Source organism: Peromyscus eremicus, chromosome 6 (genome assembly GCF_949786415.1).
Source record: "Peromyscus eremicus chromosome 6, PerEre_H2_v1, whole genome shotgun sequence".
Classification (NCBI taxonomy): domain Eukaryota; kingdom Metazoa; phylum Chordata; class Mammalia; order Rodentia; family Cricetidae; genus Peromyscus; species Peromyscus eremicus.
The window spans coordinates 108289217-108356675 of record NC_081421.1 but is presented as its reverse complement, the minus strand read 5'-3'; the positions used below and the strand labels follow the sequence as shown (position 1 = coordinate 108356675).

Genomic DNA, 67459 nt, shown 5'->3' with positions numbered 1-67459 from the left:
TCTCTCATGCACTTTTGTAAATTATGCAGAGACCGTTATTTGAAGCATCTTTCTTCCTAGGAACTACTTTGTTTCCTTAGAATTGTTCCCTGTTTTCTTTCGATACCACAACTCCGTTCTTCCTCCATTCCTCCTGCTCTCCTTCCTTCCCTTCTTTTCTCCATTCTTCATCTCTTTTTTTCTCTTCCCTTCAGATGACATGAAACCGACAGGAACTGTGGATGCAATGATCTCCAATTCCCTCTAAGGTGAAGGTCCAAAAGTCTCTTCCTTTCCTTTCCTGGGCCTCACAGTGTCAGTGCCGGAGGAGGTCCAGCACTGCCCGACACGACTCACTTTCTACCAAGTGAAAATCAGTCCTTAGACCCTTTTTATAAAGGAGACAGAGGTCTGTGTGGAGTCTGCCCCAAGAGCCCCAGGCAGACACACCAAGTGAATACCACTGGAAGCCTCCATTCCGGGGCTGTACTCTGCCTGTCTTTTCCCTTCCTGTCTTCTCACCTTCAACAATTCTGACTCTCGGGATTCAAAGCTGCTCTACCAAGGTTGAACTCCAACCCTAACCTGATCAGCTGTAGAACCTCATTTGTAACTGTCAAGGCTGCTTCTTACTTATTGATGGACTTACACAGTTCTGTATTGATCTATAAACATTCAATATAAGACATGCTCCTGTGAATTTTCTGAAGGCCACAAAACTGGGTGTGCTGCAAATAATCCTATTTTCCTGTTTTTTGTTTATCAGCATCTGTAACTGAGGCCCCCAGTTCACCCTTAATTTCTTCCCTTGGCCCAACCTTTCCATCTAATTCGTTATTTGGACCTGTCCGACCTTCACATTGGCATCCAAACCACATAAAATCTGCAACAGAACTCTCCTTTTGAATGAGGTCTGAATATATTATCCTGTTACTAAAAATCCTTTGGTGACAGTCCTTGGGTTGCAGAATGGAGGAGGTTTTAAAGTTCTCACAATGTATGCCTGCCCTTCACACCTGTGTGCTTTGTACACATTGAGCCTAGTTATGATCATTCCGTATGTGTCAACAGACTGCCGTTACCATCTTAGCAAGGGGAACATCGAGTTGTAGAAAGCACAAGTAAATCCCTATACCCATAACTAAAAAGCTGTATGATATTTTGACAGCAGAAGTGGTGCATGGGGTCACTTATTTGTTTACCCATCAATCAAATAAATGTTATTATTGATCTATTAAATAGTTACCCTATGCCAGCCAGTATGAAGCTCTGGAGAAGCAGGGCAACTCAGGTCCTCACATTAAGACACAGGTAGTGTAAGGTGCCATAATAAACACTTGGTAAGTGCTTATCCAGGTGGTTGGAGAGAGATGTAGAGTGGTGGTAGAGATTTCCAGGAGAAAATGACACCTCACATGGTCTCGGGTATTGGCTAGGTAGTAATGTGGAGGAAGGTTTCCACACCAAGGGAACAGCGTGTGGAAGAGCATGGGGGTGAGACAGCATGGATAGTTAAGAAAACTGGAGATAACTGATGTGCCAGGGAAGGAGCCAGGAATGGACATGGTGGACAGGCACATGACTCTCAAGCATGGTAACTGTGACCAGGCCACTAAAGGGCTTTTTCTCTAATCCTAGGCAACTCAGATGGTGGTATGGAGATCCCAAGGAGATAAAAAGGGAGGAACATAGATATCTCTGTATTTCAACAGGATAGTTTTAGTTATAGTGCAGAGTATATCACAGACTAGCATTTAAGACAGGAAAAAGTGAGTGAATTAGCATCTTTCTGTATAGTATGGACCCAAATTAAATATGAGGGATGATTTATTGCGGAAAATCTGGACAGCTATCCTCATTTACTTTTGAAAGCTGTGCACATTCATGGCTTATATTCATTCAACTCAATATTTTATGGTCAAATATTTCAGTTTAGGAACTTCAGATGTCTTAAAATTTATTCCTAAACAATAAAGTGATACTATGGGGGAAATACTAGAATGTGAAGAATTTCCGTCTTTGCCTTCATCTCTATAGCCAGGGCAGGACTTGGCTTTGTGAACCTTTATCCTTATTTCTGAAGTCCAAAAGCAATGGAAAACTAAAGGCTGATTTGGCAGCAAAACCTGACTGAACCTGAACTTTTGTGGCCACAAAACTTGACTGGCAAGAGGCAGTTTTCAGTCTGCATGTCACCTGGTGTGAATAGTTACACGCTTTGCTGGAGAAACATGAGTGTGTCGGCACTGTTTGAGTGTTAAATAACGTACCTCAAATGCACTTTCCTGCTATTTTCCATGTTTCCCTATATTCATAGAGACCTGTAGAGTCACAAGGAGTTGTCGGAAGTGATAGAGAGAGATTTAGTTTGTGACTTCCGTCCAGTTTCTCCTGTGTTAACGTTTGGATGGCCATAGTACTGTATCATAACCAGGAAATGGAAACACATCAGTTACCTCGTCTGGATTTCATTACTTTTATTCCCCAGTCTACTGTGTTTCTGTGTATCTGTATATGTTAAGTTCTGTGCAGTTTTGTCACTAATTCTATTTGAAGGACCATCACCTTCATCATGATGAAAGAAAGCTGCATCCCCTTATTTAATGACAGTCCCAGACAGCTCCTTCCCCATACGTTCTCTAGCCCGTGGTAAACAGTAATTTGTTTTTCATCTCTATAATGTTAGCATTTCACAGTGCTGGGTAAATGGGACCATATATTACATCATATCTGGTGAATGGCATTTTCCCACTCAACACAATTCCTTTAGAGATCCATATAAGTTGGCACATGCATTAATATCTGAAACTTTTTTACTCCCGAACGTACTTGCTCCAGAGGTTTTAGATGAGGGGCTACATAGCTGCTTGTTGCCAAGGAGCTGGGATGGCAGGAGCTGAGATGCATGGTGCAAAACCTCCATCTATAGTGTTTGGTACAAATGCAATGCCTGCTGCCCACATGACATTCACCCAACTCTGCAGCCCCCTCTTCAGTATTCACAGCCATCTGCCTCACTTTCTGTGCCTGGATTACTCCTCACTGTGTGTTCCTTCTGGGCTTTCTAAATCTTAGCTCTAATTTGCAGTCTGATTTCCCTAGTCTTGGCAGTTCATTTCCCTGAGACTGCACCTGGCTCCTGTATCACATAACATTGACGCAGGTCAGCATGCAGATATGAAACTTGGGACTCAGATTTCAGCCTGTGCTCAGCCTAGCAGAGTTCTAGAACTGGATCCAGAGTCTTCTTTGAAGAGCTTTCGGGTATGAATACTTATTATTAGGGTGGATTTTGGTGTGAATAAAATAAAGCTGTAAATATAGTTACTGTTAGCACATTTTAAAGTAATATCTGCCCTACTTGAGCAGACACGTAGTTCAAAAAGTAGTTTTGTAAATCATATGGTGGGAAGTTTTCACTAAATTTAATAATACCATATGCTTTTCTTGACATTTGACTAGAGCACATTTCTAGAAGTGTGTGCATACATACAAAAGAGATAGATAGATAGATAGACAGACAGATAGGACGCGAGACACCAGGCCAGCTGAAGTGATGATACTGTCTCAAGCTGTGGTTGATTTATGTCTCCGTCTTGGATGAAGCTAAACTGTAGTTAAAAGATTCAGCCCGCAACTGCCCAACCCATGTTATACAAACACTCTCGGGTGGACACAAAAGCTTCATTTCTAATTACCCAGACACTTTATCCAGTTGGGATAATTGTCTAGGAAAATTCCAGATGTTCCAGCCTTTTATTTTTCCATCTGGACTTCAAATCCTGTAGGGTAGCTTGTCACTGATCTGTGCTGCTGCACTGGCATTGACGAGCAGGGGTCTGCTCAGTGACCAGCTAGAGGAGTCGCTGATGCCCTAGAGAAGCCAAGAGGGAATCAGGAAAGATGAGAGGAAGGGCAGTTTCTAACTGTAGTTACACTCTTATCCTCTTTGCCCAGAGAACTAATCAGAGCAGAGGGAAAATAAGGACAAAATAAACACACGGGGGGGGGGGGGGGAGTGGGGGACTGGAGAGATGGCGCAGCAGTTAAGAGCACTCATTGCTCTTGCAGAGGAAGGACCTGGATTCAGTCCCACGAAGTGCATCACAATTACCCATCACACCAGTTCCAGGGAATCCAGTGCCCTCTTCTGACCTCCAAAGGCACCAAGCATATACATGGTGCACAGACACACATGGAGGCAAAAAAAAAAAGAATAAATCCATTAAAATTAAAAAATATACAGTGTGATTTAAGCAATATTTTAAACATCCGTGTACATTAAATGGGACTATTCTCTCTAAGAGTTTTGTGATGAAGGAAGAAATGTCTTGAAGTCTTTACACCCCCAGTGTTCTAAGAAATGTTATTGATGACTAAAACCTGTCTGGTTTTCTCTAAAGGTCTTCTGCAGCAATGTATTGACTTCCAATACTTTTTACCTTTAATCAAAATCCCCTTTCCTTTTCAAAGTGACTCAACTCTGAAGATTCAGCAAACCATCTCATGAAAAGTAATTCTTCTATTTGGCAAATCTTCTTACAGTTGAGTGAATGAGAAAGTACACAAAACATGAAAGAAAAAAGAAAGTGCACACATCTGATTGGTGACCCCTCTTGAAATTGTGAGTTCAGGGAAAATACGTATGAAAAAGAAACACTGACAGTCTGTTATTTTTTTAACCTAAATTATAGATATACAGATGTGTTGTTATAATCCTTTGTTTATTATATCAAATATTTAAATCAAAACCTTACCATTGCTGGGGGCCCAAACTGCAGCTGGCACCAAGTGGGTATTGAATACACGTTTACTGACTAAACGCATAAATGAACGAGTATCTTTGTATTTACATTTTCAGTAGTTAAAAATATCAAGGACCAATTGGGAACCCTGACTAGAGCAAGCACTATTTTCTAAGTTTGGAACTAACCTTTATTTTTGTTTTATAAAATGTTGGGGTGCTGCTTTGCTTGTGCAATTTCAGTTGTACATAATACAATATAAATCTTTTTTTAATATTTGCAAAATTAAAACTTTTTTCCCTATCTAGCTTAATTATTTCGTTAGAATTCAGTAAGCTTGGCGGAGGCTGCCCTTTGGGGCTCATTAAGCCAATTTTCCACTTCAGGATTAGTGACGCAGCAAGTGAAGACGGGACATGAAGAGTCTGAGTTGGGAGCCCACTTTGCTGAAAGGCCTTTGGTTGCCGTGACACCGCAAGGAGAGAGCCCCTTTGGGTTAGGGGCAAGCAGGTATCTGGAAGACTCCTGAGTATGTGGCACTAGCTGCATGTTGCAGAAGAGAGCCGTGCAGGACGCCCAGGCTCCAGGCCCTGAGGCCTGACAGATTTCTGAGTGCTGAAGAGCAGAGTCAGAAAGGTTAGTGTTGTCAGCCAGCTGCCCCCAGCTTTGCTGGAGAGGTTCAGTTACAGCTCCCTCTGGGTTGAAACCTGAGTTCTGGTGGAGCACACACTCTGTGCTGTTGAGTTAGTGCTGGGAAGCATTTGAGTCTCCAGAGTATTGGGATCTAAATCTTTCTACCAACTTGAAAGTCTCCCAAGAGTTGTGGAGCTGGAGGAGGAGAAGAACCAAAGGGGAGGGGAAGGAGGAGGAACGACTCACAACGCCAGGAGGTTTTTTTATTTAGATTCGACACTGACTCATGCTAATTTGAAAATAGAATTTATAGCTTGCTGTTTTATAAGGGAGGACTTTAATGTTCTGTGTATGTATCATGGTTACTATTCCCTGAACTCCTTAGCAAGCAAACAGAAGTACTTCACACCTGAATACAAAATGCCACATGTCTTGATGATATGGCAGCATGCCACTCTCCCGTGGAAGGTCAGTTCAACCACAATGAGTTACATTTCCTAATCACAAAACCACTGACTTGTCAACTTTCTTGGCCCCAAAGACTTGGCCTCAAAAGACAGAGACCTGTCACTTTGAAATTCTTGACCGTATGGTGTGCAGCCATATGAAGAATCTTTTCATCCTGTAAAACCGTTCTGTTTAGTCAGACTCTCACTAAAAGTGCATCTCCATGGGAATTTACGGAGGCTTCCAGCCCAGACTGCGGCCCGACTCTGCTTTGGCTTTTTTGCAGGTTCCTTTTATTGGTTGTTGGCAGGTTGCTGAAGGCATATGTTTTACACTTTGCTGGTCTGATTTGTGAGATTCTGCTGACATCCAGGAAAGTGCTACAAAAACCTGTTGCTCGTATCCAAGGGTATGTGTTTTATGGCAGATCCACAGAGCTCAAGTTTCTTGACAACAAGTCCTATTTATGGAGAAACAAACCCAGGCAGTATTGGGCAGGATCATGGTGCCGTCTTTCTGGGAAGAACTTGGGCATTTGTGTGTGTGTGTGTGTGTATGTGTGTGCAAAGGGGCACAGGTTTTGTTTGTCTCTGTGTTGGGTTTTTGGAGAACATCTCCTCTTTTATGTATGTTGGAGAAAGTGTGCCCTTTGTTGCCAGCTGTCATTTACTGACATACACCATATGACAAAAGCCATGTGTTGACTTTTTACCAGCAGATTGCAAGAAAAATGATACTGCCTGTGCTGAAGAGGACTGAACTGAGGTTTATTGGGGTTAATCAACATTTACAACATTTTATGGACCAGTGAAACCAAAATACAAACTTGGCATGTTCTGCCTCTGAAGTTAATGATTTTATTCCTCATAAAGGGCAGGGGATGAATATGCCTTTAATTTTTGAATAAGAGAAACTTTGTTTTGTAATTTCTATACTCCTTTTAAACAAATTCTTAAACTTGCACAATGTCACAGAGGTCTGGCCATTACTAGACATCATTCCTTTCCTCTACAGATACTAGGATGGTGCATTTTCAATGAGGGTGATTTTGCTCCTCCAGGGAAGACTTCACAAGGTCTGGAGCCATTTTTATTAACACTCTGGACAAATGTAGAGCAATTGATACCTGCTGGGTAGAGGAAAAGGAGAGAGACTCATCTATACTCCTGTAACACACACACAGCTCCTTCAAGATGCAAGATGGTAGTACTGCTGGGGTTCAGATGTTTCAGGGAAAATGTAACAAAAACAGGAAATAATCCTGAGATTATACTGGACCTTTAGTGATGGTTTGGTAGACAGTAGTATCTCTTCTAAATACTTCCTGCTATTTCTCTTTTACTGGAGTTTTCTATGTGGGAGAATTGTACCTTGGCTGGCAGTTCATTTTCTTTGATGAATACAATATGGAAGCTGCTTAGAAAACCATTGCTTGGTGTTGACATCCCTCTTTTCCTTCTGTCGGCAGATCCTGAGGCTCCTGGCAGAGCTGCCTTTACTTCTTATGGAGGCAGCATGGACAGAGACAGGCTCTCAGAAAGCACGGGCGTCATAAGGGCACCTCTGTTGAAAGTCCTTGAGAAGTTGTGATTGCTTATCACTAGTTTTCATGGTTGTTATTTCAAAAGATGAGGTTAAAGTACAATGGTAGTGCAAGAGAAACTTGGAAAGAAAGACTGGAATCAGTGGACATCAGCCAGAAAATGTTGGGTTATACTTTTATGTATGGGAAGTTTAGCAGGGGTGAGAAAGAAAAGTACTCTGGGACAGAGGGGTAACTACTCAAAAATGAGTAAATGTAGGATCCAGTGATACCACTCAGGCTGGATAACAGTCTTATTGAGAGGGACGAGAGACTCAGCATCACTGGGTCTATGTAAATAAAGCTGTGGGCACTTATGTGAGAAATGTACACACACATACACATATACACACTACATACCACACACACACACACACACACACACACACACACACACACACACAGCCCACTGAAAGATGACATCAAGATTTTGAGAGGAGTTGTCTTGGAAGACGATGCTGTATAAGAATATATTTTGGAATGGATATGACCTGTTTTTCTAGGGTTGTTAATGTGAGAACAGTCGGTCTATTGAGTGGGGGTGCTCAGTGCAGCTGACTGTGAGGATCTGGAGAATGAGAATTCTGGCAGGAGGTGCATTTTTGGGCATGGTCTGTGTAAAGTGCAGTGTGGACATTGTGCATCAAGAGTGGTTAGAGCAGAAAGAGAAGACTAAGAAAAGAAGTTTGGAGTTTGGGTGGAGAGAGGAAAGGAAAGGCAGGCGTTTTGGTGGAGAATGTTGTGGCTGGCTGGTAAGAAGCTAGCAAGGAGCTCAGAGAGGGGTCTGTGAGTCTGCGGAGGCAGATGAATGTCCATTTCTCGGTTTACTCTGGGTAATCATATAAATATCTTTGATGTTACTCTAAAATAAGTAAGCCCTTGGTTTGAAGAAGAGTTCATAGTTATGAGACCAGCGGTTTTAAAAACTCATAATTTGAGTGTGATTTGAGAGTTTATAGTTTTGAACATTGTCATGCTTTTGCTATTGCCAATAATTTGAAACAAGCTTACTTCATTCTTTATTAGTTATACTTTAGTGTGTGTGTATGTGTGTGTACACATGTGTATCTGTGTGTGCACATTTGTGTGTGGGTATACTCACCCATGTGGGTGCCTATGGAGGACAGAGGTCGACTTTGGGATGTCTTCCTCTGTCATTCTCCACCTTAGCTTTTGAGACAAGGTCCCTTATTGAACCTGAGTGGGTAGTTTTCCTTAGACCAGCTAGTCTGCAAACCCTCATGGTTCTCCTGCCTCCACTCCCTGGCACTGGGGTTACAGAAGTGCACTGACACATCTGGCTGAGGATCTGAACTCAGGCCCTGAGTTCACCACCCGCTGAACCATCTCCAAGTCCCCCAGATGTTTTCGATTAATCTTGGCCTATTAGTTTTTCTTCCGAGTTTTCACATCTTAGGGACATCTTTGCAGCTTTGCCAAGGGCTGCTCCTTGGATAAAACAGATTGGCGATATGATACCTTCCCAATGAAGAAGCCAGGCACTGTCCCTTTCTTCCTCCAGCCTCAATTCAGTATATCAGGCCCTAGGTGTATGGCAGAGAAATGTGCATCTGCCAGCCTCCACCAGACAGCTGCTGGCTGCAGAAATTGCATGCACAGCCCTGGGAGAAGTCACAGGAATACGTAAGATTTCCTGAGGAGAGAGAGATGGCATTAAACACGCTGGTGTAAAATGTCACTAGTCTTCACGAAGACTAACCCAGCCCTCTTCAGAAGCAGCACTGATCTGAGCGAATCCATCTGTAATAATGATTTTCCTCCATTTCTCAGCCAGAATGACTCATCCAGTTTGTGTAAGATCACACAGGACTTCTCTGATGTTTGAATAGTTTAGGAAATCATTTTTTTTTAAGAATTTATGGAATTATTTAGTAAGCCTAACCATTTCAATATCTTCGTATTTGCACCCAGGCTTGTTGTCCACTCTTTTTTTTTTTTTTAAGCCATCTTTTGGTGATTGGTAAAACGCCTTTTCTAATTATGCAGTGAGTTGTAATTACGGAGTTCAATGATGAAGCTTTGTGTTTATATTTAGGTCTTAGATAAACAAAGTTCCTCTAATTCTCCTCTTCTTCCCTGTTCTTCCCCTCTCCTCCTCTTCCCTTCCTATCCTTCCCCTCCTCCTTCCCCTTCTCCTATAGTCCATCCTGGCCTTAAAAGTCTCAGCAATCCCCATGCCTCAACCTCCCCAGTGCTGGGATTGCAAGCATGAAACCCCACACTCTGTTCAGAAGACCTTAGCTCACCTACTTTGACTGGCCCCCAGCATCTTTATGTGCTTCAGATACCTCGATCCAGCAGCATCCCACACTTTGCTTCAGGCTCCCAAACTTCCCTTGCCATCTCTGACCACTAATGATCACATCCTCACATGGCAGCCCATTGGCTTTGTGGCAGACTGCAGGCTTGCTGTCTAATCATTGGACTGTATATCTGTGTAGGTCCCTCTCAAGAGGGTTGTGTTGCAAGCCCTTGGAGGTATAAAGCTTTCACCTAAATACTTGTCATTAATAGTGTAATGTTAGCCAAGTAGACACACTTCTGAGAAGCCGTTAGGCCTCCTTTTAATTACATCACACTATTGATCAGCTCTCTTGCCTCTCCCCTGTACATGTATGCAGATTGGTAACTGAATGCCATTTTTATAGAGGTGAATAGAGATTGAGCCATGAAGCATTATTAATATTGTTGCATTTTTAATTGACGATGAGGGCTAATCACATGAGCAAGCTTTAGGTAATTTTCTAGATTTACTCTTCCATAAAATTCACATTACAAACATCCCTTTGAAGATGCTGAGTTATTCACAAGGCTCAATTAAGATAGACTTCACATAGACCTACAGTACGTCCTAATGAGGAATGTGGGGTCTCTAATCTTGTGATTTCCTCAGTGATTGGCACCATCTCTTTCTACACTGGCAGTGTAGCAAGAACATTATGCAGATCATCCTCTGAGTGGCAAGGGCGTGGTGGACTTGGAGTGCTTAGAACTTGGAAAAGAGGCGTTTTTTCCTGTGAGGCTGGCAGCATGAGGAGAATTTGTGTCATGGGTTAGGAAATGAATCGGTTGGATGTTACATGTAACTTGGGAAAGTCAGGGCAAAGGGATGAGGATCAAAAAAGTAAGGGGCTATGCTTTCATATAAATGGGATGTTTCCTTTAGGGGCTGTAGAAAAGGCGAACAGCCAAGGCTAGACCAGAGCTCCGATCAGAGCAGTGTTCCCTCAGCCTGTATACCCAGGTGCTCCTCTATGGTGGTGGAGCTCTACTCTTTGCCTCATAGTGTTCCTGCATGTGGATGCATTCTTGCGTTATCCAGGCCTTGGCATCTTTGGACCTCCAAGAGTTAGGGTTAAGCTCAAATCTTCTTTCTTTCAGAGGCCAGAATCATATATCTATATTACAGGTGAGGTTAGAGAGGCTGACTTACTTGGCCACATTGAAGTGTTAATATTTTAGCAATTTAGCTTTTATCTTTCATTGGTTTTTCTGTGCTACCTCTACTTTAGAATTCCTCAAAATACCAATGCTAAAAATACTAAAATATAACTAGTGGTCTTCCTTATGTATTGCCTCTTTTCCAAAGTCGACAAATGTCTTGGGTGTTTCTTTTGTTGTCTACAGCTGGCAAGGATGTTAAGCCAAGGATTCTGCATGGAGCTAAAAGAGGCATTTTTCCTGTGAGGCTGGCAGCAGTAGGAGAATTTGCATCACAGGTTAGTAAATGAATCGGTTGAATGTTACATCCAAGAGAAATAAACTTGTACCACACTACCTAACCTCTGGAGCATCCCAGTACCCCTTATACTTGTATCTCACTTGTTTCCATAGATGAGCCTGCTCCTTTAATTGTAACCAATCTCCCCACTTGCTCACTAGACTACATGAATTCTCATCCGCCAAAGGACATCATTCCAGCAAGTCAAATTTATGTTCTATTGATCCAGTACGCAAGCATGAACTGGAAACTGTAATTGCTCACCTCATCATAAAAGCTTTTCTTTGATCTCACTTTTTTCCCTAGCTATTCTCCCTTTTATAAAAGGTTAAAATCCCTGTTTTGGTCTACTCCGATTTGACCTTGTCTCTGACCATACCCCAGCAACCACTTTTGTTAAGGTAACACATGACTTCTCTAGGACTAAGTGCCATGGTCAATTCTCAGTGCACAGTGCACTTGACCCCCCAGCAGCAGTTGGCAGCTGATCACTCTTTCCTCTCCACATGTTCTTTACTTGGATTCTATGGTATTATATAGTAGTTTTCTGACATGTTAGTTACCCTCTCTCCCTCCACCTCTGTTTTGTGTGTTCTCTTCTGTTGTCAGAGTGTCACATAGTACAGTCTTGGTCTTTTTCACTTCTGTCTACAGTCATTACCTTGAGGCCTTAATTCAGTCCTGCGGCTTGGAGTGTCACTTAATTCCCAAGACTTCCACATTTATATCTAGAGCCCCATTACATTGCTCTACTTGACCTTTCCATTTGAAGGTCGAATAGAGACCTCCAGCTTGATCTGCCCTAAGTTCAATTTTTCCTCTTTCTCCCCAAAGCTAATGTCTTTGCATTCTCACTTCATCTAATGGCAGCTTCGGTCCTTTACCGGCTCAAACTGGGAACCTTAGTTACCCTCAATGCTCTTTTGTTCTCATCTTACATCCAGATGCTCAGGAAGTGCTGTTTACTCTGACTTCCTACCTTCACACTGCAGTCATGCTGCTGTGAGCAGTGTCATTGATCATGTGGATGGCTGCCATGGCCCTCTCAATCATAAGTTGGCTTGCGCCTAACTCTTCTGGAACTCAACTTTCCCACAGAAGCTAGAGTGATCATTCCATAGGACAAGTTGGATCATGTTGCTCTTCCATTCAAAACTCCAATTGATTCCCATCTTAATTAGAGTAGAAACTGAGTCCGTCTGTGCCCAATTATCTTTCTGAGCTCATTTCCTGCCATCTTCTCATAGTCCCTTCCTGGCAAACAACACACAGGATTTTGCCTGTAATGTTTTTCTCTCATTACTCATGCAGGCAGCTCTTTTAGCTTTGCTTTAGTCTGGCTCTGGAGCATCTTCAGAAGGCCAGTGTGGTAAAGGCTTGGTCCACAGCTTGGCATTCTTGGGCAATGGAGGCACCTTTAGAAGGTGGGGTCTAGAGGAGGTCTTTAGAGGCATGTCTTCAAAGGGGGTAACGGAACTATGGCCTCTTCTGTTTCTCTTCCTTGGAATCCAGCTAGAGGTAAGCAGTTTGGCTCTGCCATGTGGTCCCATTTCACACGATGTGCTGCCTCAGCACAGGCCCAAAAGCAACAGTGAAAAACCAACTGTGGCCTGGGAAGCTCTAAACTTATTTTATTTAAAAATAAACTTAGTTCTTTCTGGGTAAGTTGATCATCTCAGGCATTTGTTATCACAAAAGGGGTGTGTGCGCCTCATGCAACCTTTAAGACATCTTTCAAGTGCTTCCTCTCTGAGACCTGCATTGACAGCAACACTTACAGCCACCAATGCTTCCCTCTATTCCTGAGCTCCCCCATGTTCCCTTTGACTCTTCTCTGTCTTCCCACATCACATTGTTTATTGTCTTTTTTTCTAGAACATTAGCTACATAATGTAGGGTTCTTGGGATGACTGATGCTCAAAATGCTTAGAAAAGTTGCCAGAATCTAGATGATTAATAAAATGTTTGCTAAATAAATGCATAACATCTTTTATCAGAGAGAACCATCATGGGGTAGAAACCTGGGAAGATCAAAGTGTAGTGGATGCAGGACAGGTACCATAGACAAGCTTGAGTGGCAGAGCTTTGGAGAATTTTTTAATAGAAAATTTAGTTCTTTGGGATAAAGTCTTGATGTACCACTCAAGCTGTCCTCAAGCCCAGTCCTAATCCCCTGCCCGAGCTTCCTGCATGCTAGGATTATGGTACTTTGTCAACCGTCCAGGTCTAGGGCTTTCTATATGCAGTGCCGGTGGGCCTAAGTGATGCTGCTACCCAAGTAGTACCATGTGACTTTATAGCATCTCTCCAGCCTTGGTTTTTCCACTTGGGTTAAATTCAAACTCAATATTCAGGCACACTCAGACAGACCGACAGTGCATTCACTCCCCTTTTCTGAACCTACGTGCTCAGCAGTGTAGTAAAAGAGATGGTTCACTTCCCAGGGTTCAAAGATGCGTGACTCATATGCAGCCTGCTGTTGGCCAAACCACAGGCTGGTTTGGCTCATTATTTTCACACAAACCATGCTTAAACAAAATCTGCCTACTTCTGGTATTTAAACTTGTATGTATGGATTTTGTATTTTTCCTTATTAAAATTTATTTTTGTATTTAAGTCAAGTATTCATGTCAAGATCTCAGTCCAGTATTTTAGTAAAACCTTACAGTTTTTCACTGTCTGGAAACTGACAACTAAAAAAAAAAAATCATTAAGGTATTGATAAAATGTTGTCCTGGTGGGGCCCAAGACCAGACCAGTGCCAAATTATTACAAACCTTCTTTCCCACAATAACAGGATCTTCTTAAGCCAGCTATTTCTTAATCTTGCCCACAAAATTGTTTCTGAATCCCTTTCAAATACATTGCTGAAGTTGAAGTGAGCTACACCCCCAGGATGCCACTCATTTCCCAGCCTATCATTTGACCTGTAGAAAAAATAAGCCGGTCTGGTCTTGTTCTGTTGGAAGAAGTACTGCTGGCCCCTGGTGAGCCCTTTCTACGGATTCACACACTGTCTTCTCTTAAGCCCGCTTTATGGTTGGTTTACAGCCTGCAGTTTGAAGCTTTGGTTTTCTTTAGCCTAATGACATCATATCTCTATTATTTTATGACTTACACTTGGAAGGAAATGTTTGCATACTCCTGGGTGGGTGGTCTCTGTCATGTAGGGATATAAATAATATATTATTTTATATGAATATGGCTATAAAGTCTGATCATGCGATTTTTGTGTCATTTTTGGTTTGCTTTTTAAAATTGGGTTTCTTCTTTTGCTTCGATGTGCTTTATCCATCCACTCTTTCCTCAGGTATGTCTGTGTTAACATCTAATCAATGTGTAAGCAATAAACGGTCTGTGTAGTATTCCAGTTTCTCTTCAGACTCTGGTTCCAGGCCAGAATTGGATCCGTCATATAAGGAATACATGACAGGGAGCAGTCCTCTCTAGCAGAGGCCTCATTGTAATCTAGTTCTGTTAGACCAGTCTTCATAAAACAAGACAAAGACAGTGTGAAGCTTTCCCTAAAAAAACCTCAGTTCCAAACAGATCCTGAAATCATCTATGATTTGCCTTCTGTTGATTTACGGTTCTATTGCTGTGATAAAACACTGTCACCAAAAGCAACTTGGGGAGGAAAGGGTTTATTTCAGCTTTCAGTTCCACATCACAGTCCATCACTGAGGGGAGTCAGGACAGGATGTCAAATAGGGCAGGATTGTGGAGGCAGGATGTGTTGCAGAGGCCATGGAGGAGTGGTGCTTATGGCCTTCTCCTCATCATTTGCTCATCAAGCTTTCTTATAGCACTCGGACCACCAGTTCAAGAATAGCACCACCCACAGTGATCTGGGCCATCTCCCATCAATCGTCAATGAAGAAAACGCACAGGCTTCCCTGCAAGCCAATTCGGTGGGACATTTTCTCAGTTGAGATTCCTTCTTCCTAAATGATCTTAGCTTGTGTCTAATTGACATAAAACTAGCCAGCATGCCTTCCACCCATATTTTCTGATTGCCCTACACTTTGTGTATTTTTCCTGTCCTTTAAGATGTTCTTTGTATAGTGCAACTTCTCTGCCAAACTCCTGTGCATTTATCATAGCCTACCACCTTCCAGCTTTTCTTCAAAGCTTCTCTGGATAGCTTCTGCTAGATATTACCTATCTCTGTCCTGTATCTCAGAAGCACTTCTTTCGTGCCCTTCCGTTACCCATCTTGACCTGCCTTCTATGATGGTTAGTCATCATTGTGTGTACTCTTTTCATCGGTAAGACTGGGTGCTTGTTGATATCAGGGCCTCATTTGAATCTAGTTCTATAGCACCTTTAGTGCTTGACATTGTGTGTGGTCTAAAGCATTTGTCTAGGAAGTCCTCACAGTCTATTGATTTGGATAGAGTATATAAGAATTATTCCATCACTTATTTCTGGAAATCTGTTAGGAATGGAGTAGAGAGAATTGAGGACAGATGATTGTTGGAGATCAAAAGAGTACATACAGGGCTTCTATATGCCACCTGGTTTGGACTCTAGTTATCTTTGACACTTATGCTAAATGAATTTTTACTTCTGGTTCTTGGATGGGGGAAGACAGAGCCTGCTGCCTGAGAACCACAGAACTCCCACCATACCACAGATTGCTTCTGATCTCTGTAATATTAATTTTATTGCTAAGTTTTCACGTGCTATTTGGGCTTCTTTGAAGCACACTGGGAATGAGGCAGCATCCCATCACCCCAGACTCCAGCACGTTTATTTCAGGTGAGACAAAAACAGCAAACAGCTAGGGTTATGTTGGCGTTGTGCCCCTGAGATTGATTAGAAGCAAACTATTTCCAACAGAAGTTATTCTTGTTTATCTTATGGTATAAATAATACCATGCATTGGGAACGAGAGGCTGAAGTTCACCCATGGAGAAAGCTCTGCCCTACAGGATACTCTCAGTTGAGAACTCTAGCCTGGCTGTTTCAGTAAGGCTTATTATGTAGTCATTCCTGCCAGACATTATAAGTGCCTGATTACATAATGTTTTGCTATTTATCTGCTGCAGATAAGTGTTCTGTTAATTTTGCCTGCTATGTATTTCATCAACCCACTCACTCAAAACCCAAAGTACAACTATGATAGCTCATTCTCCACATGGAACAATCTCCTTTATCCTTAACTGTGTCCTGTTTCCAGATTGAGCCATGAACAGTGAGTGTCTTAACGTATGAATTGGGAAAAGGGATGTACATGTAGAGAACAAAGGTTTTGCTCATGAGAAAGCATTTTAAGTAATAGAGGTTTTCTGTTGTTATTATTGTTAATTTTTTTTGGTCAAAGGTAAGATGGGTAGAGAAAACTCAAAATCTTGACAAGTCATTAAAGTTATGATTACCTTTTATCTCAATATTTTTACCCATGTGACTCACTTCCTATTAAGACCTTACCTTACAGATTCTGGTTGTAGTACTCAACAGCAGCAAATATTAGTGTGACAATGTATGGGCTTAATTGTGCCACTACAAAATCATTACTCACTTTAGAGTGTATCTGAAGAAGAGAGATTAAAAATATGATTAACTTTCAGTGAAGCCATTAGGGTAGATCCCTAACTAACCTGACTTCTAAGAGGAATTTTGGTCATGTAGAGTCATACCATGGATATGTACTCACAGAAGGAAGCCCATGTGGGGATCTACCCTATAAAGCTCCTGATCTTGGACTGGAAGCCACCAGAACTGCAAGAAAATACATTTCTGTTGTTTAAAACATCTAGTCTGTGGTATTTTGTTATGGTGGCTATAGGAAACTATCATAGGGAAATGTGTATGTATGCACACATACATACACATACATTGCGAATAGCTTTCAAATCCTCCTTTCTCTCTAATTTTTCTGTAGGCTCTGTGATTGCCATTTGGTCATTTTACTATTTGAGGAGAATCTCCTACTTGCTCTCGGATATCCTGAACACAATATCATGTCTGTGAAGATGAAGTGTTGGAAAAAATAAACCTATAAAGAATATGATTCTCCTAGGATAACTAAAACCCTAGTAATCATGGGACTAAGAAGCCATTTGTGTATGTGTGTGTGTGTGTGTGTGTGTGTGTGTGTGTGTGTGTGTATCTGTGTGTAGGTAAGTAAGTGCTCACTCCTGTGGTGAAGACCAGAGGTCAATGCCAAGTATCTTCCTCAATTACTTCTCTTCCCTTCTTTCTTTCTTTTTTCTTTTTTTAATGACAGAGTCTCTCAAGTTCACCAATTGGCCAGTGAGGTCCTGTGGTGTGTGTGCCACTGGCACTCAAGAACTAAGGTTACTGACCTGTTTTTGTTTGTTGTTTGTTCTAAGATGGGTGCTGGGGATCCAAACACTGATCCTTACGCTTGTTCAGGAAGTACTTTACTCATTTAGTTATCTCCCCATCCCCAGAGAGTCGTTTTTAAGAACGTACAGAATGCAATGTTCTGTCTATTACAATTGGGTTTTTTTCAAAAGAATGGCCAACCTTGCCTAGGACATACTCTGAAAGCACTTCCCATTCATGAAGTTTATTGTTCTATTTGCCTGAATTTTCCTTCAGAGTTCTGCTTGTGACATTTTCTGTATTCTTTTAATAAGGACAAAATGATGTCACACACTCAGAAAGCAAGAGGTTAGGTGGAACACACCGTAAAGTCAGTCTCAACTTTTAAAATTTTCAAGGCTAAGGGACCCAGGGCAACATGCAGAAAGCTGAAGCCAGGATCTGGGATCAGGCCATGGAGAAAAAGCCAAGGAGCAAGATGGGAAATGAGTAATGAGTGACTCAGCATATTATTCCCTAGAGTATTAGCCTCTTTATGGCTCCTTTGGGGGATGCCCAAACTACTTCTTCTTCTTCTTCTTCTTCTTCTTCTTCTTCTTCTTCTTCTTCTTCTTCTTCTTCTTCTTCTTCTTCTTCTTCTTCTTTTTTCTCAGATAGCTTCCAATCTGTTCCCTGTTTTAACACAGAAGCCTTTGCCCCACAGCTGGGTCTCATTTGGTTTGGATTTTCATCTATAAATTGCTGTCAGCAAGGCTCTTTGGGAGCTAACTGGTGAAAGTGACCTAAAAAGGGAACTCCACAGGGACAGGAGAGCTTAGCGTCTTCCTCCATTCTCTCTTCCCCCAAGAATTTGCCTTCTATTTGCTGGAGAACTATCAGCTTTGAAGCATGAGTGGGCTTTATTTAAAAGCTAAAAAACTCCTTAGATGAGACATCATCGAACAAGAGTGTGTAGATGTCTTGGTCCTGGAGAGTGTGGGGAGCAGCTTGCTTTTGTGACTGACAGTCTCATTTAGATACACTTCAAAGAGGTACCAAGGGCAGAACTGCTAAAATAGAGCAACAGGACACAGGGTTTGCAGTCAAAGGGGCCTCAGCATCTGCATCAGAGGATGATCCCAACTGCTGTCCTTCTCATCTTTTTTTTTTTTTTTTTTTTTTTTTTGGTAGGCTTTCAAATAGAGGCCAGCACACAGGGGACACAGGGACTCACAAGAATAGGAGGACATTAGTAATAATTTGACTTCCTTTTTCCCCCTTCCTTCCTTCCTTCCTTCCTTTCTTTCTTTCTTTCTTTCTTTCCTTCCTTCTTCCTATTTTACTCTGGCATGATCAGACACCGGACGGCCTGGGAATTGAACCCAGGTCCTCTAGCTCATCAGTCACTGCTCTTAACTGCTGAGCCACCTCTTTCTGCTAAGAAATTTTTCTGATGAAGTCTGAAACTGCACTAACCATTCAGGACTGGTCCTCAACGACCAGGTTTTATCCCTAGTCCCCACTGCATGACTGTAGCATTATTTGGTCTCCACCAAATCAGGACTTTCACTATCTTGAAGGTTTCCCAAAGTTATTTGTAAACATTTCTTAACAGGAGACTTTGCAGTATCTACTATCTTGATAGGAAGTTGGGTATGGGCTTACTACATCACTTGTCATCTTGAGGACCTTGTGACATGCAGAGTTCCATTGGCTCCAGCAGCCATGTTACCATGCCCACAGGCAGTGTAGAAGCAGAAGGAGCACCAGCCTCTCAGGGCACATGAGGCTTGCTCTGACAACCTGCCCAGGGCTCAGCCACAATACTCTCGCGCTCTCTAAGAGTTTCTCTTGTTTTCAGACTGTTTGTGCTTCTCTTGGGGTTGGTCCTGTTCTAGGGCATTAAAAAGTGTCCCCTTGGATTCACTACCGCTCATACTCTTGATGTTTTTGTCACTGACCTTCCTATCCCTAGCTGGGGGATATTTTCTTTCTGGTAATTAGAAAAATGTTTAAGATTATAATATAACTACATCATTTCTCCCCTCCTTTTCATTCTTATAAACCTTTTCATATACCCCTCCTTTTGAATCCATGGTCTCTTTTCACACACACACACACACACACACACACACACACACACACACACACACACAATATGTATTCCTAAATATGTAAATATAACCTGCTCAGTCGATATAATGTTCTTGGTCTGCATATGTTTTCAGGAATGACCATTTGGCATAGGATAACCAATTGGTGTGCTCTTCCCTGAGGAATATTCTTTCTTTCCCTCCCAGCATTCCTTAGTTTCCTGTAGTTCTTTATGTAGGGTTGAGGCCTCATGGGCTTTTCACCATTTACTTTGGCATGTCTGTTCATGTCATCCTTGCTTGGCTCATGTTTGGCAGTCATATTGTGAGACTTTATGGGTACAGCTTCTGACATTAGGAGGAGACACAATCTCACAGCAACTCCCTGGCCCTCTGGCTCTTACAGTCTTTCCACCCCGTCTTCTGCAATGTTCCCGGAGTCTTGGGTGCGAGAGTTGTTTTGTGGATGGATCCATTGGGACTGGGCTCCACACCTCTGCATTTGGATTGGTTGTGGTTTCCTAGAATGGCCTCTGTGCATTGCAATGGCAGAAGAGACGAAGTGGAGTCAGGGAGTTAGCTCAGTGGATAAAGTGAATACTGCAAGCATGAGAACCTGTGGTCTTTCCCTCGCACACATGGAAACGCATGATACAGATCTGTAATCCCAGTGCTGGGGAGGCCAAAACAGGAGGGTCCCTGGGCTTGGTGGCCTGTCATATCACTGAATCTGAGCTCCAAGTGCAGTAAAAGACACTGTTTCAAAGTAGAAAAAGGCGCGTGGGATGGGTGGGTGGGAGATTAAAAAAGACACCAGATATTGACCTCCACATGTACACCCACACCTACACACACCCCTGCATGCACACAAGTTCAAATATATACAATTAATGGGTACAAAGTTGTAAGTATTTGCTGATTCATCTCACTGTGCTGGCCCATCACACAGATAGTGTTTAAAGCTCCTTCAAAAACACCCACAGAAGACTTAGCATTCTCCATTATTTGGTCTTGGTGGCTAATGATTCTTCTTTTATTTTATATTACAACAATGACTATTGGTTGCACTCAACATGATATATGTTTGTTAGATGTGCTGGCTTATTTAATATCAACTGGACACAGACTTGAGTCATCAGAGAGGAGGCAACCACAACTGAGAAAATGCCTTCAAAAGATTGGACTGTAGGCAAGCCTGTGGGACATTTTCTTAATTAGTGATTGATGTGGGAGGGCCAGCCTGTTGTGGGTGTTGTCATCCCTGGGCTGGTGGTCCTGGGTTCTATAAGAAAGCAGGCTGAGCAACTATTGGGAACAAACCAGTAAACAGTACCCTTCCATAGCCTCTGCATCAGCTCCTGTCTCCAGGTTCCTTCCCTGTTTGAGTTCCTGTCCTGACTTCCTTTAACAATAACAGTGCTGTGGAAGTATAAGCTGAATAAACCCTTTCCTCTCCAAGTTTCTTTGGTCATGGTGTTTCACCACAGCAATAGTAACCCAAACTAAGACATTAGGTAAAGAGTTAATGAGATGTAACTCAGCCACATGGTGGGGAGGGGAACAGTGATCCAGTTCTGAGTTTCTAATACTCTAGGGATTTCACATCCAGATGAACTGTATCTTCCCTCCCACATCATCACTTCTGTCTTGTAGTAAAAGTTCTTAGGGTCAAGAGTTGAGGGACATTGTTTCTAAGGTTATTCAGGTGAAAATGTGCAAATTTTTCATTGATTGCCTACATAATTTGTCTCTCCTTAGCATATTGTCTTCAAAAATAGCCTTGTGTCTTTGATGAGTGACTGACATGATTGAGTGGACACTTACTTTTTCAGAAAGAACGATGCCTTGGCCTCATTAATCCTGCCTTGGCCTCCAGTGAGAAGTTAAATGCTCTGTGAGAAGAATTAGAGGCAGATTTAGTGGCAGAGTTGATTGGAAAGTTTTCTTGTGATGTCTTGTATCGATGGTCAACTTGACATGGCCTGTGATTATTAAGGAAAAGAGGCTATGGGATCCCTGTGAGGGATCGTCTAGATTAGGTTCACAGATGTGGGAGACTTATTCCAACTGTAGGAGTCACCATTTTATGGCCTGGGTCTTGGACTGAGTAAAAACAAGAAAGGGATGTGGATGGCAGCCATCGCCTCTTTGCATCTTAACTGTGAAAACATGTGACCATCCTGAAGCTCCTGCTGCCCATGGCTTCCAGGCCATGATAGACTGTCACCTTGAAGCTATGATCCCACATGATCTCTTTCTACCTTTAGCTGCTTTTGTCAGAGTGTTTTGTCATAACAGGAAAAGTATGAGAAACTTCCTTAGTGCACTTAAATCATTCTACAGACACACTTGTGTTCTGCACACTTCCTTCTTTTCCCCAAAATACAGGATGTATTCCTTTTCAAATAATAGAGTCATTCCAATTTTAGGGGTTTGTTTCCAGTGTATGAGCCAGAACATCCCCTGTAAGCAATATACTAAAGGTAAGTCAGAATAAACCCCAAACTAACCAAAACACAAATGTAATGGGTTTTGTGACCTAAGAAAAATATATGAGGCCAGGATGTGGCAAGACAGGAATATAGGGACAGACAAGCAACTAAAAGGTAGTGCAGGAGAGAAGAGATTTCAAATGGCCCTTGAACAAGGAATAACATTTCTGCAGGCAGATAAGAGGTTATTGCAGGGCTAATGGACATTCCAAGAAAACCCACTGGTTTATCCTGGCTCCGAATCTCCAATTTAGAAGGCTTCCCAGAAGCCCAGCTGGCCCTAGGGTCAGCTTACAAATGGGAATACAACATATGTGGTTTGGGTTTCTTTGAGGTTTGAATGTCTCAGGGCCAGCTTAGGTGTACCTCAAACAGTGCCAGAGCTCCAGATTAATTTCAGTGATCTTCTGATGTGTTGGAGCCATTCCTGACCACAAGGTCAGTCTCCCAGTGAGAGAAGAGGAGACGTACAGAAAGCCTTTGCAGACATCTTACCTCCTGGCCCCAGAGACCCCTGGGACGGCCCCTTGCTTTCTGCAGTGTCATATCATGGCACCTACTTGATTTACAGAGCAATTGATCTTGCTCTGGGTCCTTTGAGAAGGGATTCTCTCTCTCTCTCTCTCTCTCTCTCTCTCTCTCTCTCTCTCTCTCTCTCTCCCCTAACCTCTGTCTAGGAAGCATCAAATGAATTGAGTGTAAATGAGGATGTGCTCTTCCCAGACCCAGCAGAATTCATGTAGGCCAAATACCTTTCATAAACCTTATGTGAATGTCACACCACTCTCCAACGTAGATTTTCTTCTATTACCATTTTATACCCGTTTTGTTTCTCCCTTTCTGCCAAGATAAGAATTAGGACTGAGTTATTAAATGATCACAATTTGTGGGAGCCCAGCTGGGAGACCAGCTCCCACATTTTATGACAGGAAACTCTTGAGGAGAGAGGGATAAGAGATGTTGTATAGAAGGATAGAAGGGAGAGAAACAGAAACACAGGATAGCCTCGGGAGGGCCTGGATCTTTATCCACTGGCCCCTCCTGTCTCTTCTAAAGGGCTATTTATAGGAATGCCAAGGGGTGGAGCAAAAGACCTCCCCCAGCTCAGCCAAGTATAGGCCCTTCCAATCGATGTGTTTTATAAGAGTACGGAGAAGCTGTGTTCTAGAGGCAGCCGTGGCTGTAGGTAACCATGTAGTAACCATGCACATGGTCAAGCAATCCTCTAATGCAGCTCTGCTGGGTAAAGCAAGCTCAGATCTCACTAGGAAACCTTTATGAGCCTCCACAACAATTTCAAGTGGGTACCATGTTCTGCCTTGTAGCATTAGTTTTAGCTCTTTGAGTTGGTGAGACCTAGTCACCAACACCGGAATCATGTGTGGTTCACACACTCTTTGACATGAATTCAGATATACCTTTCTTTAGAACGGCACTGTCAGTCCAGTCATCATCTGGAAGTGCCTTTATCAATACCGGTTGTTTCCTGATCCCAATGCACTGTCCTTATTTTTTAATAGTAATAAACAGTGTGTTTGTGAATGCTTTTCACATGCTATTTCATTTAACCTCCACAATAGCATGATACACATGTGTTGTCCACATCTTCTAAGGATGAGGAAACTAAAACCAAAGAGATTGGGTAATTTCAAAAGAGTGACATGCTAAGTGGCAGAACCAGTATGCCAGCCAGTTAGTTGTGGTTGATATATTGTGTAACCTAATAAACTTATCTGAGGGTCAGAGAACAGAACAGCCACTGGATTAGACATAGAGGCCAGAAAATGGTGGCACACACCCCTTTAATCCTATCACTTGGGAGGCAGAGATCCATCTGGATCTCCGTGAATTCAAGGCCACACTGGGAACAGAGCCAGGAGTGGTGGCACACACCTTTAATCCCAGCACTTGAGATCTCATGTTTTGCTTGGGAAAGACACACGCCTTTAATCCCAGGAAGTGATAGCAGGAAGCAAAAAGGTATATAAGGCACGAAGACCGGAAACTAGATGCTTTTAAGCTTTTAGCTTTTTAGCAGCAGTTCAGCTGAGATCTGTTTGGTGATGACTCAGAGGCTTTCATTCTGAAGAAACAAAATCAGCTGAGGAGTTGGTGAGGCGAGGTTGTCTGTGGCTTGTTCTGTTTCTCTGATCTGTCAGCGTTCACCCCGATATCTGGCTCCGGGCTTTTTATTAGTAAAACCCTTTAGCAATTCATGTTGCAGTCAGTCATTCAGCCTCACCCAGCATTTGTTAGGCTCTCTTGTGCCTCGTATAGCAATGCATGAACAGAGAAAGTTCTGTCTTGGGAATTTGTTCTAGAAATAGATAACAGACTGCGAGCCAGAATATAAATACTGTAAATAAAACACTAGGAAAATCAGGGCAAGGACCAGCTGAGACAATATCATCAAGGCTGACCAAGCCACTTCAGATAACACAATAGTGAATATGATGACAATCGAACAGATAGCTAGGATGACTGTGGACTGAATTAGAGAAGACATCATCTTCTCACTCATACCTGACTGGGCTTTCAGACTCTTAGAGGTGAAGAACTACAAATACATGGAAGGGCCCTATTACACATCCTTTGTAATTTGTTGAATCTGCTTATGCCTGTCTATATAGCAAAGCGCACACACACACACACACACACACACACAAATATATGCTTTATATATTTATATTTATGCATATATACAAATGTATACATATGTTCAATCCTTTGAAAATAATATTTCTTCCTAAATCCAATATAAAGATCATCTCCCCATTTTTAAAGAGCCTTCTTGATTGTAGTAGTTAAAATTCTCATCTTATCTGGCTGGGCTGAACCAGTTAGTGGGCTCTCTCATGCCACACATTGTCTTAGGCAGGTTAATTCCTCCTAGATATGTTTCAAGTTTAATAAAAGTCTTGAAAAGTGAACCCTCATGACCTATTTCTAATCTGAAAAGATAGAGAATGGTCCTAAGCAAGCTGGATGTAGTACTACAGGTAGATTTGGCCATTTTGCCTTGCCAAGAGGGACATACACAAATATATAGAACGAGTAGTAATTAAAAAACAAACAACAATAGCAACAACCAACCAGCCAAACCTGGTCTGAGTGGGTTGTCTCAGATCCACCTGAGAGATGGCCAGAAGTACAAAGGTACTGGTGGCTGGGGGATGAGGGTTGGAGGGAGTTATGGGCAGCATGGGGACAGAATTCCTGTCTTTAGATTCCCAGTCTTACAGGAGACTTGTATTTGCATATGATCAGATCTGTGCCTCTCCATGGAGCTGTTTTTTTTCTTTGTATTTGAGGAATCCAATTACTTATTTTGGACCTAATCCTGGCTTCAGCATTAAACTATCCTTTAGGCCCAAGCCACTAAAAATGTTGAGGAACTCAGAAGAACTATTTACCCATGTGAATTACAGGGTTAGCATCTCATTTCCTGCTGTCCATTCTACTGACTAGACACCTTGTTGTGATCCACACTCCTGATCTACTGATGATTAATGGAGCAAGAGAGGGGATTTGGTGAATCTGCTACCTGCTCCACTGGGTACATGCAGGCATTTTCCAGGGCATTAAAACAGCTGGTATATAAGCCGGGCGGTGGTGGCGCACACCTTTAATCCCAGCACTCGGGAGGCAGAGCCAGTTGGATCTCTGTGAGTTTGAGGCCAGCCTGGGCTACCAAGTGAGTTCCAGGAAAGGTGCAAAGCTACACAGAGAAACCCTGTCTCGAAAATCAAAAAACAAACAAACAAACAAACAAAAAACAGCTGGTATAATGACTGTGTGGGGAAACTTATTTTCCACAGGAAGTTCTACATGGTTTGTGTTATTGTTACACCATTAACTATGCTTGTCTTTACACAATATTCATTTATTTGACTATGTCCCTAAGCGAGTATGAGAAAAATATAGCACATACTCCATTCAATAAAGAAAAATGGGACACATGACAGAGCTAATCATATGTACTTGTAAAACCACATGAGCATTTTTATAGCACGAGTGTGCCAATGTTAATGTGAAATGCAGCTTGTATCTGTGAACAAAGAGGTAGTGTGGGTTAGTGGGGTGTGAGGCCTAAAGGGCATCAGCAGAGGCACAATCAGGTGTTTGGTGTTTTTTGCTTCCATTTTGAGCTTAGAAAACTTTCAAGCAAAAGCTTTTGTAGAGGCCCAGATAAACGCAAAGTGTATAAAGTGGATCCTGGCTTTCTGAACCTCCCCCAGGAACCTCCTCTATAGAGTTGTTGTAGTTCAGCAAGGTCTTCCACAAGGCTAGTTGCTTTGCATTATCACTAAGGAAACTGATCAGGCTCACACTGTAAGGTCACATTGTCAACAATTTCAGAACTTGCCTCTTCTGGCTCTTACATCACATTTCTTAGAGGGAATCAGTTTTTCCTCACTAAAAGCCATGTGAAAGAAGGACCATGGTTACTGTTAATGTCAATTTGTTTGCCTAGATCTTTTTCCCTTTCAAAAAAGGGTTGCATAGTAAGAACAACCAGAGGCATTCACCTTTCTGTCTTTCATGCAGCATTTGGAAGGGTCCATCTTGTTTATGTAGGGCATGAATTCTTACAGTCTAAGCCTAGTTATCTCCAGGCACGATTGGCTACTACAGCCCACATGATGCTCCAACTTCTCAGTGTGCTTTGTGACCTCTTCCTTCCCCCAGGACCTATGCGTCTTGGCTCCTTCTCCCTCACCTCCCTCCTCTGGCAGGTTTGTCACTCATAGTCTAACAGCTCACAACTCAATTTCTCCTCCAGGCAGTTTAGATGTCTTTCTTGGTGTTCACTTGAGCTGCTATCAGAGATGGCCTGAGTTTAGCATTTACTAATGTCTGTATCCCCTTGATGCTCAGTTTTGAATTTCTATAAGAGAGCTGGAAGCATGTCATAGTCCTAGTCCCACACCTCCTGCCACAGGGCCCCCAAACTGCTTCTGCACAGAATGTAGAAATAATTTTACTGCCAAGTTTTGATTATATGTGATGATAGATGTACAAAACAGGTGGTAGGTATTAAAAGTAATTAAAAATAAGTCACCTGAAGTTTGAGGATATGAGACTTATTGAGTTATTCATTTGGCTTCTGCTTTCAATAAAATTCTGTGCAACTTTTAAGATTAGTTTTGAAATATTGTGTCTCAGTTGGTATGTCACTTTATGATTAGAAAAAAATTCTTAAAAAATTCATTTTGCAAATAGAATGATTTTCATTAGAAGTATGACATTAAAAGTTAATTTATTTTTGGTATATGCACAGATACATGACCAGTGATTCATCATCTGTAGCACATGAGGATGAGGATTGGAGAGCCTTTCATTCATTTCTTGCTCCATTAGAGACTTCAGTAGGACAGTTACTCATACTATCGGCCCTTCTAGAATAATTTTTCAGAAGCTTCCCATTTTCGCAAGAGACCGTGTGACGTTACCATTAGGAACTAGCCTCAGCTTGAGTCAGTTTTACTATCAAATGTGTGAAGCAAGGAGAATTATTTTAACCTGGCTTGTAGTTCCTGACTTACATGGGGATAAAGACAGTACTTCCTCGGGGGAGTTGAAATGACAGAGTAAGGTAACATTTGAAGATTTTAGAGCAGAACTTGGGGTATAATAAACAGTATTGTTGTAGAATACTATTTGAAGTTGCGTTATTTTGGTTATGCTTTGGAATGTTTGTTTAATGATGGAGAGATGTGTTTGATTAAATAAAATTCACCTGTGGTCAGGAGGCTGAATCAGCAGCTAGCTGACAGGAAGTGGTAGGGAGGAGCCAGGGGGAGAAAGGGTTTATAAAGAGGGGTGAGGAGAAGCAGGTAGGGCTTTTTGGAAGACATGAGCCAGGAGAGGAGGTGAGCTACTTGCTATTCAGCCTCTTTGAAGAGCAGAATTCCACCTTAACCTTCGAATCTTGAGTTCTTTAGAGGGAGAGAGGTTTAGTTAAGTTCCTTTTGTAGCTTGGAAGAACTGAAGCCAGCAAGAGGAAACAGATTTCCCTCCGGCCTCGGCCCTTGCGGCTTAACCACTGCTAGTAGCGGCTGAGCTGTAGTTCTTGACTCAGACCGCTGTGGCTTAAAAGGCAGCAACCATTTAAAAAAGGACAACAGAGTCTATCTGTAACTCATGGCTACTCTTGAGCCCCTGCTTCGGTTCACCCTTCTACAGTGCTCCCCCAAACAGGACCTTAGGCTCATTATGGAGCATTAGTGATGTAACTAGGATGACTAGGATAGACACAGGTGTATCCTCCTTAGGGAGTATTTCTGCAGAGGAGTGGCGATGGTTACTAGCGACAGTGAAAGCGTTCTTGGGGCAGTGCTATTAGTGAAAAGCTGACAGAGTAAAGGACTGCTCCTGCTGATGCTCATAAGCGAGGTAGCCAGTCACTGCAGTGAGTTTTCTCAGGTAACACAGCACAGGTTTCTGCCAAAGGCATTTTTCATCTTTATTGGAGCATGACCAGAACTTTGTGTCTAAAAAACATTTGAGACTGAGAGACTTGCTGATGGTAAGATGTCCACGTGTAGGGTCTAGGCAAATGGCTCAGACAGGAAGGTGCCCACCACACAAGCAGGGTCCTAGGTAGATTATAACTCTCATGGTTCAAAAATAATATATAAATTGGACCTGAGTTTGGATCCCTAGTTCCTATGTAAGAAGGGGGGTGGTGGTGCTGTGAGTTCTGGTAAAGCTTGGGGGAGGGCAGATGGAGATAGGCAAATCTCTGGCACTCATTAGCCAGCTTGTCTAGTCAATATGTGAGCTCCAGTTTCAGTGATAGACCTGGTCTCAAAAGATAAGGTCTGTTAACCTTGGGCTCCCCCACATAAGCATGTGCACACATGCCTACATATATAGACTCAATGGGTGAATGGTGAGAAGAATCATCTGATTCAGTGTGTATTCCGTTCCATTACACTTGATAGTGTTTACAGCCCTTTGGAAAATGTCAAGATCTCCCTAATGCTCTGGCTGGTTTTAATGATCCATTGTTTGCCCCCAGTCTGCATAACGAGATTAGCTTTGATGGGCATTTTTCCTGTGTTCTGAAATTCTACACATTTTTTTTCATTACCATTCTGAAGCATTTAAGTTTATAGAGATGGTCTCTGTATTGTACACACAATCTCTTGATTGTACACACAGCTTTTTTTTTTTTTTACCACTTTGGTTTTAAATGATTTGTAGATTTATATGTCTGCACAGGTAATGCTGCCTCATGTCTTTTTGAATGGACTATTTCCTCCTTTAACTAGTTAATTCAGCAGCCACCCAAAGATTGATAAAGGCAAATCCCATACCATATGTTTATGTTTAATGTATTAAGAAACAAAGTCGTGGCTTTTAGAACTGTACTAGATAAGATGATAAGAAGAAATGAGACATATCAATTTATATATTATTTTTGAACCATGAGAGTTATAATCTACCTAGGATCCTGGCCAGTAGTTGTGTGAAAGGGCATAACACAATGCAAATATCTATATAAAAAGAAGGCAATCATTTAAATATTTAGACAGCCTGACTACATCATGCCAGAGAGTTTAATATATGAAAATATCTGCATAAAATATTGAGGTTATTTTTATTTTAGGTTCTAATCTGAGTGTGAATGCTGTCCAGAGGTGTACCTGACTAAATGTTTGAATCAGTTATTGGAGACCTCTAATGCTGTCTTTTCTTCTTGTTTAGGGTAATCCAGTTAAACTATTTTATATGCACATACACACACATGTATATTTATATACATACATGTTTAAGAAGTTTATAAATAGTAGGCCTTTTCAAACATCCTCAGGGTTAGTTGTCCCTCTCTCAGCTCCCTACTCTTTCCTGTGTTCCCATCCCTCTCCTCACTTAAACCTCCCTCATCATTCCCCTTTCTCTTTCATATCACCCATGTTCTACTATGCCCTGCTCTCATAAGCCATTTCTTCTCACTCCTCGCCAACGGTTCCTTCCGAGTTTCTAAGTGTTTTAGTTAGGATTTTCATTGCTGCGAAGTGACACCATGACTACGGCAGCTCTTATAAGGAAAATATTTAACTGGGGTGACTTGCTTACAGTCAGAAGTTGAGTTCATTAATATCCTAGTGGGAAGGATGGTGGCATGCAGGCAGATGTGGTGCTAGAGCTGACAGTGCTACATCTTGTAGGCAACAGGAAATCGACTGACAGCCACATTGAAGGAAGCTTAAGCAAAAGAGACCTCAAAGCCCGCTCCTACAATGACATACTTCCTCCAACAAGGCCATACCTCCTAAGAGTGCCACTCCCTTTGGGGGCCATTTTCTCTCAAACCATAACACTAGGATTCTATAGGTACTCCAAGTTAGCACATAAATCTAAAGATTCTAAACTAAGATTTACATGTGATATTTTCTTTGTGCATCCCAATAAAGTTTATCTGAAGATCAGAGGAAAAAAAAAGCCAGCCACTATAGTAAACATAGAGGTCAGGCAATGGTAGCACACACCTTTAATCCTATCATTCGGGAGGCAGAGATCCGTCTGGATATCTGAGTTCAAGGCCACATTGGAACAGAGCCAGGTGTGGTGGCACATGCCTCAAATTCCAACACTAGTTAACCATAAATGTCTGGAGATCTGTACAAACAGACAGAAAGTGATGTAGCTGGGTGGAGAGAAGAAATGAGATGGCAGAACAGAAAGGCATATAGATGTGGGTTTACAGAAGTAGGTCTGTCTTTGGAGACTGAGGCGTCTGTAAGGTGAGGTTGGCTGTGGCTTTTCCTATTCTCTGATCTCTCAGGTTTTTACCCCAATATCTGGATCCAGGTTTTTTATTAATAAGACCATTTAGCAATTCATGTTACATTTACATATGAATGGGAGCATTATTTGTTTTAATGAATCTGGGTTAACTCTGTGTTTTCCAGATCTATCCATTTACCTCTACATTTCATGGTCTTATTTTCTTTACAGATGAATAAAATTCCACTGCATTTAGGTATCACATTTTAATTATTCATTCATCAGTTGATGAATATCTTTATTGTTTTCATGTTCTACCTATTGTGAATGGAGCAACTATGTACACAGATGGGCATGTGACTTATAAACTCATTTGTCCATATATATATATCCATACACACACACACACACACACACACACACACACACACACACACACATATATATATATCCAGAGGTGGTATAATTGGCTCATATAGTAAGTCCATTTTTCATTTTCTGAGGAATCACTACACTGGTTTCCACAGTGGCTATACCAATTTGCACTCCCACTAATACTACATGAGGGTCTATTGAGTTATTTTAACTCTGATATGAACAATTGTTCCAATGGTCCTAGAAATGATACAAAAACAACTTAGAGAATCTGGTTTTGTTTAGAGTTACAGTCAAGACTGTTTTCATGCATATTTCCTAGCTAAGCTGAGGTTCAATTCCTCTGTAAGTAACGCAGGCACAACCCCAACATTTCAGAGTTTAGATGAGAGTAAATATGAAAATCTGTGACTGTTCTAAGACCTGGCACATAGAAGTGTTTAACAGTAGTAGATATATGGTGGGATTTATAATTGGGTCTTTAGGCAGAAGCATAGGGTGCTGTAGAGTAGTTGTGTTTAATCATACAATAGTTGTGGCGTAGTTGCTTGATACTTTTCTATCTCATTATTGAATGAAGTTGGTTTTATTTTTATTTTTTGTAACTGAAACTGAGGTGGCAGTCTTCAACTAAGAGTTTGACTAATGGGGTCTCTCTGTGGGGAGGTCAAGTTAACAGTTGACAGCCTTCTGTTAATCTCTGCTGCTTCAAACAGTCTCTTGTTCTCTTCATTCTCTGAAGTGACGCTGAGAGATGATGGAGCAGGATGGGAAAAAAAGCAATGCTCACTACTGCATGATTTGCTTTCCAGTTTGACTAGGATATTGAGAAATTTACAAAATTTCAACTAGTTTCAATCTATTAATTTTTTCCTGCTAAAACTTAGCATTAATATTCAGGAGAATAAATGGCATGTACAGGTGGGATATTTGGGCTTTAGAGATGAAGAGAACGAAGGAAAGAGCTGAGAGTATTAAACACACTCTTGGAGATTAGGTGGAGAGGTCTTCATGGTCACCAAGTTGTAATGGGAACTAGAGGGCTCAAAGAGGGCTGGGTCGTGAAAAGCTGGAGTAGTGACCTCTGAATGGGCACTGGTGGGCTGGAATAGAAATTTTTGAAGGGGAATGATAAGACAGGTTCTAGAACCTCTGAGGTGATGCTTGGAAGCTGGTTCTGTGAGAGGTAGAACCTTATGCTTCTGCTAGTGGAAGGAATGGCCATTGCTGGGTGAATGGCACATTGATCATGAATAAAATATGAATGTGTGGAGATGATGTATAATTTCCGTTCTGACTAGTACTAGCTCCATGTGCATTCAGGCTAGAAAAGGAGAAGGAACATATCGCTCTGCAAAATATTTATTTACCCCATTTTTCCTGGAAATAAACACTCCAGACCTTTTTTTTTTTTCTGTCTTCTCTCAGGACTTGGATTTGTGCTTCTGCCTCATTTAGGTAATTTGTTGTTAGTCCTTCCGTTTGTCTCCTTCTTTGGTTTCCATTCCACTGAGCTAAAGGATTATTGTTTCTTTGAAAAACACTTGTGTTTAGGAATCAGTGTTCCTGTGGAGAAGGACAGAGGAGGGCTGTGTGTTTGATCACCCTGCCCCGTTTCCTCAAGCTATTCCACGGACTACCATTGTCTGCAGGCAGCCAAACACCTAGCCATGGTGGGGTCAGCCACCCGTGTCTGCCAGGTTAAGAACATTCGTTCTACGATTTTTTTTTAAAAAGAGCGGTGTGTCTGTCTCACAGTTCACTCCTTCTGTAGCTGCTCTTTGAAAGGGCTATTCTTTAATGAAGAATGAACACCACATTTCTATACACATGTGTATGCTACCAGAAAGCATTTTTCTCAGAACAATGGTGTCAAGCAAAGCATGTGGGTTTAGACTTAGGCCTGCCTTCTATGGGCTACTTTTTCTACCTGTAGGGCTGCTGTCTTCTGAACAATGCCTTGAAAAAAAAACCCACATAGTTCTGTCCTCATTAAAGGTGCAGAGGTATGGAAACTGAGTAGGAAGAGGAAGAAGCTCGAAGAATTATTAGAGTGAGAGTCTGTATACTTATCATTCGTTGGCTGATCGCAATCTGTCCTCCAAGAAGGCTGTACAGCACCTTGGGACAGAAGGCCAAACCTCTGCATTGAGGAATTTAGCCAGACCACATGCTTAGCTTACAGCTGTTCTTGAGGGTAGAGGTAGGCAGGCTGACAGGTTAACTCCATACCCTTGATTTCAACATTGTTGGGTAAAAGACGGATGCAGCAAGGGTTCTGAAGTCAGTGGTTACTGTTTAAGGAGCACCAGAGATGGGCTCTAGACCAAAGTGTCTAAGAGAAACCCATCTGTGCAGTGCATTGACTTCACCAGATGAGAATTCAGTGCAGAGAACGAGACTAAGGTTGCCGCACTGTTTCTCTCTCCTTCATCGAACGGTGGTAAGTAAGGGTCCCCAACTTGTATAAACGGGTAGAGTCTTGGACCCCTTTGGAGAGGGCAAAAGAGACCAGGCTGAACCAGCTTCCTAAGTGCCTGTATTAATTCACTCTGATGGTTTCAATTACAGAAAAAGAGCTGCATCGAGACATCTGCATACTCATAATGTAGAGCATATGGCTGGTTCTCAGGATTTTGAGAAAGAAAATGCATTAATAACCATGCTTCTCTCCAGGCATTTCTCACATTCCAGGTTATTTCTCTGAGAAAGAATATATTTGAAAAATCTGTTTACTCTTTTCAAGAGCCAAACATCCCTTTTCCTTTGGACTTTCTGTGTTGTGTCTACCACTATTGTGTATTTTAACGACAAATGCTGAAAGAGAATATGATTTTTTATAATTGAGAGTGTCCCATAAGTGAATTTATAACACTTTGTAGGTACGTGTTTACATTAACACATTGTCTCTTATTAGGCATAAGTAACTGGAGTCAGAATTTCCTGCATGTAAGATAAGGACTTTAAAGTGTGTGTGTGTGTGTGTGTGTGTGTGTGTGTGTGTGTGTGTGTATCTGTGCATCTGTGCATGTCTGTCTCTGGGTCCATGCATATCACTTAGAATGATGCATCTTTAAGTTTTACTATAAAGAATAATTAGCAAATTCAAAAGCTAAAATTAATCTAGAGAAAGTAGGTCAGGTGTCCTGCTATGCTTGTCAAGGAGTAAGTAAGAGAATGCTTTTTTCAATTTTAAATTCTTAATGGAAGAAAAAGTAATCTCCAGTTATATTAGAAGAAAATAGAAAACTAATGGAACTTTTGCTTTTATGTCTGGCTTTTCAGGTACTCAGTGGATCAATAAATCCCATTCCCAATGTGCACTAACAAACAAGGAACAGCCAGAGAAGCAGAACTGGTACCTCTTCCTTAATAACACAGCAGAAAAGTGTGTGAAGTTGGGCAGGCAGGGGAGATTAAGAAAGAAATGAAATTGTGTTCCTCTGAGACCAAGGTACCACTGTTGTTGAGTAATGGTAAAAAAGGAACAAGGGAACCACTGTAGATGGCAGAGATGTGTGTGCTGTGCAGACCCAGTTCCCATGAGAACTTTGGGGGCCCTGGAGTCCAGCAGCGTCTATGAATCCTAGTCATTCTCTCTGCTCCAAGACATGGTCAGAGCCCCACAAGCTCCGAGAAGCAATTTCCTCTTCCAGATATGTGCAAGGAGGTGAGGGGCTTCAATGAAACAGTTCCTACTTGTTATTCAGTTTGGAAATGTAAAAGATGGAAGCCTTTTGACAAGCATTGTATGTTGAAACGACAAGGCTTTAAAGCAGTCATTAATGCTGAAATAGTTTGCATGGATAAGAATTATACTTTTGTGCCAACAGCATCTATTTTGCAGAAGGAAATAATGTGATACTACTATTTATTCAATAAATAGCATTTGGAGATTTACGATACTTTACAAAGTTTACTGGGATGATTTCAGTTTGGGAATGAATTTGCTTCAAGGGACTTAGTTACTGAATGATTCTTTTTCAAAGGATTGACTTAATCTGAATTAGTCTTCTTTGTTTTTGCCAATCCCTCTCCCAGTTGGTACACTACACCAGTACTTTTATCAGACCCTGCTTGATGCTATTTTGACATACATGGTATTAGTTCAGTTGACTTGTCATAGCCCTTCTGAGTAGCAGAAAAGTTGATTTCCATGTTTTAATATCTATCTACTTCTAGAAATGATAGTGTAAGGCTAATAATTTTCTTTATGTTTGTTTTTAAAATTTGATTTATAGCCATACATCCAATATAAACCTTAAATTCCCTTTGCTTTTTTTTTTTTAATTTACGGGGAATATCAGATCATTTCATAAAAGTTTTTCTTATACACTTATTTTGGATGTAAGATGTGTGGTCTAAATATTATTTTAGCTTTGGTCTCAAATTGTTTTATTCATTTTACTAGTCATATTACCCCCACCCCTATGAGTTTTATAGATTTTGAAATTCAGTGTATCTGAATATCTAAAACATTGTCTCTCCTTCATTCAAGGGGCCAGGTTGTGCTCAGATGCGGTTGAGCTATGTTTTATTAAATCAGGAACAATTGATCGATGTAGATTTTTATTCATAAAGATTTGTAATTACATAACCACTATGTACACTAAATGCTTTGTACCTCAGTACTATGCACACTAAGTACTATGTGGCTAATAATTTTTTAAAAAGAGCCTCAATCAAATCAATTATTCAATATGAAATGGCTAAATGAATGGAGGTAAAGTTTCCCTTTATACAAATTGGGCTAAAATGTACTTCAAATTACAAAACTTACCATTTTCACCGTGAAACTATTTCATTGCTTTTGCGATCATGAACACTGCTGTGCAACCATCTCCGCTGTCCATTCTCTAAACTTCCATCATCCCAAACAAACCCTACCCATGAAATGGTGTCTCTGTACTGTATTCTGCCCTTTGTGTCCCATGCATTTGACTATTCTAGGTACCGCTAGAAATGGCAGCGTTCCGCACATCGTCTTATAGGAATTTTCTCTCTTTAGATGGATATTGCAGCATTAGCAAGGATGTAGACCTTGATACTTGTTCCTCTACTCTGCATTAGTTTCTGACCAGCCCATGAAATATGGTGGCGAGATTCGTAATGGCTTTCCTGTTGGTCTCAGTGAACAGATACCACAATGACTACCATCAAAACCAAATTCATTTTACACCTTATCAAACTGGTAGAATGCATTGTATTCATAGATTATTTTCAGTTGTACTAGATAGAGAAATACACTAGTATTGATGCAACTAAAATGATTCTGCCTGTATCTTGTCCATGCATGTGAGTGGGTATACTAACAATGGAGAAGTTCACATGTGACTTTCTCATAGACATTTTCCTGTTATTTAGTAGCCTCTAAACAGTCATGTGTATCCCCATGTTTACGTGCTATGATTATGGCTCAATGAAGTAATCCTAAGCTAAGTAAGTGGAGATGCTGGGCCTTAGCGTTGCTGCTGAGTTCCATTCTGGTGACCTGATCGAGATGTACTGCTCTCCTTTTAAGTTGACCTTCCAAGTACGCTTCCACTCTCTTCAGCACTGTGCTCCCCTGCTAAGGACCAGACACTTGACCCACCCTTTGTGAATTTCCATGAGGGTCAGCAACTTCCCATGTCTGGCAAACAGCTTCCCCCCACAGCTGCAGTCAAGGATCATGAACTCCTTTCTCACCAAAACTGGGTCACATTATAGCTAGCCGGGGAAGAAGTGTGGAGCTAGTTCAGGGTGGCGGCTCACCAAGTTCTAATCCTGGCAAAGAAAATGGAAAATGGCCTTGTGTCAAACTCTGACATGAAATTGCACATGATTAAAATAATAAAAAATAATGGCAATGATTAAAAGTTCCAAATGTAAGGAACATCATGGTGTAGGACGTATCAGTTCACTGTGCAATCCCTCTGCTGTGTCTCTCTGAACAGGCTGTGTGGGAAACACGGCCAAGGCAGAGGGGACCAAGTGGAAACCTCAGCTCTGCGCTTTCTTGACTCTTGCAACCTCACATCCCCAAGAGTATTGTCAGAGTGGTTTGCAGTTTTTTCTTTTTAAATGTAGCTTGGCAGCACTGCAGAAGTTTTATTTTTTAAGCCCTTGCTGGATGCGACCACTGACAGACGAGTTCTTCTAGTGGGGAAGGGCTGCCAGGACAGGAAAACGAGTTACTCTGCACAGATTCATCTCTCAGCTCCTTCTTATTCGCTCTCATTTTCCGTGGTGCTTTGATCCTTTCTCATTTTCCACTCCAAATTGGTCCCTGTGTATTCTGTGCCAATTGGCACATTTCTATAAAGAAGTATTTTGCTAATAATATCCTTGCTCTTCTGAGTCCTTCTCCATTGCCTCCTTTGCCCTATCTGGATACAAAATGGATTTCTCCAGATTCTACTATTGAGGATTAAGAGTACAAACTGAGCTGTTTAGATTTAACTTGAACTTTAATTTATAGATTCACCCAATATCTTTTTTTTCTAGGGTTCAAGTTTCTTCAAAAAGAACTTCTCATCAGACAGTAGTTCACATTGGTGATTTGACAAGAATATAGTTGTTTTAGAATCTACAGTGTCTTGCCTGTGAATGGCATCTACTAGGCTTGTCTATTTGAAACATAGTTTTCAGTTTCTAAAAGTAAGTCTAAAAAGAGAGTCACAGAAGCCTGTCTTCCTAACTGACTCTGCTATACTGGACATGTTACTTTGCTGTCCTAAATCCTTAAGTCAGTATCAAAAATAAAGAATGCTCAAACCTTCCTTCTGCATCTGGGCATGAAAACACAGCAGTCTTTGAGTTTGAAATACAAAGAGAAAACTTGACATGTTGTCCAGGGCTCCTAGGGGTTGCCCTTTAGACGCTGTTGGCCTTGTTTCTGCAAATCAATTTTCTCATTAGGGCTGCCTTCAACTTTGCTTGAAATTCATTTCTCTTTCTCTCTTCTTTCTCCCTTTCCCTCCCTCCCCTCCTTTCTTCCCTCCCTTCATCCCTTTGTGTCTCTTTCTGTGTGTGTACATGTGTGTGTATGCACGTGCCTATGTGTGTGTATGGAAACCTGGCTATTTTCCTCTATCACTGTCCACCTCACTTTTTGAGACAAGGCCTCCTAGTGTACCCGGAGCTTGGTGTTTGTGCTAGGCTGGCTAGGCCAGCAATTCTCAGGATCTGCCTGTCTCTGGCATCCCTGTACTGGTGTTACAGAGGCATGCCACTGCACTCAGTTTTTATATGTGTGCTGTGGATCTGAACTCAGACCCTCATCCCTCACCATTGCACAGCAAGAACTTTATCCACAGAGCCATCTCCCCAGACTTTAGTGTGAAATCTGCCTCTCGATTTTTCCCCCTTCTTCTCAATGCAGCACAGCTCAACTTGTTTCTTTCTTAAAGCTAGCTGCTGCTTATAGGTTTTGAAACCAAGTTGTATCAGTTACTGGATGGAGTCTCCCCATGAAATCTTGAGTAGAGGGATTTTACAGATTTTAAGGCAACAGCATCCAGTTCTTTGCTTGCTCATAGATATGACGTCTGTGCTGTTTGAATAGTGTGGCTTGGTGTGCATGAATATTTTATCACTGCACATTAACTTCATCTGGTGCATGATTTTTTAAAGAGTTCTCTTTGAACAGGAATGTTTCTATTACGCCTTGGGCCCCATTTTTCTATGGAAATGTACTTTGAATGTTACAACACAAGTCTACTAGAAACAGCATCAAAATGAGAGCACATCATGTGAAGAGCAGCTTTCCCCACAATTCTGTGTACAGGGCCCAAGTAAAGGGCTTATACAATTCTTAGGCTCTTAATATTTGATAAATCAGTGATGGATTTGAGACAATGATCTTTGTTTCACAGTGGTAGTTTTTCTGGATGTTCAACAAGGAAGATGTCTAGACTTTTAACAAACTTAGGCTTAAACCTCAGCCTGCCTCCCACTTACACGACCTTAGATAAGCTATTTCGCCTCTTTGGGCCTCAAGTTTTCATGTGTAAGGTGGAGCAATGGCCATTATTTTCTAGAATATGAATGAAATACCATCCATCCCTCAGCAGACACCAAGCAAACAACCTAGGTTTAACTTTCTACAGACAGAGGAGACTTGGGTTCTCCTAGCCACAGGGGACCATTTATATTTTTTTATTCACAAGGAAGTAAGACATCCCAACAATGTGCAATTTAACTATGACTTAATAAGTTTGCTTTTGAATGATATTACTAATTATTTCTTTTATATATAAAACCAGCCTTTTAGTACATCCCACCCCTTCTTAAAAATTAAACTCCCAGCAAAGCCAGGGTGATTGACTAGCCAATAACACAGCCTGTAGAAATATGGCCTTTAGAAGATACTTAGTTTTTGCTACTGCCAGTCATGACAGCTTCTGTCTGCTTCCCCTCCTCTGTCTCTCTTCTGTTCATCATGTGTTTACTGAGTGTCATTTTCTGGCCAGATGCTGTTCTGGGTTCTGGGGTAGAGTTGTCAATAACTGAAGGGGCTCCCTTGAAATCATATACTCATCAAATGTTCCAGGAAGGCAGCCATCCACACTGTGTGATCTGGGCCACATCATCTTTCCTTTTCTCTGCTCAGGCTGCTGGAGTACTTAGTAGGACATGTTTATTTTAGAGACTTTGTCTTCTAGAAATGCAGGGGCACCTGGCTTTGTCTGATTCTTACCCTAGATTCTATTCGATTGCATCTCAAAGATGTTTGGCAAGTCATAGATTCAGGGATCACTATTGTCAAATTGTCGTTTAGACCATCCCACTTGAACCTTCATGGAGTGAGAAGCAAAATTTGCTAGGCACTCACTGTGTCATACCAAAACAGTGTTTGAACCCTCATGCCCTGATAGAAATATTCTGAGATTTACCATGTTTATTTTACCCTCAATAGCATTATAACATAGAAATAAGCTAGGCGTCAGTAAACCACTTGCTTAAGGTCAGTGCCTAGTGTTTACAGCAAAGCCCAGCATCAATGCTGTCATTCTTTTTGTACCTGTGTGGTAGGGCTTGCTCATGTGACAGCATCTGCTTACCCTGCGTCCCATCATGAAGAGATTCCCAATGCTCTCTTTCTACAGATGCCCAACACCTTATGCACACTTGACCAGAGCCACCATCATGAAGCGAATGAATGTGGAAAACATTTTAACAGCATTATTTTTTTAACATGAGAGAAAAAAATTAAAAAGGGATGATAAAGCAAAGACCTGATTTTTTTTTTGTTGGCCAGTAAGTCTTTCTTTGAAAAATAGCTTTTGTAGTTCCAGACATATTGTCAATCAATATGTCTGGACTCCAAGTAACAGAACACCTGGCTCCATTTTTGCCACTGTGATGAGAATGTGACTCAGGTTTGTGTCATCCTGGTACCTTACACCCTGGGCTTCACTGAGCCTCCCAATGGGAGAGCCAGGACCAAAACAATTCTTTTTCCAATACTGATGTAGATTGTAGAAGAGGACACCATTTTGGCTGAATTCTCTATACTCTGTAAATCACAGGAATAACCCTTCTCTTCCCTTTCCAGAGGGGGAGAGGGAAGATGGAGGGAGAGAGAGAGGGAGGAGGGGGAGGGGAGGAAAGGAGGGAGAGAAGGAGATAGATATATAGATGACAGATAGACAGAGACGTGATAAGTTCTGTGGTCTGGGTTTCCATGCCTTCAAATCTGCAAACAGCCATAGTAGTGATTTGTGTAGCTGGTTGGGTGGTTTTTCTTTTTTGTATCTTAAAAAATCTGATTAACACCAAAGTTATGGGAATAACCAATGACTTTTGATTGGCTGTGAGGCCGCCTCCTTGACATGGAACCATGTCTGACACTGCTGAAGTGGCCAAGATTCTGACACTAGATTGGTCACGGCCCAGGGAAACCTCCTGCTATTATTCTGCTAAAGGAGCATAGTGATAATTTGACTCATAAGGACATGTTGCTCCTACCCATAGATCAGTGCCTCATTCAACCCTCATCAGAGAAGCTGCTTCTGACAGTAGATGGGAATTAACACAGAGACCCACAACTAGACAGTGTACAGAGAGTGGGAGACTTTGGGGCACTCAGTACTAAATGAGATGTCTTCATCAAAGCCCTCCCCTCAAGGCTCGGGGACTATGCAGAAGAGGAGGCAGACAGATTATGAGAGCCAGAAGGGGGTGGGTGGATGACTCCAAGGAAACAGTGTCTTCCAGACACACAGGACTGACACACATGTGAACTCTCAGAGACTGTGACAACATGCAGAAGACCCACACTGGTTCAAGATAGATGGAGTCCTATCCCTGAGATGGGGAAGTAAACATAATAGTTTCACCCCAACCAAGAATCTATTGGCAATTGATACTTGCTAGCAAAAGGGAAATGAGTTTTCTCCAATAGAGTGCCACTGGGTATATCAACCACACTCTAGGCAGGCCCCAGAGTAGTTGGCCAACACAAAACGAACTTCAATTATTTTCCCCTCTGTGGACTTCCAGTTTCATCTTGTGTTGTTTTGGCATTTCGTGTGTGTGTGTGTGTGTGTGTGTTGGTTTTTTTGTTGTTTCTGTTTTCATTTTTTGTGTTTAGTGAGGCTTTTTTTTTTGAGAGAGAAGGAGAGCATAAAGTTGGATGGGTAGGAAATAGAATCTTGGTGGAGTTGAAGGAGAGGAAAACATGATCAAAATGTATTCAATGAAAAAATTAAATTAAAAAGAAAGGCAGATATTTCTAAAAATCTGGTTAATACATTAGGGACATTCCAAGAAGCCATTGGAATGACCGTCTCTGCTTTTCTGGGGACCCAAGATGCATCCAGTGACTCTTTGTCAATATTTCTCTGAAACTTTCAGGGATATTGCTTTCTGCCATAGAATTTATATCTTTTTTTCTTCTTCAATCAGGAATTTTAATTTTTTTCAGTTAGATAATCACCCTTCTTAGTGGACGAATCAGTCCTTTACTCTTTCCAGACCAGCTTCTGGGCTGCAGAAAGGTAGAATTCACGGCCAGCCTGGGCTACAAAGTGAGTTCCAGGACAGGCTCCAGAGCTACACAGAGAAACCCTGTCTTGAAACGCCCCCCGCCCCCCCAAAAAAAACAAAAACAAAAAAACCTTAGGGACTTCACATTCATGCAGAATTTTTCGAGCTCTGATTTTTTTTTATAGCTTTTAATTTAAAGTAAGCTTGAAATTGAAGGTTGACGTGACTGTTTGCTTGTTTACTAAGTGGTAAGCCATGAGTGAACTTGGGCACTTTTTATGCTGCAGTTATTGTTACTAAATTCTATCTCAGCTGGATGCTCATAAATCAGGTAGAAGCTAAGGTAATGTGGCTCTGAAGGTGAAGAAATCGTTTGGTGACATTGATTATAATAATACATTTGATTTATTTTTTTATTAATAATTTAGTTTTTTATATACTTGATCTGAGGAAATAAAATGTGCCTCCAACTATAGCACTTCTTGGGTTAGAATTATTAAATGTATCAGATCAGAGCTCTTTGTATGGGCTTTGGTTACAGACCTAGTGACAAATGAATTTCCATTTGCCCATGGGGAAAAGAAACCCCTAAACTTGGAAGCCCCTCCAAGAATGTTCAGAATCTGGGCATTCCTACCCCATCCAATCTTTCTTCTTCATGGGCTGCTGCTTTAGCCAGAAAATATCGTCACTGTGTGTTCCCGCGTGCCCCGGTACAGCCAATTGGCAGGTTCTGCTGAATGCTTCAGGCTCAGTACTAGCCTTGTCCTGGCAGGTGTCTGAGGATCCTTGTTCTTCTGGGACAGAAATTACTCACCTTTTCTAGGCCTTGAAGCCTGGGTGGGCCCTTGGTTGCCAACATATTCACAGATACCTGTTTTCTCATACACTGCCCTGTAATTTCCTACTGGACTCAGGCTAAGTCGAAACAAAGCCTTTCTCTCCAGGCTCTTGTCTCTGGTCTCTTGATCTTACCTCTTTTTAACATAATATGCCAAGCTGCCCATAAACCGTCTGCACCATCTTTCTCAATTTCTCAAGCAAAATTCACCCTTTAGCAAATGCAGATTTTTATTTATAAAAACACTTTTTTGACTCCTATACTGAATTTTACCCCTCCCAGTTGATTTCTAATTCCATCTTTTCTTGGAAGTTTCTCTGACTGCCTAAACCTAACTAAATCTATTTTTTTTTCTCTTAGTTTCTACTCCTCCATGCTGGCCTTGATTTTTAATTGTGTTATCACTTCTGTGTACGTTTTTATGTTTTCTCATTGGACTATAAGCTTCTTAAATATAGGTGTTTTTAGCTTGGGGAGACTTGTTCAGAGCACAAGGAAAATTCTGAGAGACTGTGGGGAGGCAGTAAGTATGTTGAAGCTATGCAGACATCCAGGTCAAAAATGTCTGCAAGAGTTTGGCTACCCATGATAAGGCTGGACATTGCTTTCTAGCCTAGACACACAGGGAGATGTGCTTTGTGATGATGTTCAGATGAAGCTGTGTGGAATGGAACAGTGTGGGCACAGTATAGACAGCAAGCTTGGTATTATGGCTCCATAATTCTGTCTTGAAGAGCCTGGCTGGGTACTGCGGAATGCCAAACAATCAAGGGAAGCTTTGTCACTGTCTGAATGGATCAGAAGAAAGTCTCTTCTAAGGGAATGGGGTGATAAATGCCTACCTTCTTAAGGAGGCAGGAACTTAAAGAACACGATGGGGGTGAAGGGAGAGGGATGGTAGGAGGGAAGAGAAAGAGAGGAAGGTGGCAGAAGTTACAGAGAGGCTAGCAGTGAGTGGAGAAAAACCTGAAGAGGGAAAAGATGTAAGAGAAGAGGAGAGAAACTGGAATGAAAGATCGGAGATATGGTAACAGACAAAAAAAGGAATAGAAAGGAGAAAGCAAAGACAGGAAAGGAAATTAGAGTCTCATTTGTTTACACGTGCTGAAATTCAAAGGCGTCAGTATCAATGCTAAAGGGTGGATGGGGTCACATGACCCTCCTACATCCTGTCACCTTTCATCTCCCAAACACACACTGTGGCAAAGATGGTGCCATTTTCTCAACTTCTTCAGAGTATGATCAAAAGTATCAGGAAAATTTGGCTATAAACAATTTTAATATATAGTCATTTCATCAATGTATCTATTAATTTATTATATAGTTATTTACATAGGTATTTATGTCCATTATGCAATTATACATTCCTTTTGCATTTAACAGTGCAATATGATTGTTATGCCATGACTGCTTCGAAACCGATTTCCTGACGCTAAAACCTCAGACCTTAAATGTGCTCCCACTCTTCCTCCTAACTTCCTGTTTGGAACTCTAGGGCTTCCTGAGTTCTAGTCACTTAAGGATTTGAGGCTACGATTTGGCTGCTGTAGAAATGGCTCATCACTCAGCAAGGTCAAAGAGGTAAGTGTTTGAGAAGGTGGTTTGTGATTCAGCTCCAGGAGCCGCATAGGGTCGTACATTTCCAGCACTTGACTATATTAGCTGTTTATGGACTAATGTAAGTAAAATAATGCTTGCATGTACCATGAGGCTGCTATGAAGATGTAGGCAGCTACTTAGAACAGTACCCAGCCTAAGGCCATGCTTAATATTATCTATTATTACCTGTGTTTTTCTTTATTGTCATTTATTTTGTGCTTAGATTTTAAAATGCAACAACTTACTTAATCATCACAACAATTCATGAGGTAGAACCAATGCCATAGCCCAACTTGACTTGGTAGCAAGCAAACCAAGCCTTTGCTAGGCTATGCACAGACCTTTAGAGGGAACACAAGCCAGGAATGTCTGGTTCAGTAAATTCTGCTCCCCTGAGAGATGCAACCAAGTCAGGGAGATGAACATGGTTATTTCTACATGACCCAAAATAATATCTGATATGTCCTGACAGCTCTCCAGTAAAGGATTTCACAGCTGTGTATTGCTTGATACACTTACAATTCTTTTTCAGTTGCAGTTGAGGTTTATTCCTGCCCTTTTTCTCCATTATCTTTCAAAATGTGAAAGTAATACTCAAAATTTGAAGGCTAACAGGCCACTGGGAACAAGAGTTCAAAATAATTCTGGCTTTCAGACTGCTTCTAGTTTTATTAGTGTGTATAATGCTGACATTTGGTGGTGACTGTGCGCGGTGTTAAGGCGATCTTTTGTTGAAGGGGAAAAAAACAGGGCAGTAAATCCAGGGCTGGAATTAGGACAGCCAATTTCTGACTTGCACTGTGACTCTTGACAAGCCATTTAATATCCACAGCTTTTATCTTCCAACGCAAACTGGGACAAACACCAGGGTGGGACTGACAGGGAGCATCATGATCAGCAGAGGGAAACGGAATACTTTCCTTTAGCTAATTTGACATAGTGTCAAACCGCCTTCTAAATATTTATGTTCATACCCATAGGCAAATGCTACTCAGCCTGAATACTGGGGGAAGCTCCTCTTTCCCGTGTAGAGTGGTAAGTGCAGAGCCTCGTGGCTACACAAGTTGTTGAGAAGAAGTGATGGGTGGATGCCCAACCCTAAATACGACATTTGTGCCATCCCCTCTAAGGTTCAGGGAACATCGTGGAAGGATAGACAGAATGTAAAACAGGAAAATAAGGACAGTGACTGCAAAATGCTGTCTTCTGGGAAAGACACAACCACTGCAATCATGAACTCAAAGCAGCTGAAGTTGCTTGAACTGGGGTCTGCACAAAAACGGGCCTGTCAGTCAGCCATGCATTGAGAAAGGTCTCGGGAATCTCTACCCCTCACTGCTTAACTATCTGCTACTGATAGATTCATGGAGAGGGGAAGTCATTGCCTTCCGGTGTGTTCCTACTGGTGACCTCATGTTTAGTTAGTGTTAACTGTCACTTTGACACAACTTCAAATCACCTAAATAGAGTGTCGTTTGAGTAATTATCTGTCAGACTGGTCCATGAGCCTGTCTGTGAGGGATTGCCTTGATCATTTATTGATGAAGAGGACTCAGCTCACTATGGGTGGCACCATCACTAGGCAGGTTGGGTTATCTTGGGTTGGATAAAAAAGTTAGATGAGTAGAAAACAGAGAGTAGGCCGGGCGGTGGTGGCGCACGCCTTTAATCCCAGCACTCGGGAGGCAGAGCCAGGCGGATCTCTGTGAGTTCGAGGCCAGCCTGGACTACCAAGTGAGTTCCAGGAAAGGCGCAAAGCTACACAGAGAAACCCTGTCTCGAAAAACCAAAAAAAAAAAAAAAAAAAAAAAAAAAAAAAAAAAAGAAAACAGAGAGTAAGCCTGCGAGTGAGCCAGCAAGCAGTATTCCTCTGTGGTCTGCCCTAATTCCCTCAGTGAGGGCCTTTGACCTGGCTGTGTAAGCCAAATGAATCATTTTCTCCTTTAAGTTGATTTTGTTCAGAGTATTTTATCACAGCAGTAGAAAGAAGCTAGATCGCTCCACCAGGCTCCAATAGATAGAGCTGATCAAATACTGACATAGGTAGCCTGGGTTAAATTAAATCCTAGGTCTTTACATATGTACACATGCACACACACACACAAGCACACATGCACGCACACACACAGCACAACACAAATACACATATGTACACAACTCACACACATGCACATACACAGCACAACACACAGATGTGCGCGCGCGCGCACACACACACACACACACACACACAAGTTGTACAATAAACCTAAAGAGACTGCAGTTTTGCTTATATCTATGCTCTCTTGGTCAGCTATCTAAAATACTTACCAATCATAACCAACGGCTTCATTTAGTTCCACTGAAAATAGTCTGGTCTCTGGACATCTGCCATTTTAAAGATACTCAGAATAATGAGACTAGGATGAAATTTTCTCAGAAGCTAATTCATATTTAAAATCTGACCCCAGGTGATCACACCTAGACCTGACTTTTACTACCAACTACGTGCTGGATCCAACCTGGACAGTTCCTCTGGACTGCAGACTAGACACCTACTTGCCATCGTGACAGCTCCCTTGACTAACATGCTTAAAACCGGTCCTCTTTGTTCCCACCAAACTTTCCTTCCCCAACTCTGTCAATGGCAAATGCATTACTTAAAAAAAAAAAAAAAAACTTTGAAAATTGTGTGTGTGTGTGTTTGTGTGTGTGTGGGGTGTATTGCCTGAACATACATCTGTGTACCACATGCAGGTAGTACCTTGGCGCCAGCAGAGAGTATCAGATACCCTGGGACTGGCATTTCGGATGGTTATCAGTCACCACGTGGGTGCTAGGAATCGAACCTGGGTCTTCTGGAAGAGCAGTCAGTGCTGCTAACCACTGAGCCATTGCTCCAGCCCCCAAGTGTGTAGGGCACTCAGTCTCCAAATTTTACTCCCTTGCTTCCTATCTCATAACTCGTATTCAGTTCCTATAGACTTTATTTTTCAAAATTCATCCTTAGTCTAACCACCCTTTAACACCCACACCACTACCGCATTCAAGCCGTCATTATCTTTCCCAGGAATCTACTTCTGACTAGTTTAAAGATCTGTTATTTTGAGAGTTTTCAGTGACCTTTTAGAATGTAAAATAGAACCTGCCTTCTGGAATCTTCCAACCGTGTGCACCATAAGAACAAGTGTCTGTGGCTCTCATGATACTTACAATTCTCCTTCTCTCATTGTTTTTCCCCCTAACATTCCTTCTTTTATTTACTGGTTCCAGGAACTGGTGGCTTTCCTCTGTTGTCCCCGAGTCTGCACTCTGTTCCCATCTCCTGAAATGCTCTTGCACTACACCCCATGAAAATCACCTTCTGTACCTGTCTTTCAACTTCTAGATTCTGAAAATCGCTTTCTTTTTCTCATTGCTCTCTTTGAAACATGGGTGGTAGCAACCTGGAATAATGTACTGTCATTTTTGATTTCCTCTCCATGCCGTCCTTTTGGTAAATAGGCTCCCTTTGAATTCTTCTAATTTGAATGTACCATAGTCTCACTTCTATTCTGTGGGAACCATGAATGATACTAGTGTTAGTATTGTATTTAAGACTTACTGGTACTAGAAGAGGCTGGAGAAAGCAGGACAACCAAATGAGATTCTGGAATAGTCTTTACTCAATTTATGGAGTACAAAGATAGGAGAATCTTGCATTATACTATAATCCCAATGGGCATTAGTCGTTTTGTTTCTTTGTGATGACCTCATTTTCTGCTACATAATGATGATATTGTGCTATCTGGGACTGCTAAGCAAGAAGTAGCAAGGACTCCAGATGATTAATAAGGTAGACACACTCTAGAAGGCTGGATAAAGGTCTTGAAATACAGGGTTGAGGGGCAGAGAATATAAGGTAATGTCCTGTCTGAGTTGCTACAACTTCCATAATACTCATGACTTAGAAAAAGGTACATACCTACAGCAGCATTTTGTAGAGAGTCTGCATATTTGTATATGTCTTATTGCTTATTTATTGATAATTCATAAGATTAAAAAATTTTATTCCATATTTCTGGGAAAAATGAGCTCCCTAGCAGGTCTCAGCTTGTAATACAGGCAGCTCTGCTTTCATAATCTAGTATACCTATTAATAAAATAAGTATATGTGGCAGACACAGATGTTCTGCGAGTCCCTGGCAAACACAATTGGAAAATCCACAGTACAGGGACCTGTGGTTCTGGAGGAACGCCATGCCCTTCTTTACTGACAACCTGCTTTCTACTTGCAAAGCAGGCGCTGGCTTGCACCTAAGCTCTGGCGGATACAAAACACTCGATCCCAGGATGTAGAGCAGCTCTGTGACTTGAACTTTCCACACTGTCTTGAAATATTACTGGATCCACAGAATCTAGAAGGGGATATAAGCAGTAATATTCTACTAGGAAATTGAAGTACTGTACCCACGTCCAGCCCTGAGTGTATCAATGACAGGAGCAGATGGCTTATGAATACTATCCCCGCTTCTCCTGCTCCTGAGTACTATCCCCGTTTCTCCTGCTCCTGAGTACTATCCCCGCTTCTCCTGCTCCTGAGTACTATCCCCGCTTCTCCTGCTCCTGAGTACTATCTCCGCTTCTCCTGCTCCTGAGTACTATCCCCGCTTCTCCTGCTCCTGAGTACTATCCCCGCTTCTCCTGCTCTGCAGTCTTGCTCCTGTCCACGACCATGACTTCACAGGGAGTTCTCAGTGGTTGGCACTGTGGAGACAGAAGCACAAGTCTGACTACAGATCAGTCTCCCTGCTTGACTGGCACCAGCTGAAGAAGTACAAACACTGTACATTAGTCGCACTCAGTGACCTGGGAAGATGGTCCAAGGGTACATGTGTCACTTTTGCACACAATAGTGCAAAAGCAGAAGGCTTCGAATGTCTCTTGGGAAGAGAACATGCATCCTTTTCCTGGAGGAAGGACAAGAGAAAATAGTGAAGGGAAATACCACACTAAAAATCTTTCTCTTGGGGATGTAGACCAACTTTCACCCTATTAATCTGGACCTCTGCCCAAGAAAACAGACTTGAGTGAATCATACCATAGACATCTTTGAATTTCAGTTGAGTGGTCAGTGGGCATTCAGACAGGTGGGGGGGGGGGTTACTAGATTGAGGTAGGGATGGTAATTCTCCACTTCTTTCCCTGTGTGTTTGCTTTTAGATAGCTATATCCCTTGGCTGGATATATCATGTTTTTTGTTTTGTTTTGTTTTTCTGTTTGTTTTCCAAGGTTACTTTTTCTTCTTGGATCTTTCCTTTAGTGTTTTGGTAACTGCCCTCCGCTCTTCCAGGGCTAATGGTGACTATTGCACCTCTCTAACCAGCCCTATGGTTCTAGTTCATCCTGTTTACACATTCATAAACAGAATCTAATTTTTAAAATGCTCCCAAATTATCCAGTTTGAGAGAACCATCTGTTTCCTATTCTGAAATATGCCTCTCATGGCGATCTTTCCTCTGAGCTACACATTGTTTATTATTTAGAGTTCAGGGAACTGCAAGTGATATAAATATTCCAACCACCCTCGCTTAAGCTACAAAAGCATATGGATTTATTGGGCTGCATCACTAGAAAGTCCAAGCAATGATTCTGTCCACAGGCACAGCTGAATCCAACGGCTCACATGACGTTGGCAGGGTTCCCTTCTCTTGGCTCCTGTGTGTGTGAGCTGCCTGCCTTTTCAGGCAAGTACTTTCTACAGAGTGACAAATATGGACACTGGCAGCCTTTGGCTTGCAGTTGATACACAAATTACAGGCCCAGAAAAAAAAAAAGAGTGTGAGAGATGCTGTGTCTTAACACTCATTGTGACATTATCCTTTGTGAACTGCAGAGTGTTATAAAGGTTGCTTCCCTGGATGCACAGATATGTAGCCTAAGTTACTGAATCCCCTGTAGTTTGGCTAAGGAGTGGCTGAAAGTAGGAAAGAATATTGCTTGGTGAGAGCACAGCATCTTCTAGTCCTCAGAGTTCTTTCTTTTTGAAGTGTAGACTTGAAAGCAGGAAAGAACCCTGAAGCATGAAGCGAAGGCCAGCTTCTACTGTGTGTGGAATGCTCTTCTTCCTAGACTACACAGTCACTTGTCCACACTGATAAAAGCCGGTGTAACAAATCCATTTGGCATGCTCTCTCAGCTTTGTTCTAATTGGTCAATGCAGTAATTTGGTGGCAGGGGGTCACCGGGGTGAGATTTGGGGATAGGAACTGAGAAGAAGACATTTGTTTTGCTTTGGCTTATTTGTTTTGTGTCAAAGCCTATCACTTAGCTTCTAGTCACCCTTTGGTGTTTTAAGAGCTACTTTGTGGTCACAGAACGGTATCTCTGCCCCAAAGACTATGGGAAACTCAGAAAAGGCCTATGCCAGCCTTGTGTCTCTGCCTTGGCAGCCAGTTCTACAAATATGCCTTGGAACAGGCTGCATGAGCCTTTCAGATCAGGAGGAACACCGAGGAGCCAGCTTGTCTGGAGAATGGAGGTGTAGACTAGCCTCTAATATATAAAACAGCTGGTTATAGTAGGAGAGGGAACAGACAGGTAGGACAGGCTGGGCTTCTCAAGAGAAGTACTCACTGTTTGGCAATTAGGAGAGTCATGGGAATCCACAGGGAATTCACAGTAAGGTACACCATGGAAATGGCACACATGGAAAACAACTTTGCCAGTGGTATTGGAAGACTGGCAGGAAGGAGGCTGTAGCTATTCAAGAAAGGAGAGCCTGGGGTCTAGACAACGGCATTAATAGCTTACTGTGGGAAAGTGAGACGAAGAAGTAAGGGAGTTCTACAAGCTGAGGAAACATGTTAAGAAACAGTAGGTGGAATTCATTTGCCTATAAATTCTTGGTTGCATGTGTCAAGTCAGAACTCAAAGTATAAAGAATTCCATGTAGCATCTTTCAAGAATGTATGGCCTTTTCTGATAAACTTTTCATGTTTTTTCTTCAACAGATTTTCATTAAATTGTTTATTTCTATGTGTTTAGTACCTATGTGTATCTATGTTTAGTATCTATGTGTTTATGAAGGGTAGTACCATAAGCACGGTGGAGAACATGAGTTTCAGTGTCAGTCAAGATGGAATTTGAATATTCACTCTGTCATTTAGAAGCTAAGTATTTTTGGGTCAAATGACTGGAGTTTATTTATAAAACTGGAACACAATTCCAATTTTATGGGATTATTGTAGATAATGTAGATGATGTGCACTACGTGACTGTCACACTCAGTGAATGGTGACACATATTATTACCAATTCCTTAGCCAGGATGGATTCTCTGGAAGTGTTCATACTCATGGTAAATTGATAATGGTATTAATATTTACTTTTTCTTCTCTTCTTACTCAGCTAGTTGAGTAAGCAGCTTGATTTTCATCCTGGGTCATGGGATCATGGATTACTTTTGCTGAGATGTGGGAATCTAGCTGAACTTTGTTTGACATGTCTGGTTTGTGCCATGGGCTCAACATTTTCGCTGTGATTTTGACGCCAGTATAGGTTGATCTTTGAGCCTCTTCTCATCCGGTTAAAGTTCCTACTTCTGAAACAATTATGATTTATTGTAAGATGAAAGGGACATATTGAACCATGCAGATTATGCCTCACCAACGTGTTATTCAGAATTCAGCATATCAGCATTTCAGAAAGGCATGATGTGCAAATTCAGGAACAATGTCTCTGAGCTTTTTTGAACACTATTTGAAAAATGATTATAGCAGTGATATGCCTCTGTTCTCCTCCTCTGCCTCCTCTTCCTCTTCTTCCTCTTCTGGTTTTTCAAGACAGGGTTTCTCTATGTGTAGACCTGGCTGAGCTCTTTCTCACAGAGAATCCCCCTGCCTCTGCCTCCCCAGTGCTGAGATTAAAGATATATGCCACCACTGCCTGGCTTCTCATGCGCTCTTGGTGGTTCTTGTTCATCAGAAATCTAGCTGGTGGGAGAGTGGATGGTAGAGGCTGCAGCTGAACATAAAGAGATGCTTTTCTTGATTGTTTTTACTGAGGGAAAGTGCAAAGTGGTTGTGTGTCAATGTGTTCGTTTTGAATACTCTATTTGCTTTCTGCTGATTCTAATATAGAGCCTGGATTCCTGTATTTGCTTTCTTTGACCAAAGTGCACTGATGCATCATTTCTTACTTTCTTGGTAATAAAAAGAGAAGTTGTCACATATGCATTAAAAAGGCACTTCTCTGTGTGAAGCAGAACTATCTTCCTAAAGTTATCTTCTAAAAAGTCAAGGGCAGAGGCTGGAGAGATGGCTAAGTGGTTAAGAGCTGTGGCTACTTTTGCAGAGGACCTGGGTTTAGCTCTCAGCACCCACCACATTACAGATGACAACCATCTACAACTTCAGTTCCAGGGGATCTAACATCTTCTGGGGGCACCAGGCACAAAACATTCACACATATAAACATAACTACATCTTTTAAAAATAACAAGGATGATTTTATGAAACTCAGATCTTTTAGTTTTAGCAAACCTGTGTATTTATTTTAAAATGTAGGTGAGAAACATTTCCAGGTTGCAAAGGCTATCTTTATTGCTTTTACTTCCCTTCATTATAGATGGACTGAGAATTTCAAACTTTTGTGAGTTAAATCTTCAGAGGGAGGCAGGCCACAGGACAGAGCATTTGGGATGGAACTGGAAGAGGACACTTGCTTAGCTTTGGCTTACTTGTTTTTCATCAAAGCCTGTTATTTAACTGCTAGTCATCCTTGTGTGTTCTAAGAGCCATGTTGTGGCTACAGATCACAGTTGCATGTTCAAAGCATGAGGCCATATGTCTGAGGGGCCATTTGGTACTAATTAGGTGTTTGTATGCCTTTTACTACTGAATCCAGCACAGCTTGGTCCTAGGAACCTGACTGGGACAATGAGAGAATGAAGAAAAGACAGACACACAGACAGAAGAGATGAATATGTTGGCTCTGCTGGAGCAGCACCAATTACCCAACCTGAAAACTTAGCATGCTCGTTACATACAGCAGGAGAACGAAGGGTGGATTAGTCTGGTAGGGGTCTCTGCAGGGGAGCAGCCTCAGGTTGCAGTTATTCTGGAGGAGGAGGCTGCAGGTGCTGGTTTTTGTACACACTGGTCAATCACTTTTAAACCCGTGTACTTGGACTAGAGGAAGGCTTGGCCATTTCCCATGCCTTTTGTTCATTAGAGCTTGTTAACAGTACGTATTTACTCAGGACTTCATCTACTCCTTCCTTATATATTCACTTAGAGTCTGCTCAGCCCCCCACATATCACTGCCTTTCTCTTTTTGTGAATTATTTCCTTTAACAATTTTACACATCTAAATAAATACATTGTCTTCTCACTGTGCCCTTTCTTGGTAGGATATGGTCTTGGCAAACATTCAGAGTGAGGTGAACTCTAAAATGTAGTTTGTAATTTGAAATACGGAACTCAGAAACTCTTAAGGTCTTAAAACAAATACCTCATCTCTCAACCCTTAAGATAGACACAGGAAATAAGCGTTAGGCTGGGTGCTGAGAAACAGAAGTCCCTGTGCAGCGTTGGTGGAGATGTGAAGAGCAATGGAATAGCTGCAGAGAACACTGGGTGATTCCTCAAGGAACAGAATGGTGGGTTTGTGGGATGCAGTGTATCTGGGGGGCCTGAGCCCCGCCTGCATCGTTGAAAACAAGGCTTCAAGGAGGTGCTGATTTCTACATGCACATTTATAGCTGAATTATTCACAACTGTCAGAATGGGGGAAGCGGGCCAAATGCACACTGATGGGTGAGTTGGTAAGAAATTGCTTTTATTAGTAAAATGGAATATTAACTATTCAGCTTTTAAAGAGAAGGAAATTGTGCCACATGCAATAATCAAAATGAACATTGAAGTTATTACGAGAGAAATAAGGCAGCCACAAGAAGAAATGTCACCTAACTGTGGTTCAGATGATAAATTCTAAGATTTATAAGATTTATTATTATTTTAAGTCTAAAACATTCACAAACTTATAACTCTCATACACACACACACACACACACACACACACACACACACACACACACACACTGGCCATCTTCCATGATGTTCACACAGTGCAGTGGTACAGTGTGTGTTTTCTATAACCAGACTGCTGAGCCTCAAATCCTGCCTTTCCTTTTGACCCCTGAATGACCTTGGACAACATGACTTCTCTGAGCTCCAGCCAGCTCATTTGTAAGTGGAGATATGAAAACTGTTTATCTCATAAGGTTGTGGAAGGGATTAAAGAAACTCAGCCAGCACCTGCAGCAATGGTACCCACCCTAGAGGTGTGGGAGCTATCCTTACAATTTGTGAATGCGTGAAGCCTTCCTAGTGAACTCAACATCTCAGGAGCTAGTGATATGGTACATGCATATTCTTTCAGAATCTGAAATAGAGTTTCTAATAGAAGTACTTAATAGGTGTTAGGTAAATGTGGAAGAATAAAAACCCTTTGCTTAGGGGGACATAGTAGATTGTTTTTTCCTTTTAGGTCAGAGTTACTCACATCTAAAGTCATATATTTTCTATTCCAGGAAGTCAGCAGTATGCTTTGTTCCAATTATTTTTGGTTTTATCATTCATTTAAAGAAAATGTGTTCCTGCCTTTAAATATCTGGCTGTCTTGGCCTTAGCTTTTAGATTTTTTTTGTTGTTGTTTTTACGTTTGTTTTGCTTCTTTTCTCTGTTAGTTATACTCAATTTGTATTTATTATCAAATGATTTAGTGAGCTGCAAAATCATAAGTATGTCCAGTTTTGCAAACCAGACTAGGATAGATAATGAGATCATATTTACATAATGACCATGGTACAACCACACTTGGACATTTTTCTGTGCACAGCAATAACGTTCAAATTATTAGGCTGCTTAGAACAGAGCAATCAACTAACCCTGTCAGGTTTCTCACTGTAAGATAACAACATACTTTGGTCTTTTTTCTTCCTAAACAAACTTAATGAGTCTCCTACCTAGTTTTTTTTTTTCTTCTTCTTCTTCTTATGTTACAGTCCTTTATGGTGCCTGAAATGACCATGCATATGTATGTGATGTTTAAATCAAAGGAAGCTGGATTCTGAATTTGTTCCTAAAAGTTTTGCAACTGTGATCTTAATGTAATTTATTATAGCAATAGATCTATAGTAAATATGCAAGCATGAACAGAAAGCAACATCAATATGTGTGACTAATACTATGGTTTTAGAGTAAAATTGTATGACTTTAACATTTTCTTTTAAGTTAGGTGTATTAATAATACAAGGCTACTGGCTGCTGCAATTGTAGCAGTGGGGATGATCAGTTAAGTAGGGGGTTTCCAAGTTCATTCCCTGAAAGGAACAAAGAATTGAATGACCTGGAAGACAGAAGACCAAGTCACAGAGACAAGGAAAATAATTGCTTTAGACATTCTGGATGGGAGAAGCCTGAAGTCTGTTAAATGGATGTTGGCTTGGGTCTTTTGTAGTACCCCTGGGTGCTCCCCCTTTCTTTATTTGTTCCCTCTAGATACCCGCCCCTATGCCTTCCCACTGTTTCTCACTGTAATTTTTTTTATTTAACTTCTTTTTTTGTTTTTGTTTTTGTTTTTTGTTTTTTTGAGACATGGTTTCTCTGTGTAGTTTTGGTGCCTGTCCTGGATCTTGCTCTGTAGACCAGGCTGGCCTCGAACTCACAGAGATCCGCCTGGTTCTACCTCCCAAATGCTGGGACTAAAGGCATGTGCCACTGCTACCTGGCTTAATTTCATTTTTAATTTTATTTTTTTCTTTTATTTTTAATATCATAATGACATCATTTTTCCTTCTCTGTCCCCTCCAAACTCTTTCATATACCTTCCCTGCCCTCTTTCAAATTCATGACCTCTTTTTCCATAATTGTTATTGCATGCATATATGTATATATATATATATATATATATATATATATATATATATATATATTCCTAAATAGAACCTGCTAAGTCTGTGTAATGTTACAATGTTACTTATATGAATGTTTTCAGGGCTGACCATTGGATAACCAACTGATATACTCTTTACAGGAAGACTTTTTCTCTTGCTCTCAGCATTCCTTGGTTGCCTGAAGTTCTTTGTGTAGAGTAGGGGCCTCTTGACCATCCTCCTTTCCACTTTGGAATGTCTATAAGTGTTGTCTTTGTTCAGCTCATGTTTAGGCAGCCATGTTGGTGAGACTTTATTGTTGTAGCTCTGACATTAGTGGGAGACACAATCTCACAGCAAACTCCCTGATCTTGGCTCTTACATTCTTTCCACCCCCTCTTCTGCAATGTTCCCTGAGCCCTAGGTGTGGGAGTTGGTTTGTAGATGGATCCATTGGGACTGGGCTCTCCACAACTCTGCCTTTGGGTTGTTTCTTTAATGGTCCCCATCTCTTGTGAAGGGAATTTTTCTTGATGATAAGTGAAAACTGCACTTGACTGTGGGTATAAGAATTATTTAAAAGGTAGTTGGATCACTCTGGTTTAGTAAAGTGGTGGATATAGGTTTTCCTCCAAGATCCATGACTTCACTAACCCTGGATAGTCAGCTAGGTTTTCAGTAGCATGTATGATTTCCATCTTGTTGAGTGGGTCATAAGTCCAATTAGCTGTTGGTTACTGCCAAGTTATGTGTGTCACCCTTGGTGTTACTGGGCCATGCTGGTCATTGCTGTAGTTCATAAGCATCACAGCTGAGTGGGACTGTTATTGCCTTTCCTCCTTTGGAAGTTTACATAATGCCTCCTGGTACCATGAGAACTAGTCCTCATGGAGGAGGCATTCAGGTCAGCTCCAGCTCAGGCCACCCTTAGCCTTATGTCTGAAAGTCATGATGTCTTCAGCAATAGGGATTTACCTTCCAACTTTGAGGGGAAGGGGTAAGCCAAGGGTAGTAATGTAGCTGAAGTTTTCCTGTGTCCACCCAGCTCCTGCAGCCGCCCAGACCCAAGTGAACACACAGAGACTTATATTACTTATAAATTGTACGGCCATGGCAGGCTTCTTGCTATCTAGTTCTTATATCTTAAATTAACCCACTTCTATTAATATATATGTGGCCATGTGACTTGTGGCTTACCGGTAGTTTTACATCTTGCTTCCTCTGTGTCTGGCTGGTGACTCCTGACTCAGCCTTCCTGTTCCCAGAATTTTCCTCTCTCTTTGTCCTGCCTACACTTCCTGCCTGGCTACTGGCCAGTCAGCACTTTATTTATTAACTAATCAGAGCAACACATTCACAGCATACAGAGTGATATCCACAGCATAGTAACAATAACTAATAATATTGGGGAGTCTCTTGAACAACCTTAACCAACAATCCAAAAGAGGGCTTCTGTTGCCTGGTGTTGGGGCTTTTGTTAGCTGGTCTTTGGCCCTGGGAGGAAGCATTGTTAGCTCACACGGGTAAATTTCATTTAAACTATATATATATACAGTCTTATATGTACTACAGGTATTTTAGGTAGATAATAATATTATTCCTTATGACTTTTTCAGACATCACTATTATGTTTTTATCCCCTTCCCTCCTTCTGCATTTGTCTCCCTCCCTTCCCTAATTAAAGCCCCTCACCATGTTTCTCATTTTCACCTTCAAACTACTTGTATCCTGCTGTTCTCCTCTCTGTTGCTCCTCAAATACCCCCCAAATGGCCCCTTTTTACTTTCCTGGTTTCTTCAGTCATTCCAGTTATATATTCATATCTGAAAATTTGGAATTAAGAACCTCAGGAGAGAGAGAACATGAGACATTAGTCTTTCTGGTGTGTTAAATTTCTTTATGAAATCTGCTCTTAGGTTCTCTGTTGTAGCAGACTGAACTGATATGAGCCATGCACTGTCCTATTTTAATAGAACTTTCCCTGCTGGACCAGTGTCTTGATAAATTTGTTCTTATTCTTCTGTCTCTTTCTATGCGATGCATGTGATATTTCTTCCCTTTGACCACTTTTAACAGCAGTCTTTTGGCATTAAAAAACTGGAATCATCTGGAAAATGTCTTAGGGCAGCAGATGTCTGGGCTCAAACTCAGATGAATTGTATTTAACTCAAGGTAGCTTTGGGCAGGGACAGTGTTGTAACTAATGAGTTTTATTATTCAAGGCATGATTACTATGAATTGATAACTTTCTCAAGTGCATGGGCCTCAGGTTTCCATATTTTTGTGTCCATTTCCAAGTAATGTTTTGCCCACTGAAGTTAGAAAATGATCCTCCTTTGCCCTAGAAAGGGGAAATAGATAAGATCTCTTGGGTAAACTGGGAGGTGGGGGGTAATGCGGAGGAGATGGCAGATGGGAACATGAGGGATCAAGACTGGGGAGGGATGGAGTGGGAGAGCAATGAAAGAGTTATCTTGATAGAGGGAGCCATTATGGGGATAGGGAGAAACCTGGTGCTAGGGAAATTCCCAGGAATCCAGAAAGATGACCCCAGTCTAGACTTTTAGCAATAGTGAAGAGGGTGACTGAACTGGCATATCCTGGTAATCAGATTGGTGAATACTGTCATCATAGAGCCTTCATCCAGTCACTGATGGAAGCAGAAGCAGAGATCCACAGCTAAGCACTGGGCTGAGCTCCTGGAGTCCAGATGAAGAGAGAGAGGAAGGATTATATGAGCAAGTGGAGGTCAAGATCATGATGGGGAAAACCACAGAGACAGCTGACCTGAGCTAGTGGGAGTTCACAGACTCTGGACTGACAGCTGGGGAGCCTGCATGGGATCAAACTAGGCCCTTTGAATGTGAGTGACAGCTGTGTGGCTTAATCTGTTTGTAGAGCCCCTGGTAGTGAGACAAGGACTTATCCCAGGTATGTGAATTGGCTTTTTGGAGCACGTTCCCTATGGTAGGATGCCTTGCTCAGTCTTGATGCAGTGGGGAGGGGCTTGGTCCTGTCTCAACTTGGTATAGCAGACTTTGTTGACATCCAAAGGGAGGCCTTATCCTCTCTGAGGAGTGGATGGGGGTTGGAGTGGGAGGGAAATGGGGTGGGGGAGTGGCAGAAAAGGAGGGAGGGGGAACTGTGTTATGTAAAATGAAAAAATTTAAATTAAAAAACATTTATCTCATGACATTGATAAAAAATGTAATATATATATATTCTTTGTACTTATAAAAATAGTTACAAATTTTATATTTAACATTTTACTATCACATTTAATCTGTAATTTGCTGCAAAAATACATGTTACAATGTTGAAATTTAAAAATAAAGCCTAAATCCTAATATTTTATATCTGTACCCCCAACAGATTGTCCTTATGCCCTTATACTTTGCATATCCATGTTCTAAACTTGGAGGAACCTTGTAAGATGGGATTTACTTTTAATTATTTTATTTCTTAAAAAGAGCCAAATCTAATGCTCCAAATGATTGCTGGTACATTAATTCACAACCATGTTGATGTCCAGACTGTCCTTATATCAAATGTACATCACTTGGTTGGGGTTGAAGATTAGCATTTTCAAAAGTTCTCCATATGTATAAAAAAAGTTACAAACCTCTCTATTAGGATAGTGTTTCTCCACCTTGGCATGCATGAGAATTACCTGGAGAGCTTGTTAAGGTAGGAATTCTTGGGGGCTTCTTGCTGTTACATCACGATTTTATTTTAACAAGCTCCCAGGTGAAACTGGTGTTACTGGCCTGTGCTATACTCCGCAGCTCTGTTTCACAGACAAGACAGGTATCCATCTCTTACAACAGAATAAAGTTTGGATAATTAAAAACTGATTCAGTCTATGGCTACATTGATAGGCTGGGACCAAATTATTCTTTAAAACAGTTTAAGCATTTAACAAAGCCCAATAGTTACCTGTTGTATTGTACACTGGTGGTGCCTACCATAAATCTAGGAAATAAATTTACATACTGGTCACATGATCTTGGTCACATTATCAACACAAGTTCAGTAATACATCTCTTCCCTGTTTTGGAAATCTGTGGTTAATATTATACATTCTTGATACAAGATGGGCCAGAAATCTATAGCTGAAGTTTCTTCCTGTTCTCATATTTAAGTCTTCCAAGACTTTTGTGGGACCACTTCAGAAATGAAGAGACTGTTCCAGCCTGACATTATTTGTTGTCTGTATATGCCCAAGAAAGACATTCCTAAGTTTTGGGGCCTTCCTGCCCCTCATTTATAAAATGAGTTGGATGAACTGAATGTTTTTAAGCCCTCTTCCAGTTCTAAAATTGCTCTCTTTTTTATTTTACAGAACCCTAGACTCTGAGCAAATGAGTTGTTTATTATGTAAAAGGGTTTGTGATGGTTCACTAACTCAGTACATTCAAAAGATTAGTTCAAATGTCTGGCTTTTGGGGGCTTTAACGTTTTAGCTTTCAGGAAAGAGCAAATCTGATTGAAATGGGTATATTTCCATGGTGACTCTACTTGATCCATCTGTGGTTGAGAAGCCTAACCACAAATATCTTTACAACTATTAAAACCACCAGTTTAAATCTTCCTCTGGCAAAAATAAAAAAGGGATTTTATCTCCATGGTAGAAATATATCCTTTTGTATTAAAAGTCTATGTGCCAAGCAACAGAATTGAGAACATTATAGCCAGATTCAAAAAAGAAAGATTAGTGAATTTTTGTAAGGTTCCAATTGGGTCTTCAAATGTATTATCCACATACAGAACAGTTGGGTAACTGCCAGTGACCCACCGTGAGGGAGAACTGAAAGGGTGGGATGGGGCTTATTACTGGTTTAAAGATGAACAACATAATAATACAGATGTTCATAAACAGCCTAAGATGCTCTGAGGTATTTTTAAGAAAAGAAGTAGATTATAAAGTCACTATTAATTAACCAATATTCTGGATACATTTCCTAAGGAATAATTACACATGGTAAAAGCTGTGTTTTTGGAGATGTTGAGATGGGTTTATATGCACATGAAGTAAGAAAATGTCAAAGCAGCCCACTGTTCAATAATAATAAATATAATATCTACTGAAAGTTGCTAAGTCAATTCTAGTTGTAGAAGGTAATAATATGTAGCCACTAATTTAATTACAGGGATATTAACATACATGGGAAAGTAGTTACAAGTCGTGAAGTTATAAAGTCTAGTGCAGAATCAATGCTTAATAGTCAGCACTTAGTAAGAAACCACACCATAATTAATGGTTAGAGCAAAGAGGCAATTTTTTTCCTTTTGCTTCCTAACTTTGCATTATGTATCTTTTCTTCCTTAGCACCTTGCACTGCGAAGTACATGGCTCATCTGGAACAAAAGATTGAAGCATAGATTTTTCAGCCATCTTGCCTGTATGCATAAACGATGCACTTTGTATGACTTGAGTGAACTGGGGTAACTTTGTAACCTCTCTTCTCAGCTTCATAGCTTATGTATGGGAGAAATTTTAGCAACTCTTTTATACGTTGTACTTTAATGAATTAATGTGTATACAGAACACATCAGAGAATATGAGATACAATGAGCAATGTTTGTTTGCTATTTAGTGCTGTGTAAAACAATGGCATTGGTTTTATGTTAATGTCCAAATCAGAAAGAGGAAACATTTACTTTGGCTTTCTGCTTTGGAGGTTTCAGTCCTTGACTGGATGATACTGCTGCTTTGAGTTTGTGGCTGGACAGCACATCAGGGCAGAGGCATGTGGTGAGAGACAGATCTGCTCTCCTCATGGCAGAGATGAGAAAGAGACTGAGGTCAAATATCCCTTCAGGGGTATGCCCTTATGTGTAGCTAGAGTTTTCCTGCCTGGCCCACAGTCAGGACAAATCTCTGTCACCTGCCAGTCCCACAGGCGCTCAGACCCAACCAAGTAAACACAGAGACTTATATTGCTTACAAACTGTATGGCCGTGCCAGGCTTCTTGCTAACTGTTCTTATATCTTAAATTAATCCATTTCTATAAGTATATACCTTGCCACGTGACTCGTGGCTTACCAGCATCTTCACATGCTGCTTGTCATGGCGGCGGCTGGCAGTGTCTCCTTCCGCCTTCATGTTCTCTCAGTTCTCCTCTCTGTTAGTCCCGCCTATACTTCCTGCCTGGCCACTGGCCAATCAGTGTTTTATTTATTGATCAATCAGCAACATATTTGACATACAGACCATCCCACAGCACGTATGACCCAGGGTTTCACAACAGGCCTACTATCTCTTCCTCTTTTTTTTTTTTTTTTTCCCTGCCAGGATATAGTGTATAACCCAGTATGATCTCAGGCTCAGGATCCTATTTTTTAAAAATTGTTTATTTCTCCTTTCTTAGAAATTAGAATTTATGTCTGGTGATTACTTGACTTAACAAGCTGACATTGATTGATTTTCAAATGTTAACTCAAATTTATCATAGGCACAAGCCTGGCTTAGTCACAAAGTAGTTATTTTTTAACATTACTGCTGCTGAGATACTCATATTTTGCTTAAGGTTTTAAAAATGTCTAAGTTTATGACTAATAGTCACCTAGAACTTTTTTTTTTAACTTCAAAATTGCCTTTACTTTAGTTCTTTACTTTTTAGTAACCCATTGAGTTTAATTAGGGTTGCTTGCATGAGTATGAGTTGGGGGTTATTTACTGGATCATGGACAACGTACCAGTGGCAATACCACTGAAGAAAGTGATACTCTCTTTCTCATAACATCGGTTAACTGCCTTCAACATTCCTTCAGGCAGAGATGAGCCATCACATACTCTCTCCCCCATCCATTCAGTAATCTTGATGGTCTCAGTCTTGTGCAGGTTTGGTGAAGATAACCAGAGCTTCTGAGAATTCATGTGTCCAGATGGCAGTGTTTCACAGCACTCTTCCCCATCGTTTGTGCCCTTTCCTCTCTATGTTCTCTGAGCCTTGGTGGGGACTGATCTGATGAACTGTTAAGGATTGAGCCCCCCACAATCACTTATTCTCAGTACATGGACCAGTAATGTTTCCCCCAGTTAACTATTGCCCATTATGAACAGAAGCTTTTCTGAGCAAGGCAGAGAGCAGTCTTGGCTGTAAACAAATATTTAGTAGGCATTTGGACACCATATTAATTTAGTAAAAGAACACTAGTTGGTTCCTTCAGGTCTCATGACCTCCCTACTCATGGACTTTTGACAAGGTTTGCAGACCAGACATGAATTCCCTTCTGTGGAGCAAACTCAAAGAGGATTTAGTTGGTTATCCTGATAATTGTCATACAACCATTGCACCAGTGAGCACATCTTGCCTAAGAGATTCATATTGTAGCCTACATGGTTCACAGCTGAATAAGATTACTGGTGACTTTTCTCCTCCAGCAGCCTACATTGCAGCTTCCATTACTATGAAAGGTGGAATTAAGGGAGCTGGGAAGAAGCTTCTAGCTCAGTTCCAGCTTGAGTTTCCTATGTCTTACAACCAAAGTATGTGTAGTGTCTTAAACAACAGGGTCTTAATACATAGTTCTGGTGGGCAACCAAGAACACTGCCATATTCTGTGTTATTGTGGACACTTCTGTAGCTTCCATATCAACAGCTCATCGGTAGGCATTCCAAACCTTGGCATGGAACATTCTTTTGGTTTACTGCGATTTGCTTTCTAGACCATGATAATTCTTAAAACCAGTTGGATCAGCTGAGAATTGAGACAATTTTGCTGTATAATCTGGAAGTTTGTGTACAATTAGATTTAGTTTTCCTTAAATGCTTAATTGTGCTCAATAGTAAAACAATCTAGACTTAGTTTCTTTGAGAGCATTTTGAATTGTTGACTTGATTAATATTAAAATACATTCAGGTTATTATTACTTATTTACACTTGCTATGTCTATTCTGATAATATGATTGAAGAATTCATGTTTATAAATTTTAAAACTTGTCTATAGGACTCACAATAATATCCATTTTCATGACCTAATACTCCACCCACCCTTCCACATTGAATACACCATATATTTGCTTTCTATTTTGTTAGCATCTTTACTCAAGCCTTTCTCCTATGATCTGGATGATTATTGTGTGTTCCCACTATTATACTTTGCCAGAAGTGACAGAAGCCTTTTTATTTGCTTTTCAAGATTTAACATATTATTTATTTGTTTAATGATCTCTGTATAACCAGTTTTCTATTCTGAGAAAGTTCTAAATTGAGTAAGATGAATATAAATCCCTTGCTCCCTCTTCAGAGAGCTCTTAGACAAGTCCAAATAGACAGACAAGGTCTGCTCTGCTGCTGCTGGCCACTGGGGCCAATATCAGAAAGACAGGATTTCTAGAAATCCGCTGAGTTACACTGGGTGAGAGGAAGTTAAAACAGTAGAAACCTCTCCTTCTGTATGTACATGCCTTCTGACTGGCTGATCATTCCTGCATTTATTGTAAACTAAACCTGTACTGTTTTCTAGAGTTCTGACAATATGATTCTGACATTTTACCTGTTTTTCAGTCTCCCTTTCCGTGGAGTTATAAATCTTTTATCTACTAGTGGTGGATCTCTATAGCTTTCAAGTAAGAACCTTTGTTTTCCTCTATGTAGTATTTTATTTTCATCTTATAAAGTTTTGATGTGTTTTAAGCTAACGAAGAAGTGAATCTGAGTGGAGTGAGATGTGGCTGTAGCAGCGCTGTGGTGTGCTGACTGGGATGCCCCTGGACTGAAGGGCTGACACTCTACCAGCACTAAGCCTCAGCTTCAGGTCACCTTAGTGCTGTCTTAGGATGGCACTGCCTCACTGAAGGTTTTGGCACTGTGGAGGCAGTACCTAAGCTGACCTTGGACATCAGTCTGACCCACTCTTCCCAACTGGAGTATTGTTTAAGGTCAGTTTCAGAATTTGCCAGTGGGTCAGCTGAGGTTTCTATGAAATTTTACTAGAGACTTCTTCACAGTCCTGCTTTCTCACCTTTTCTCCCATATATACTGAACTTACCAGGACACTGTGAAAGTTCTAGCAGAATGATTTCCATGCCAGCCTTTTTTTTTCCTCAGGGAATCAAAGCTTTGAGAGAATGCTTTCTGGAAGCAATGGTATTCAATCTCAAAACTGAAATAAGTATATACCAGAATATATATACGGTAAGTGGCAGCAGCTCGAAGGTTTGGGGGTAGAGGTTTGAACATGTGGTAGTGTGCTTCAGTGGCTGATGAGGAAGGAGGGAGGAGCTAGAAAAACAATTTTCAGCTAGACCACATGGGATTATCTATCTACCTTGAGAAGTTTTGGACTTTAGGCACCAATAGAAACTCTTTATCTGTAAATGATAGGAATATTGGTAAAGAAAGACAATGAAATTTCTTTTCCAGGTAGAATTGGAAATCTAAGTGTTAGCCAGGTCTAGAGATCCTCGCCTGTCATCCCATCACTCGAGGAGTGGAGGCAGGGGCTCAGTAGCTCCAGCCAGCCTGGGTACATGGAACTCTGTTTCTATCTCCCTCGACAAATACATGAAGGGGATATTTCATTCAAATGGTGAAGATGGTGTCATTACTTGACATTCTACAGCACATAGCCAACAAAACTAGTCACCGAGATGATAGATTTGCTAACAACCCAGTTCCTCAGAAGAAGACTATTCCTCTGTGGACTCACCCAGTAGGATTCTGGATGATACCTTTACTCTGTGGGGACCACACAGCCTTCTCCTCTGTGGCTTTCAGGTGAATGGTACCCAGAGGGAGAGTTCTATATATTGTCAGTCCTCAAATCTGCAGCCTGATCACTGCTGTGCATTTATTAAAGGCATAAATCTGAACTTGTGCTGAGTAGGTACAAGAGAAATTTGATTTGTGTAATATATAACATAAATGAGTCACCCTAAGTCTAAAGGCAGCCTTATTGCTGTCTCATTAAATAATCAGCCTCACAGTGATATTTTCCAATAGATGACATCAGTGATTTCTCTGTCCCCTATATTTTAAACATAGTAGAACAAGCAATATAATCATAACCAAATCCAAGCCAATACTCACTTTGTAAGTTGTGAATAATTCATCAGAACTGAAAATTTCTGAATTGACTATTATAATATCTGCAACTGAAATGAAGCTCTCTATAAAATTATTCTCCACAGATATTAAGACTATTAAATTAGGCATGGATGGCAGAAGAATTAAAGGGGAAAAAGGAGGAAAGTGAACCTATATATGGGTGCGTCAATGAGGAGAGAAACAGTGATGCTTTCTTTCCCAGAGATCTGAGCAAGCACTTCTCAACAGCAGAAACATCAGTCCAGTCATTGTGATCATTTCTGTGATCAAATTCACAAATCATGTAGCAGAAGACAATTTTTCAAAGTGACATTGCCATTCCTGTTTGACAAATGGTCTGACCACTACAGAATACTCAGTGGCAATGGGATATTTGTTTAGGGGTGCATGAAAAAGATTAGGGGGCAAAATGCTATTTTGTGATCCAGATCTGACTCAATTGCTCCTGCAAATCTGAAAACTCTATTTAGCAGCTCAATACAAGAGATGCCATGTCTTACAAGTACAATAACCCTGTTCAACAAGGATCAGTCTGCACCCACTGACTTTTGAGAAAGGGTAAAAATGGACTCTGTTTGTGAAGATACTTCCTAGTGTCTTCTGTACACCCTAGCAACTTTGGTGGGTAATTAACTTTCTGTACTATATTAGCTGTCATGGTCATCAGGAATTAGCAATAGACACCCCCACTCTCTAATCCTGCACACATTTTGATTACTTCTAATAATTCCTCCATTGGATTCAGATACAGAAGGTCATGTTGATCTATATTCAATCTTCTGAATCATTTCCTTTCATCATTTTTTTTTTTTACTATACAATGTAACGTTCATAGCCAGGCATTTATTAACCACTCAATAAGCCTTTATTTTTGCTGAACTTCACTATGCATAATCATTGGCCTTTTGTTTTAACTGGTTTGCATTTGTCTTGTGCTTGGGAGCTTGGCATATCAAAGAACAGCACAATGGTGGATGTGTAACCAACACCCATCTTTCT

The 67459-nt window shown here is 41.2% G+C and overlaps 1 long non-coding RNA gene across 1 annotated transcript; it reads left to right on the top strand.

The window, feature by feature from the left end:
- Positions 1 to 11036: 11036 nt before the first annotated feature.
- On the top strand, positions 11037 to 61889 carry LOC131912724 (uncharacterized). Its single transcript, XR_009379698.1, has 3 exons — positions 11037 to 11126; positions 59038 to 59266; positions 61733 to 61889. It is a non-coding gene; the product is annotated as an uncharacterized LOC131912724 (long non-coding RNA).
- Positions 61890 to 67459: the final 5570 nt, after the last annotated feature.